Genomic DNA, 72,089 nt, shown 5'->3' with positions numbered 1-72,089 from the left:
TTATAATCTCTCTCCATGAGGAATCAGAATCTGAAATAAAGTATTAGCTTAAGGGGAAACTGCTATTTATCAACTGTTTATTAATTATTGTAAATTTTTACAGAAAGCAATATCCACTGCCCGCAGTTAGCAGATTAGCTGGTGGCAGCGAGCAGTGGTTGTAAACACATATGTTATATATATATATTGGTCAGTGCAAAACGCAGACTATGGACTGCAGACTGCAGACTGCGGACCAGGGGTAAAATGCAGACTGAGTGTAAAATGCAGACTGCAGACTAAGAGTAAAACGCAGGCTGGGTGCAAAATGCAGAATAAAGACTGTAGACTTTTTTAAACATTATTTTGTGCTCCTTCTTCTCCAAATCGGTGAAATAGCTAGCCGGTATCAGTTACACACTTCGCTTCCAAGTCGAAGTGCATTGCACATTCGTCAGAAGTTTCAATAAACATCCCAACAGCTTAAGTCTGCGTACCTTGATTTGCAATACTTTCATAGAAGGTCATCCAAATAATTTCCTGCAGAACATCTTTCTTTGTTGTTGCAATAATTTACTCCCTTTTTTTATCGCCATAATTCTTCCCGTACAGTATTTTTGGTCAGCAGCTTTCATTTAAGCGTAAATATTGTGGTGTTGTACCAATTCACGGTCCCTGGTCACGTTTATCCAAAACTTTGCATCTAAAGTTGAAGCATGAAGTCTCTCGGACAGGAAAAAAAGATTCAAGATTGCGATTATGTTTTCGGGTCGTCGTCAATGTTCCAGAGAAGAAAGGAACGGATTTGTGAAAGCAGATGTTGTCAAGTAAGCATTCGTTTACATGTATTTGCGGGATTTCTTTGGCCTTAAACCCTTCCACGACTACAGTTTATGCTTGGTCTGCATTTTACCCCAGCCTGCGTTTCACTCCCAGTCTGCAGTCTGCATTTTACACTCAGTCTGCATTTTACACCTGGTCCACAGTCTGCAGTCTGCAGTCCGCAGTCTGCGTTTTACACTGACCGATATATATATATATAAATAGCTCAAAAGAAAGACTAGAGAAAAAGAGTAAAATATGTGAAATAAATAAATAAAAATAAATTCAATTCAGTTAAGTTTACAATCACATACATTGCAAATCTAAGAAGCTGAGTTTTCAGGAAATTTTTGTTATTAGTCGGGTGAATCAATACCATCATTTTCTTCTGAAAGTATTCCAAGTAAAGTGTCGTGGACATTGATTTTAAAGTTATTTTTGGACATTTGAAAACATTTCATTTTTAAACTATTCCAGATTTTTACACCATATCTTGAAAAAGACTTAGTTTGTTTGTATAACCTTGAGTGTTTAACACAATAGTCACCTCCTGAAGATGATCTTGTATTATATGAATGAATATTAGATTGGGAAGCAAATAAGTTAGATACGTTAGTAGGTGTTAAGCTGTTAGATATATCATGCATTAGAATAGCAACGGATTTAAAGTAGAGTAGATCTAAGAGAAGAAAGCTAGAGGAGACAAAATAAGGTACTGCATTAGAATTATCTCAGTTATTTATCAACAGAGCAACGACCTGTGACGTGTGTTCTGTACCTGCCAAATTTCATGTTTCACTTTAATTTGCACCAGATCTCCTAGACTTACTTGATGATTTAAACCATAAGCGTAATCCCTTAATTACTATTACCAAAATATCACCTACTCATGTAACCATCATTTTCGGCGAAATAGTCTTAAGTTTAAGTTTAAGTTAAGCCAATTTAATTCACATACCTCACAAGACTCGTGCCCAATTTTTCACGACTTCTGTCAAGCCACGTGCGAGAATTTTTAGGTCATCAATAGAGCCAAGTGTTGACGAGTAAGTAAAAGAAGTGCTGAAGCTCAAATCCGAGTTCCAGAAGGCTAATTATGTTACTTTAGATCCAATTTTACTACACACGTGTTCTGTGTAGTCAATCCGTCGCCATATTGGTTTCTTTTAGAACCCAGTCTCTCAATTTGAGCGTGTCTCGCGCGCGAGCTGTCGCAGTACTCGTTTCGCGTCTCTCGAGTACTCGTCAAACGCGCTCAATGGGTTCAGGAAAATAAACATTCATGCCTATTACTTGTTCATGAACTTTCACCATTTATGAGTGAGATAACTAGTAAATGTTGCTTCTCACAGTGACGAGTATTTCAACTGAGTAATGAAACCAGCACATGAAGAATGTGAGTGCTGAAACCCATATGAGCTTATGTGAGCGCAAAATATGGTTCGGGCATGCCCAGGAATCGAAGCACGCGATCTTAAATGTGAAACGTGTGCGATAATCGGGATAGGAGAACGCAACTGGATACCTTCTGACCTTTTCCAGAAATGGGGTAGCCTCCCACGCATAGGCCTTTCCAGATTCTGCTCGGCAACTTTTTAGCAACTTTTAGGATTTTGAGCAACTTTTTTGTCAGAGAGCAACTTCTAGCAACTTCTCGGAAAACTAGCACTTTTTTGGTAACTTTTGGGCTTTTTTGAACCAAAATGCTGAATAATCCCCCCTTTTTTTAAATAAACAAATTAAAATTCTCTCTCTCTGAAAATTCTACACATCTCTTTGGTAAAAATCATATTTTTACCCTTTGAATGGGTATCACGTGGACGTTGTAATTTATTACAAGAATTGGGTCTGGGTAGTCTCAACCTCGTTCCCAGGGCTTTTCCCTTCTCAAAAAATCGTCTCTTTAAGAGTAAAGACACTTAGCAATACAAATCTGGTAGTGCCGAGGCATGTTAAAACTAGAGAAAAAGGCTCACTTTCGGTTGACATGCATCTGCTAAAACTCTCGATTATCCCCGAATGTGTGGACTGTGAATGGCACTCCAATTATGGTAATCACCGGAGTGCTATTTTCTTTTTTAGACTGGTATCAAGGACACAGGGGCGTGATTTTGAAATAAAAATTAAAAGGAAATCTGGTGAGGTTCATCCCGAAAGGTTTGACAACTGGGTGTAAAAAAAAAACAAAGCAAGAAATTGAGTTAGGAGAATTCTCCTTGCTGTGGTTTCATATTACCCTCGCTTTCAGGTAGTTTACTAGCGCGGTTTCCGGCTTCTTTCAAGTCATATGGACAAGATGGAAAAAAGCCCAGTTTACCTAATGCGCTTTTCTCTAATATGTATGCGAATATCGTTTTCCTTATCGCTACTTTCTGAAAAATATTGAAGGTTTTCTCTCTCCGGCCTCCACCGTTAGTGCGAACCGGCACCGGAGGCTGAGCCCGCAATACAAGGAAGTAAGAGTAAGAGATCTGGAGAGGGTGTAGATTAAGAAACTTTCGGTTGACAATAGTCTTATTTTCACATAAAACAGGCAAATATTGAGAAAGCACTTTCATTTAATTAATGAGCAATATAAGATGTGTATTTACAGACCGAAGTAATAAAAAAAAGTAGGTCAACATCTGATTGAAAACAAGCAAATCAATCAATTCATTCTTCTAACTACCATCGCGACAGTTATAGCTAAAGGCGGTTTTATTTCACAGAAACAGACTTTAATCACGATTTCACAACGATACCTCTCATCTTTGCACGCGCTATAGGATTGATGGGATAACAGGAATGTCACGTGGTATTTCAGAGGGTGAGCAAAAGAAAAAATTGCCAACACGATTAAAGGCGGTCGAGTTTTTTTTATTCTCTCAAAAAAAAAATGATGATTTAATAGTCATGCAAAATGAACGGTTCGAGTTTCGTCAAGTTTTGAACCCTCGGACGTACATGCAAATTCATACCCGCACCGTGGTACAAGAGGGGTGGATGGACTCCCCCACCCCCGCCTCTAGAGTTGTTGATTTGTTGCAGTATTTCGAAACGATTTAACCTTTTGTGGAACGCCTTTGATCTTCTCTACAAGATGAAGGTATATTTTATGGGTGGTGGCGCTAAAAGTGGCTTGACCACTTCCTACTTATGACGTCATATCTCGTAACCATAGAAACTGACTATCAATGAACTTGACTCACTTTAACTTCGTCAACAGTCCTTGTTTAAATTAAAATAAAAAGAAAAGTTGTAATTCGAGAGGAAACGTACACTTAGTTAGTGTGAAAAGATTTGCTTAAAGTATTTCGTAAGGAGAAATAAGTTACTATTGAAAACATACAAGGCATTTTTTACCTGTATAAAAGAACACCACTGAGTAGCGTACACTAACGCCAAAAAAACGCCAGATATTTAAGGTTAATACTGATTCCTTTCATAAATGACAAACATAGTATACACTTAGCGTCGGGAAAAAAGTTGACTTGGGATACTTAGCGATACCATCGAGACTTTTTTTCACTGTGCCACCAGCTATCGAAAAATCTCTTCTTTTTTTTCAAACGAAATACAGTCACCAAATATTTAATGATACTTACGACTAACGTCCTATCAATACCGATTCACCACAACGCTATTAATTCCGACAACACACCCCATCTTCTCTCAAAACCAGGTACCCCTATCAAAGACCAGTCGTCGACATAAGGCACCGGCCGCTGAACGTACAAACTCGGACTTCTTTTCGACTCTTAAGCGAAAATTTATTCTTGAATTAGCCAGCAAAGGAAATTTTCTCGCTTCCTTGTTTTTGGTATTATTTACAGTGCATATGGAATATAGTGCGACTCACGGAGTACACAATATCAGCAATACATCCAGTATAATGCAAAGTTTCTATTTTTTCTTTTTGGCTTGTAGTCTTTGTTCCTCGTCATGTTTAGCTGTGATGTGGTCGAGTCGCTTCGTCCAGTTGTCGTAAAACTCCTGAACTTCTTGTATCAGTGAGTCCAGCATGTTCAGATTCCTTTTGGCCATTTCGTATCCAGGCCCACCGAGAAGTTCGAGTTCATCTGCAATAAGAACAAACCCAAGCTATAGTGTTCTGATGGCATTATAAATGGAGAAAAAAGAGCCTTTTTAGTTGGGAGGCAGGAAGGTAGGAGTAGTACACAGAATTTGCTACTTTATAAACGAGAAGGAAAGTGTTCTGAACGCCCTTCTGGGATCGTAGCTATTGGCCGGCATTTCATTAACAGTCCCGGAAGTCTTTGCGAAAGTTCCCTCGACCCACTTTCCTTCTCGTTTCTAAATTATATATGTTCACGTCAAACGAGCAAATTTTACCGCGCACCATCGTCACCGGCGTGGCGTTTTCATTTCTTTATCTGCTTTATGTCACTTTTAGGAGTCCAAAAAACTACTCTGAAGTGACTTATAGGGCCGCTGCACGCAAAGAAAGTTGTAAGTAATGGGGGCGGGGGGGAGGGTAAATTTACCAAAGCTAACAAGACGTCTGAGTCATGTTTTCATTGGTCACGTGGGTGTTGTAATGAGTTGGTCTTGAGGTTGACGATGACGTGACTGATTTTCGTGACAGATGGCGCGAAAGATCACGTGGCCATTTCCAAACATAATCAAACGTGTATTGACACTTGCCTTGCGTTTTCGCGTTCTTGTTGAGTCCTAATCTGTACTCGGTGAAATTTGCAACTGCTGCAATCTAAGAGGAAACAAATAAAATTTGATGGTTGAGCCTATGACGGTCTGTCTGGGTGAACCACTATTTCGGGTTTTCTTTGATTCCAATGTGTTTTTAGGGTTTTAAAGTAATACCTTCACGTGTCGCAAGGCTCTCGCCTGGTCTGATTTCTGGAGCCTCAGCAAGATCTGCTATTTGCAGACAATACCTTCGGACCTGAAACGGCGCCTCTTTAGAACAACATGTCTTTCCGTTCTACTGTATGGCTGCCAAACGTGGATAATCACCAAAGACATGGGTTTGAAACTAAACGCTTTTGCCACTTCATGTTATAGTATCATGTTGAACAGTAATAGTCTTGACAAAGTCTCAAATGAAAGAATCTACGATCTCACTGGCACAAGTCCTTTGCTATCGATGGTCATCTCTCGCCAGCTCAAGTTCCTTGGCCAGAGGATGAACCCGCTAAGCGGTGTATGACCCCGCTCCCCGACTCACCGGAGAAGACCCCCAGGGAGACAACATAGGTCCTTTCCAACCGAGTCCAGGAATGGATCGACCCCAATAAGCATTTCTTAGAGGATGACATCGTGCGCACTGTCTGAGACTGAGCCACTTGAAGACGACTTACGGTCGACTGCTCTTCGGTCTCTAACATAATTTTATGGGTAATGCAGTGCCGGTAGGCTAACGTTCTATATAAGGGAGCATCATTTCATCTTTGAGAAACGTATCTTAAATCTTTGGGGTATCCGCTAGTGGACTAGCATGGAGTTGCCTTATGTTACAAAAACCTAACATTATTGGGTGGTTGCCTTGGTTGGTTAGGATTTTAAGGTTATCTCGATACCTTATAGACCTCTTACTGCCGGGATACAATTCAGACATACAAAAACCTTCTTTATTCTTCGTCCAGTGACTGTTTGTTTGATAACAAGATAATAAAGCATGGTACTCACCCAACGGTTGTCATAGTAACAAATGCCCACCAACATCTTCTCCACTCCCCTTAACGAACGACCTGGGAAATTTGTCGGGATTGTACCACGTGTCCTGAAACGTAACGCATTATGATGATTTTAGAGCACTTTACCCTCTTAACTAAAGCCATGTACTGTTTGTTCATTCTTCATTGGGTGCCTCCAAACAAAGCGATCTATTGAAACTTTATAATTACGAAGTAACTTTGAAGGCTTAAAGGGATTTTGTAATGAGAACTTATCGGTTCCTGATATGAGCTGCGTGTCCGGTTTAAAAAATAAATTGCCTCTAAACAATAAGAACAAGGCCTACTTAAGCTTCGGTAAAACAGGTAACAAACACACGCAACTTGTTTTGCAAAGGCCGATTAGCGCTTAACCCGGGTTTCTCTCTCTTGCGTTCAAAAGCATTTTCTCGGATAATTTTCTCTGTTATATTTAGAGCTTTCGATCATCAACTTGTAGACAAAAAGAATAAAAATGTGAATTGAAAATCTCGCACTAACCATGGTTTATCTTAACCCTGCTTTAAACAACTTGGCCCTGCTGAACAATTTGAAAACGATGTTGCGCGTTTTACCAACCACGTTGAAACCTGTTAACAACCTGATTTGTTGTAAGACATTTTGATATGGGTGGTAAAACGAGCAACGTCACTATTCCACTCAGCATTGTTTCATGACAAGTTGCATGATTTTTGTTGCCCCTTTTCTCGTACCTTTAGTATCCGCCTTTCTTAATCAGCCAGCGGGGATTTTAGGGAAAGGACCTTCGAAGGCCTCTGTTAGCCCAGAGCTACAAAAAGTTAGTCTCTGAGAACACTGTGCACTCAGCTCCCCATGGTTAGCCTGTTTCAGTCTCCAAGATAGTAACGTAGAGTCGTGCAGTAAAAAGTGACGCAAAGAACGCGCAGAGGCTGAGATCGAGCGGTTCCTTTCGAAAATCGCGCGCGCTTGGATTATTTTATTCTCGCGACGTTCCCACTATCTGAGAGCCTGGCACAGGCTACCCAGGAAACACTCGTTCGCTACTTACCAGTCCCCACATGATGATACCGAACAGTAACCCCATCAGTTACGTAAGTACCAACATAGGCAACCCAGACAAAACAGAGTTGATCAACACAGCTTTCGCTGAGGTACTAGGTGGCTCATAAACAACAATGAATGCGACGCCCGGAGATCCTACCAGAGGCATGAACTTGTGGATAGTCTGATACTAGCGATCGGCGTTTTTCCCACTGAATTGAAACGTGATGGTATCAGATTGATCCAAGTATTTACTGTCTTTGATGTCAAACTGCTTTAAACGTAACAGTATGAAAAGTCTAAGAGTATGAACAAGTTTGGTGAGAGTGTGAAGAAACGACACAATAATTAGCTAGTAAAAAAGGAATACCGATTCCTTCCAATTAGGAGTTAAACCTAAGGGCTATTTACATGACGAGAAGAAGATTCCAGCACCAAGAAGATCCTCAGAACGCGGATCATCCTAGCGCCTTTGGCTTTTTAAAATTTTACCTGCAAAGGGTTGTAATTGTCCCTAACACTAGGAACTTCCTGGTACTAGGATCTTCCTGCTGAGAGGTACGAAGATCCTAGTACGATGCAAACTGCTTTGGATTCCCTAACATGGTGCGAGATTTGGTTGGTTTCAGGGATTCAGTCTTGCGCGCATCACAATGGTGATAAAGTGAATACTGTGTCCTGATTGGCTACCTGAGTGGGCAAGATGGAGCTAATGAGGCAAATGCCGAGCTATCATGACCAAAAAAACCTGGTAAATATGATATTTCTGACAGTGCAGTATAACGGAACAGTCAGAAATAGCAGTTTTGCCGGCACGGATCAGAGGACTGAAACGGCTAGGAGGAATTCTGGGAAGCTTTTTGAGTCTATATGTTTGAGGTCCTTGCTGGCCTACAGGCTCTTGTATTTATTTTTGTGTGGGTGTGTTTCTGGGTAGTGTAGACAAAATAAAGGATTATGGACAAAAATTAAAGAGACCTTTTTTTTTTCTTGTGGGACTAATGCAATCTCGTTCTCAGGGTCCTCTCCTACTCGGCTCCATAAGGGAACGAGGTGGGATTAGAGGGTTAATCTAAGCCCAAAGTCAAAGGAATAGAAGCTCTCAAGTAGCTTAAGGCCTGGGACTAAGGGGTTTACCTGTGGAAAATGATTTATTGGCCAAGACCTCGGCATAGATGATGGCGCTGAATCAAAATTTGGCACACATAAAGAGGTCATCGTCCTTAACTGATTGTGTTAATAAGTCACGTGATATGTCACGTGACCATTTTGCTAAAAATCGTACACTATTGACCAATTGGTGGCTGGGCATAAGAAAAGAAATCTAGCCATAAACTTTTCTAGTTCATTATCAAATATTTCTAACACTTCACGTTTGGAATAACCTTTCATTGCACTTCGATAAAAAATTAGTATGTGTAATTAAATGGTGACGAGTAAAATTAGGGAATAATTTCACGCGCGTTTTGTCTAAATCCGTATAATTTCCCGAGCCTTTAGGCGACGGAAATCATTAAGATTTGGACAAAACGCAGGTGAAATTTTTCCCTAATTTCACGAGTATACCATTTGATTACCTATTAATATCATGGGTGACGAATTACGTTTGCAATCTTGGATTTTTGACACGTTTATCCTGGATCGTATCGATCGAGAACTCCGCCCTCTCGAACGTTTAAAGTTTAAATTTGGCTTAAGTTCAGAATTTTTCGAGAAAAAATACCTGTTAAATACCTGTTAGAATCCTTCTTGACATGCTCTTTCGTGTGTTCAGGTTTTCTAAAGCGTCTTTTTATGCCCTAGCATCTTCATTCATGACATTTTAAAACTTTGTCGCCATCTTGACACTGAGACGTACGGAAGGTTGCCATGGCAATATTGTAATTTCACATGTGAAATTACAAATTATCGCTGAAATTTCGCGCCAGAATTAAGGCGTAATTCGTCACCTATGATATTATGAGTAAAAACATCATTTTAAATGCCCAAATTTAATCTTGAATTATCTAAACTTCGCGTACATTCATTCCAAACGTAGAAAGTTAAGTGTGTTTATCCGCTTTCATAAATGCCAATCTGAATATCCAAACGAAGTAAATTCGCCACCAACTCGCCAATTTCCTTCACTTTCAATTTTTTGTCACGTGACACGTCACGTGGCCATGATTAAACGTTAAGGCACAAGAAAGCCTCAAGATTTACTTTTGGGGAAAAATTCATTTTGTTCCCTAGGTCTCTTAACGGGAGATTTTGCCAATCATTCATACGCTCCGAACATACATTTCACCCAGGCTTTAAACGCCTTGAGCTTTCAAATTGACCAATCCAAAATAAACACTAAAATTACATTTTATTTGATAACTAGAGTCTTCCTCTCTTTAACACATGCGCTAATACTCAGGGCAGAGTTGTTCAAAGCTGGGTTACGATAACCCAGGGTTAGTGCAAGATTTGAATTCAGATTTGAAAGCTTAAAAAACATTTCAGTTTTAATTCTTTTTGTCTTCAAGTTGATGATTGGAAGCTCTAAAAATAACAGAGAAAATTATCCGAGAAAATGCTTTTGAACACAAGAAAAAGAAACCAGGGTTAAATTTAACCCCGGGTTAAGCGCTAATCGGCCTTCGAACAACTGGGCCCTGGCTAACAACTTAGACCGCTTGCTTGTATTACCTAAGTAGATGCGCATATTTTAAGGCCCATTTTCTCGGGGGGTAATAATTAGCTCGCTGTGACAAACATTTTATCGATGTTATTAATGTTTATGTCAGAAGTAAAGTAGCGATGTCCTGACAACTGAACCATGTAATAGTATCCCTAGACAAGAGCGCCTCTCTTGCCCCTGAAATATACTGGAGTTGCAAAAGTCTAAAAATTAACTGTTTAAAAGACCACGCGCACTGAAAAACGCTAAAAGCTTCATTTTGGAACTTGTTTTAAAAAATAAACATCACTTTACGTCTGCTTTGGGGCAATTGTCTGAAAACAACACTGCAGCTGCAATAGCCATAATGTTCGTTTCATAATTTGACTGGCTCGTAGAACAATTAATTAGCTCTTGAGCTGTTAATATGTATGACATGACTGTGAACTTTTTAATTTTCTGCACAAGTTATTAGCAGCAACTTTCAAGTTGCGGCAGAGAAGGAAAAGAGGGTAACATGTATGTTCCCGTTCATGCTGGCGTTTTCTTACTACTGCTGTTTTTCTTAAAGGTTGCCTTCGCCTGCATTTATGGTATGTGTTCTTATTTCATTTTACAAGTTTTTTCTTTCTTTTTCAAATTTAAAAAGAATCTTCCGGGGGTTGGGGAAGAGTTTTAATTCGTTTTAGTGTAGACGCATCACGAGTTCCCCGTCGTGAAGATGTTACTTGAAAGATTAAGAAATTTAAATATTTGGACTTGCAATATCTGGACATCATCCATTCAAATGCTACGTACGTGAAGGGTTTGCAAGAAAAGTATCCTACAGAAAAACATTTCAAAGTAGAGAGGGTCATTCACTAAAATGCTGTCATATTTACATAGCATTCTTTGCTCGAGCCAAAAATGTTTATCCTTGAAGAAAGTTTAAATGTTGCGTAGAAACCCCCGCCGCACACATACGAGAACTGTAACAGGAGCTTTATCAACAAGCCTATATCAAATTTCTCTCCATTCGCTGTTAAATACAGTATGTTGAAGGAGCTAAATGGTTAAATTGTAGCTAAAGAAGACACTGCGATTCGAAGCTATTTTCTTGTTCCTTTGATTTAACGATGTTTTAAAAATAGTATGCTAAAGTTTATTTATTATAAGCACTAAAATTAAATTTTATTTGATAACTAGAGTCTTCCTCTCTTTAACACCTGCGCTAATACTCAGGCTAACAACTTAGATCGCTTGGTTGTTTTACTTCAGTAGATGCGCATATTTTAAGGCCCATTTTCACGGGGGGTAATAATTAGCTCGCTGTGACAAACATTTTATCGATGTTAATAATGTTTATGCCAGACATAAAGTAGCGATGTCCTGACAACTGAACCATGTAATAGTTTCCCAAGACAAGAGCGCCTCTCTTGCCCTTGGAAAATACTGGAGTCGCAAAAGTCTGAAAATTAACTGTTTAAAAGACCGCGCGCACTGCAAAACGTTAAAGGCTTTATTTTGGAACTTGTTTTAAAAAATAAACATCAGTTTACATCTGCTTTGGGGCAATTGTCTGAAAACAACAGTGCAGCTGCAATAGTCTTATAATGTTCGTTTCATAATTTGACTGGCTCGCAGAACAATTAATTAGCCCTTGAACTGTTAATACGCATGACATGACTGTGAACTTTTTAATTTTCTGTACAAGTTATTAGCAGCAACTTCCAAGTTGCGGCAGAGAAGGAAAAGAGAGTAATATGTATGTTCCCCTTCAAGTTGGGGTTTTCTTCCTACTGCTGTTTTTCTTAAAGGTTGCCTTCGCCTGCATTGATGGTATGTGTTCTAATTTCATTTTACAAGTTTTTTCTTTCTTTTTCAAATGGAAAAAGAATCTTCCGGGGGTGGGGAAGAGTTTTAATTCGTTTTAGTGTAGCTGCATCACGAGTTCCCCGTCGTGAAGATGTTCTCCAGCGGTACTATGAAAATTCGCCGAGTCTACTTGAAAAGTTAAGAAATAAATGTTTGGACTTGCCATATCTGGACATCTTCCATTCAAATGCTACGTACGTGAAGGGTTTGCAAGAAAAGTATCAAAAATTGCCAAAAAAAAAAAAAACATTTCAAAGTAGAGAGGGTCATCCACTAAAATGCTGTCATATTATATTGAAATCATTGTTCGAGCCAAAAATGTGTATCCTTGAAGGAATATTAAGCGTTGCGTAGAAACCCCTGCCCCAAGCGCATGCGAGAACTGTAACAGGAGCTTTATCAACAAGCCCATATCAAATTTCTGTCCATTCACTGTTAGATACAGTATGTTGAAAGAGCTAAAGGGTTAAATTGTAACTAAAAAAGGCACTGCGATTCTTAGAAGCTGTTCGCTTATCTCTCGTCCGCATTTTGAGAAAATTTTTATTGACGGTCAGTTACTATGGTTACGAAATATGACGTCATAAGTAGCAGGCGGTCAAGCCATTTTTGAGTAAAAATGAACGTCTTTGCAACTTCTTTCAACAATAAAAGTAAAACTTGTGGTTGAAACGATGCAAGATGCTTATTATGTCTTATTTTACTCATCAAGCCAAAAAAATACCATTTATCGCGGTTTCACCATGTTCTTATATAAGTGAAAACTCGGGGAAACATTTTATTCTGCAGGGAAGACGAGTAAGGGAAACTAACAAGATAAACAAACCCCTGATGCTGTTAAAACAATAAAAAAGCAATGAGCGCATTAACACAGGGATGTTGAAACTTTGCAACAGTTACCCGTAAACGGGACAGTACTGCTTTTATTGGTTGTCATTACATAGTTTTCTATTTGAAGCCGTGAGAGGAAAATTAATAGGGTCATCCTGCTGTCAATATTGTTTCCGTTTATGGCGCACGTTTTTCGTTTCCAAACCACTGAGGTAAGATGGTAGCGATAATGCCGAGAATGGACGTTTGTCTCCATCTTTGTGCCTTTGGTCTGTCGCTGTTTTTATTTTCAGTTGCCTTTGGTTGCATAGATGGTAAGCATTTTACATCATATTCAAATTTAGTTTACAATCTCCTTTAGTTAAGTTAACGTACCTTGAAGGCACACGATGGTCGGTTGCTAGGGCTTTTCCTCCCGCAACTTCCTAAATTCAATTTTTGGCTCACAGAGCAGTATTTTATATTCCAAATGAAGCAAGACATTAAAAAAATCTTAATTAGAGAAAAATTTTCTTTAAATTTTTACTTTTGTAAAGGTATTTTCTTTCCTGAATTTTTGTTCGAATGCCAAAGTTGGACATCATTTATGATGTTACAACAGAAGTCACATGTATTGAAAGAAAAAACAATAAACAGGTAATTTATCAAACTACTTCCCTGCCAAGTTTCGTCACATTCGATGCATTCTACTTCTGTTTATGGCCTAAAACTCTCAGTTTTGAGAGGTATTTGGGAGGAAAAGCCCTAGCAACCGACCACCGTGGCAACTCAATTAAACATCCAAAAGTGGAATTAACAATTCAAATATAGACTAGTAATAGTTGACACTACAGCTGCCCCCGTTCTGTATATTGTCGGTCAATAGTATTCTTGCTCGTTGTGTAGCTGTTTGAAATATACCGATTCATAATGAAGATTTTCACACATATTCTATACAATAGGTGAGGTAAATACAGGAAACGCACAGGTTCCATGCACAGTTTCAGTTCGATTTACACACAGGGGCACCCAACGTGAATATAGTTCTAAACCACTTAAACATTGTTTAACGTCTTTTATATTTAAACGGTAGAGATAGGCATATTTTTATCTCCTAAAATTTTTCATCTGTTCGGATTTCGTACCTGAAAGTCTGCTGATCCGAAAATTATAGGGATCAAAACTTACCTTTTCAAACATTTTAGCCAGAAAAAAGGTTTCCGAAAATTCTAGGTGACTTTTTTAGGGTAAAAATACGTTAAAAATGGGCAATTATACCATTTTTTTAGATGTTCGAAAATCCTAGGAGAGGCAGGCAAGCAAGAAATTTTACAACAAATGTTCCGAAAATTATAGATCTCAAATCGTCTTCCGAACAGATATTTTCTGAAAATTGACGTTAGGTGCCCCTGTTACACAGTTTTGATCAAGTTGAATTTGAATTTGAATTTCAAGTTGAATTTTTCGCTATTTATCTTTCACTTTTTATATTCAGTTCATTTTATTTGCCGGAAAGTAAGCCTTAGAAATTAAAGGGACGTTTGAGCAATTCACGCTCGCGCACTCTAGTCTTATTTTAAACTTTATAGCAGAAGGACAACTGTTAGCAGGGAATATAAGTCAGCACAGAATTTGATTGTCGGCGAATTTCTGTAATCGTCCATCGTTCTACCATGGTTCTGCTAGTGATAAGCTAGCCGTTGTTCACTCGTCTTGCTTGTTTGAGGCTGAGTATTATTCCGGTCAAAGAGAGAGAAAGAGTGTCTGGCAAGGTTTCCAATCAAAGATTTGTAAACTTTTTTCTGGCAAACTCTCCAGGTATTTATATATACACAGTTATAGGCACCTTATAACTTTATCTGCGCTTAACGATTGTCTTTTGGTCCATAACTTTCAAAAGAACTGCTCAACAGAATGTCACTGATAACACGTAACGCAAAAGAGTATCGAAGTATGACTGCCCAATTAATGTCACAAAATGTGCGTTAGCGGTCCCTTCGGGATTTTCTCTCTTTAATTCCTAACCATTTCGTACTTGGGGGCCCAAACAATAGAAACGTCACCATTACCTACCAATTCCTCGCGGCCCCTGTTCAAGCAAATCGAGATTTTTTCTGGCATACTGACTGTATATTTCATCTGTAAGTACTTTCCTTATAATATACGCTCGAATTCCTAGTCTAAGAGTGCCTCCTCGGGATTTCGTCTTCTGGGCGAAATCCCTGCGGGGGAATTACACATTCTTGAAGAAGTGGAATAAATATCTGACACTTTGTGTTCCACTTCTTCAAAATTTGTTGCAGAAAGAAAAATAAATATTTATACATAAAAACTGGAAAAGAAAAAAAGGTTAACGATACTTCGATTCATGCTGCAAGCTGTCAAACGCGCAAAATGAGATTAACGGGGTAAACATTGAAGGTTAACAAAGAGCGACTTTTTAATTCCGTTTTTATCCTTTTTTGTTTTTATTTTCAAAAGTACAGTGAGTGTTTTTATGTTTAATTCAATTTTTTTGTTAAATGTTTGACGCATTTTGTCTAATTCAGTGACCAACCGGTATATCCATGCAAAATTCTCGTATATTTTTTAATAGTATATGTTGTGAAAAGAATTGCATATAAGTGCTTAAAATATTGAATTTCTCAACTGGTATTTTTCCATATATCTTTATTCTAAGCCTGTTAGCTCTATTTTTGTTCATGCAAACGAACTGAGTTCAAAATATTTTACACAAATACACTGTCTGTTCACGCCGCCAAGAAAAAGTAATAACGCCGCAACGTTTATTTGTCTTTGAAGCAAAATAATTCGGAGGGCTTTACTACCAATGGTTTTTCGATGATTCGAAGTTTGCATACAAGACTAATAAATTTTACGCAAAATGCCCTAGGCGTACGTAACTTTGGACAAAACAACAAACTTCAATATCTCAAAAAAAATATCAGGCTATCTTAAGTCGGGTATTCAAATTCTTTATGAAGTAGAACAGTTTAGTTCACTGTTTTGGGGGTAATTTTTGCTTATGCTATCGAATTGATTGAGTTCAAACTATTTTTCTCAAGACTTACTTTTGGGGAAAAAATCATTTTGTTCTAGGTCTCCTAACGGGAGACTATTGCCAATCATTCATACGCTCCGAACATACATTTGACCCAGGCCTTAAACCCCTTGAGCTTTCAAATTGACCAATCCAAAATAAGCACTAAAAAGTAAATTTTATTTGATAACTAGAGTCTACCTCTCTTTAACACCTGCGCTCATACTCAGGCTAACAACTTAGACCGCTTGCTTGTATTACCTAAGTAGATGCGCATATTTTAAGGCCCATTTTCACGGGGGCTAATAATTAGCTCGCTGTGACAAACATTTTATCGATGTTAATAATGTTTATGTCAGAAATAAAGAAGCGATGTCCTGGCAACTGAACGATGTTATAGTATGCCTAGACAAGAGCGCCTCTCTTGCCCCTGGAAAATACTAGAGTCGAAAAAGTCTGAAAATTAACTGTTTGAAAGACCATGCGCACTGAAAAACGCTAAAAGCTTCATTTTGGAACTTGTTTAAAAAATAAACATCACTTTACGACTGCTTTGGAGCAAATGTCTGAAAACAACACTGCAGCTGCAATAGCCATAATGTTCGTTTCAGAATTTGACTGGCTCGCAGAAAAATTAATCAGCCCTTGAGCTGTTAATATGTATGACATGACTGTGAACTTTTTAATTTTCTGCACAAGTTATTAGTAGCAACTTTCAAGTTGCGGCAGAGAAGGAAAAGACGGGAACACGTATGTTCCCCTTTTTGTTGGCGTTTTCTTCCTTTTGCTGTTTTTCTTGAAGGTTGCCTTCGCCTGCATTTATGGTATGTGTTCTTATTTCCTTTTACAAGTTTTTTCTTTCTTTTTCAAATGGAAAAAGAATCTTCCGGGGGTTGGGGAAGAGTTTTAATTCGTGTTAGTGAAGCCGCATCACGAGTTCCCCGTCGTGAAGATGTTCTCCAGCGGTACTATGAAAATTCGCCGAGTCTACTTGAAAAGTTAAGAAATAAATATTTGGATTTGCAATATCTGGACATCTTCAATTCAAATGCTACGTACGTGAAGGGTTTGCAAGAAAAGTATCAAAAATTGCAAAAAAAAAAACATTTCAAAGTAGAGAGGGTCATTCACTAAAATGCTGTCATATTATATTGCACTCATTGTTCCAGCCAAAAATGTGTATCCTTGAAGGAATTTTAAGTGTTGCGTAGAAACCCCTGCCCCAGGCGCATGCGAGAACTGTAACAGGAGCTTTATCAACAAGCCCATATCAAATTTCTGTCCATTCACTGTTAGATACAGTATGTTGAAAGAGCTGTCCATTCACTGTTAAATACAGTATGTTGAAAGAGCTAAAGGGTTAAATTGTAACTAAAAAAGGCACTGCGATTCTCAGAAGCTGTTCGCTTATCTCTCGTCCGCATTTTGAGAAAATTTTTATTGACGGTCAGTTACTATGGTTACGAGATATGACGTCATAAATAACAGGTAGTCAAGCCATTTTTGAGTAAAAATGAATGTCTTTTCAACTTCTTTCAACAATAAAAGTAAAGCTTGGGGATGAAACGACGCAAAATGCTTATTTATGTGTTATTTTACTCGTCAAGCACAAAATTAAAAAATATCATTTATCGCGGTTTCACCGAGCTCCATGTTGTAATATAAGTGAAAACTCGGGGAAACATTTTATTCTGCAGGGAAGACGAGTAAGGGAAATTGACAAGATAAAAAAAAACCCTGATGCTGTTAAAACGATAAAAAAGCAATGAGCGCATTAACACAGGGATATTGAAACTTTGCAACAGCTACCTGTAGATGGGAAAGTACTGTTTTTATAAGTATGTTCTTATTGGTTGAATACTGAAAGCTGTCATGACATAGTTCTCTATTTGAAGCCGTGAGTGAAAAATTAATAGGGTCATCCTGCTTTCAAAATTTTTTCCGTTTATGGCGCACGTTTTTCGTTTCCAAACCGCTGAGGTAAGATGGTAGCTATAATGCCGAGAATGGACTTTTGTCTCCAACTTTGTGCCTTTGGTCTGTCGCTGTTTTTATATCCAGTTGCCTTCGGTTGCATTGATGTTAAGCATTTTACATCATATTCAAATTTAGTTTACAATCTCCTTTAGTTAAGTGAACGTACCTTGGAGGCAACTCAATTAAACATCCAAAAGTGGAATTAACAATTCAAATATATACTAGTAATAGTTGACACTACAGCTGCACCCGCTCTGTATATTGTCGGTCAATAGTATTCTTGCTCGTTGTGTAGCTGTTTAAAATATACCGATTCATAATAAAGATTTTCACACATATTCCATACAGTAGGTGAGATAAACACAGGAAACGCACAGGTTCCATGCACAGTTTCAGTTCGATTTACACACAGGGGCACCCAACGTGAATATAGTTCTAAACCACTTAAACATAGCATTGTTTAACGTCTTTTAATATTTAAACGGTAGATACAGGCATATTTGTATCCCCTAAAAATTTTTCATCCGAAAATTATAGGGATCAAAACTTACCTTTTCAAAAATGTCAGCCAGGAAAAAGGTTTCCGAAAATTCTAGGAGACTTTTTTAGGGTAAAAATACATTAAAAGTGGCCAATTATGCCATTTTTTTAGATGTTCGAAAATCCTAGGAGAGCTAGGCAAGCAAGAAATTTTACAACAAATGTTCCGAAAATTCTAGATCTTAAATCGTCTTCCGGACAGATATTTTCTGAAAATTGATGTTGGGTGCCACTGTTACACAGCTTTGATCAAAACATTCTCAGTTTCGAGAATAGTTTATTCTAAACCACAAGAAAAGATTTAATTAGAAGTTGAATTTTTCGCTATTTATCTTTCACTTTTTATATTCAGTTCATTTTATTTGCGGGAAAGTAAACCTTAGAAATTAAAGGGACGCGCGTTTGAGCAATTCACCCTCGCGCATTCTAGTCTTATTTTAAACTTTATAGCAGAAGGACATTTGTTAGCAGGGAATAAGTCAGCACAGAATTTGATTGTCGGCGAATTTCTGTAATCGTCCATCGTTGTGCCGTGGTTCTGCTAGTGATAAGCTAGCCGTTGTTCACTCGTCTTGCTTGTTTGAGGCTGAGTATTATTCCGGTCAAAGAGAGAGAAAGAGTGTCTGGCAAGGTTTCCAATCAAAGATTTGTGAACTCTATTCTGACAAACTCTCCAAGTGTTTATATATACACAGTTATAGGCACCTTATAACTTTATCTGCGCTTAACGAGTGTCTTTTTGTTTATAACTTTCAAAAGAACTGCTCAACAGAATGTCACTGATAACACGTAACGCAAAAGAGTGCCTCAAAAGAGTATGACTGCCCAATTAATGTCACAAAATGTGCGTTAGCGGTCCCTTCGGGATTTTCTCTCTTTAATTCCTAACCATTTCGTACTTGGGGGCCCAAATAATAGAAACGTCACCATTACCTACCGATTCCTCGCGGCCCCTGTTCCAGCAAATCGGGATTTTTTCTGGCATACTGACTGTATATTTCATCTGTAAGTACTTTCCTTATAATATACGCTCGAATTACTAGTCTAAGAGTGCCTCCTCGGGATTTCGTCTTCTGGGCGAAATCCCTGCGGGGGAATTACACATTCTTGAAGAAGTGGAATAAATATCTGACACTTTGTGTTCCACTTCTTCAAAATTTGTTGTAGAAACAAAAATAAATATTTATACATAAAAACTGGAAAAGAAAAAAAGCTTAACGATACTTCAATTCATGCTGCAAGCTGTCAAACGCGCAAAATGAGATTAACGGGGTAAACATTGAAGGTTAACAAAGAGCGACTTTTTAATTCCGTTTTTATCCTTTTTTGTTTTTATTTTCAAAAGTACAGTGAGTGTTTTTATGTTTAATTCAATTTTTTTGTTAAATGTTTGACGCATTTTGTCTAATTCAGTGACCAACCGGTATATCCATGCAAAATTCTCGTATATTTTTTAATAGTATAATGTTGTGAAAAGAATTGCATATAAGTGCTTAAAATATTGAATTTCTCAACTGGTATTTTTCCATATATCTTTATTCTAAGCCTGTTAGCTCTATTTTTGGTCATGCAAACAAACTGAGTTCAAAATATTTTACACAAATACACTGTCTGTTCATGCCGCCAAGAAAAAGTAATAACGCCGCAACGTTTATTTGTCTTTGAAGCAAAATAATTCGGAGGGCTTTACTACCAATGGTTTTTCGATGATTCGAAGTTTGCATACAAGACTAATAAATTTTACGAAAAAAATGCCCTTGGCGTGCGTAACTTTGGACAAAACAACAAACTTCAATATCTCAAAAAAATATCAGGCTATCTTAAGTCGGGTATTCAAATCCTTTTGAAGTAGAACAGTTTAGTTCACTGTTTTGGGGGTAATTTTTGCTTATGGTATCGAATTGATTGAGTTCAAACTATTTTTCTCAAGACTTACTTTTGGGGAAAAAATCATTTTGTTCTAAGTCTCCTAACGGGAGATATTGCCAATCAATCATACGCTCCGAACATACATTTGACCCAGGCCTTAAACCCCTTGAGCTTTCAAATTGACCAATCCAAAATAAGCACTAAAATAAAATTTTATTTGACAACTAGAGTGTTCCTCTCTTTAAAACCTGCGATGATACTCAGGCTAACAACTTAGACCGCTTGCTTGTATTACCTAAGTAGATGCGCATATTTTAAGGCCCATTTTCACAGGGGGTAATAATAAGCTCGCTGTGACAAACATTTTATCAATGTTCATAATGTTTATGTCAGAAATAAAGAAGCGATGTCCTGGCAACTGAACGATGTAATAGTATCCCTAGACAAGAGCGCCTCTCTTGCCCCTGGAAAATACTGGAGTCGAAAAAGTCTGAAAATTAACTGTTTAAAAGACCACGCGCCCTGAAAAACGCTAAAAGCGTCATTTTGGAACTTGTTTTAAAAAATAAACATCAGTTTACGTCTGCTTTAGGGCAATTGTCTGAAAACAACACTGCAGCTGCAATAGCCATAATATTCGTTTCATAATTTGACTGGCTCGCAGAACAATTAATTGGCCCTTGAGCTGTTAATATGTATGACGTGACTGTGAACTTTTTAATTTTCTGCACAAGTTATCAGCAGCAACTTTCAAGTTGCGGCAGAGAAGGAAAAGAGGGTAACATGTATGTTCCCCTTCAAGTTGGGGTTTTCTTCCTACTGCTGTTTTTCTTAAAGGTTGTCTTCGCCTGCATTGATGGTATGTGTTCTTATTTCATTTTACAAGTTTTTTCTTTCTTTTTCAAATGGAAAAAGAATCTTCCGGGGGTTGGGGAAGAGTTTTAGTTCGTTTTAGTGTAGCCGCATCACGAATTCCCCGTCGTGAAGATGTTTTTCAGCAGTACTATGAAAATTCTGCTAGTCTACTTGAAAGATTAAGAAATTTAAATATTTGGACTTGCAATTTCTGGACATCATCCATTCAAATGCTACGTACGTGTAGGGTTTGCAAGAAAAGTATCAAAAATTGCAAAAAAAACATTTCAAGTAAAGAGGGTCATTCACTAAAATGCTGTCGTATTTACATAGCATTCTCTGTTCGAGCCACAAATGTTTATCCTTGAAGGAAGTTTAAGTGTTGCGTAGAAACCCCCGCCGCACGCATACGAGAACTGTAACAGGAGCTTTATCAACAAGCCTATATCAAATTTCTCTCCATTCGCTGTTAAATACAGTATGTTGAAGGAGCTAAATGGTTAAATTGTAGCTAAAGAAGACACTGCGATTCGAGGCTATTTTCTTGTTCCTTTGATTTAACGATGTGTTAAAAATAGTATGCTAAAGTTTATTTATTATAAGCACTAGAATTAAATTTTATTTGATAACTAGAGTCTTCCTCTCTTTAACACCTGCGCTAATACTCAGGCTAACAACTTAGACCGCTTGGTTGTTTTACTTCAGTAGACGCGCATATTTTAAGGCCCATTTTTACGGGGGGGGGGGGGGGGGGGGGGTAATAATTAGCTGGCTGTGACAAACATTTTATCGATGTTAATAATGTTTATGTCAGAAATAAAGTAGCGATGTCCCGACAACTAAACCATGTAATAGTATCCCAAGACAAGAGCGCCTCTCTTGCCCCTGGAAAATACTGGAGTCGAAAAAGTCTGAAAATTAACTGTTTAAAAGACCGCGCGCACTGAAAAACGTCAAAGGCTTCATTTTGGAACTTGTTTTAAAAAATAAACATCAGTTTACATTTGCTTTGGGGCAATTGTCTGAAAACAATAGTGCAGCTGCAAAAGTCTTATAATGTTCGTTTCATAATTTGACTGGCTCGCAGAAGAATTAATTAGCCCTTGAGCTGTTAATACGCATGACATGACTGTGAACTTTTTAATTTTCTGCACAAGTTATTAGTAGCAACTTTCAAGTTGCGGCAGAGAAGGAAAAGAGGGTAACATGTATATTCCCCTTCAAGTTGGGGTTTTCTTCCTACTGTTGTTTTTCTTAAAGGTTGTCTTCGCCTGCATTGATGGTATGTGTTCTAATTTCATTTTACAAGTTTTTTCTTTCTTTTTCAAATGGAAAAAGAATCTTCCGGGGGTTGGGGAAGAGTTTTATTTCGTTTTAGTGTAGCCGCATCACGAGTTCCCCGTCGTGAAGATGTTCTCCAGCGGTACTATGAAAATTCGCCGAGTCTACTTGAAAAGTTAAGAAATAAATATTTGGATTTGCAATATCTGGACATCTTCCATTCAAATGCTACGTACGTGAAGGGTTTGCAGGAAAAGTATCAAAAATTGCAAAAAAAAACATTTCAAAGTAGAGAAAGTCATTCACTAAAATGCTGTCATATTATATTGCACTCATTGTTCGAGCCAAAAAAGTGTATCCATGAAGGAATTTTAAGTGTTGCGTAGAAACCCCTGCCCCAGGCGCATGCTAGAACTGTAACAGGAGCTTTATCAACAAGCCCATATCAAATTTCTGTCCATTCACTGTTAGATACAGTATGTTGAAAGAGCTGTCCATTCACTGTTAAATACAGTATGTTGAAAGAGCTAAAGGGTTAAATTGTAACTAAAAAAGGCACTGCGATTCTCAGAAGCTGTTCGTTTATCTCTCGTCCGCATTTTGAGAAAATTTTTATTGACGGTCAGTTACTATGGTTACGAGATATGACGTCATAAATAACAGGTAGTCAAGCCATTTTTGAGTAAAAATGAATGTTTTTTCAACTTCTTTCAACAATAAAAGTAAAGCTTGTGGATGAAACGACGCAAAATGCTTATTTATGTGTTATTTTACTCGTCAAGCACAAAATTAAAAAATACCATTTATCGCGGTTTCACCGAGCTCCATGTTGTAATCTAAGTGAAAACTCGGGGAAACATTTTATTCTGCAGGGAAGACGAGTAAGGGAAATTGACAAGATAAAAAAACCCCTGATGCTGTTAAAACGATAAAAAAGCAATGAGCGCATTAACACAGGGATATTGAAACTTTGCAACAGCTACCTGTAGATGGGAAAGTACTGTTTTTATAAGTATGTTCTTATTGGTTGAATACTGAAAGCTGTCATGACATAGTTCTCTATTTGAAGCCGTGAGAGGAAAATTAATAGGGTCATCCTGCTTTCAATATTGTTTCCGTTTATGGCGCACGTTTTTCGTTTCCAAACCGCTGAGGTAAGATGGTAGCGATAATGCCGAGAATGGACTTTTGTCTCCAACTTTGTGCCTTTGGTCTGTTGCTGTTTTTTTATCCAGTTGCCTTTGGTTGCATTGATGTTAAGCATTTTACATCATATTCAAGTTTAGTTTACAATCTCCTTTAGTTAAGTGAACGTACCTTGGAGGCAACTCAATTAAACATCCAAAAGTGGAATTAACAATTCAAATATATACTAGTAATAGTTGACACTACAGCTGCCCCCGCTCTGTATATTGTTGGTCAATAGTATTCTTGCTCGTTGTGTATCTGTTTAAAATATACCGATTCATAATGAAGATTTTCACACATATTCCATACAATAGGTGAGATAAACACAGGAAACGCGCAGGTTCCATGCACAGTTTCAGTTCGATTTACACACAGGGGCACCCAACGTGAATATAGTTCTAAACCACTTAAACATAGCATTGTCTAACGTCTTTTAATATTCAAACGGTAGATACAGGCATATTTGTAGCCCCTAAAAATTTTCCATCTGTTCGGATTTCCTCGCCGAAAGTCTAGTGATCCGAAAATTATAGGGATCAAAACTTACCTTTTCAAAAATGTCAGCCAGAAAAAAGGTTTCCGAAAATTCTAGGTGACTTTTTTTAGGGTAAAAATACGTTTAAAATGGCCAATTATACCATTTTTTAGATGTTCGAAAATCTTAGGAGAGGCAGGCAAGCAAGAAATTTTATCACAAATGTTCCGAAAATTCTAGATCTTAAATCGTCTTCCGGACAGATATTTTCTGAAAATTGACGTTGGGTGCCCCTGTTACACAGCTTTGATCAAAACACTTTCAGTTTCGAGAATAGTTTATTCTAAACCACAAGAAAAGATTTAATTAGAAGTTGAATTTTTCGCTATTTATCTTTCACCTTTTATATTCGGTTCATTTTATTTGCGGGAAAGTAAACCTTAGAAATTAAAGGGACGCGCGTTTGAGCAATTCACCCTCGCGCATTCTAGTCTTATTTTAAACTTTATAGCAGAAGGACATTTGTTAGCAGGGAATAAGTCAGCACAGAATTTGATTGTCGGCGAATTTCTGTAATCGTCCATCGTTGTGCCGTGGCTCTGCTAGTGATAAGCTAGCCTTTGTTCACTCGTCTTGCTTGTTTGGGGCTGAGTCTTATTCCGGTCAAAGAGAGAGAAAGAGTGTCTGGCAAGGTTTCCAATCAAAGATTTGTGAACTCTATTCTGACAAACTCTCCAAGTGTTTATATATACACAGTAATAAGCACCTTATAACTTTATCTGCGCTTAACGAGTGTCTTTTGGTCCATAACTTTCAAAAGAACTGCTCAACAGAATGTCACTGATGACACGTAACGCAAAAGAGTATCGAAGTATGACTGCCCAATTAATGTCACAAAATCTACGTTAGCGGTCCCTTCTGGATTTTCTCTCTTTAATTCCTAACCATTTCGTACTTGGGGGCCCAAACAATAGAAACGTCATCATTACCTCCCGATTCCTCGCGGCCCCTATTCAAGCAAATCGAGATTTTTTCTGGCATACTGACTGTATATTTCAACTGTAAGTACTTTCCTTAATATACGCTCGAATTACTAGTCTAAGAGTGCCTCCTCGGGATTTCGCCTTCTGGGCGAAATTCCTGAGGGGGAATTAAACATTCTTGAAGAAGTGGAATAAATTTCTGACACTTTGTGTTCCACTACTCCAAAATTTGTGGTAGAAACAAAAATAAATATTTATACATAAAAACCGGAAAAAAAAAACCTAACGATACTTCGATTCAAGCTGCAAGCTGTGAAACGCTCAAAATGAGATTGACGAGGTAAACATTTAAGGTTAACAAAGAGCGACTTTTTAATTCCGTTTTTACCCTTTTTTGTTTTTATTGTCAAAAGTACAGTGAGTGTTTTTATGTTTAATTCAATTTTTTTGTTAAATGTTTGACGCATTTTGTCTAATTCAACCAACCGGTGTAGCCATGCAAAATTCTCGTATATTTTTTAATAGTATATGTTGTGTAAAGAACTGCATATAAGTGCTTAAAATATTGAATTTCTCAGCTGGTATTTTTCCATATATCTTTATTCTAAGCCCGTTAGCTCTGAGTTCAAAATATTTTACACAAATACACTGTCTGTTCACGCCGCCAAGAAAATCTAATAACGTCGCAACATTTATTGTGTCTTTGAAGCAAAATAATTCGGAGGGCTTTACTACCAAATGGTTTTTCGATGATTCTAAGTTCGCATACAAGACTAATAAATTTTGCGCAAAATGCCCTAGGCTTGCATAACTTTGGACAAAAAAACGAACTTCAATATCTGAAAAAAATATCAGGCTTTGTTATGTCGGGTATTCAAATTTTTTATGAAGTAAAACAGTTTAGTTCACTGTTTTGGGGGTAACTTTTGCTCATGCAATCGAATTGATTGAGTTCAAACTCATGATTTTTCGCAAACCTCCTGGCTTTTTACGGCACAATAACGCCAGCGAAATCACTGTGTCTTTCAAGACAAATAATTTGCAAGGCTTTATCGGTGCATCATAAATCTTTTTTTTTTTTCTGAGAAGTAGACTTCCTAAGCTTTAAAAATGGACCAAATAGTTTTCTGTACGTTGAATATTCGCGGACTTATGGTGTTTCGAGGATGAGAGGTTTAGGCCGGTTCAGGAATTCACAGCAGGCATTTGCCCAAGGAGTTAAAATCCCGCGGCCATTTGTCTTCCTTGCGGTTAGGCATATGGCAATCTGCGGTAAAAGATAGTTAATTACATATCCGGTCACAGGCAATTTGATGTTGCGTCTGCTATTTCCAATTTTTAAAAAAATTCTCTCTAAAAGAATTTCTCCGTTTGGAACAGTTAAAACAGAATCAGAGAACATTTGGATCTGTTGACTGTGACTTTATGAAAAGCGACAGAACAAAGAACACAAGAAAGATGCTGCGTTACTTATTGGGGTTAATTTATTACAGCAATACCATATTCGGAAATATTAGCGGGAAAAATGAAGTATTAAATCTCGCTCTGCTGCGCCCTCAAATGCCATGGCGCTCACGACGAGTTTTTTCTCGTTTAATTTTCGCTTGTGCAAATGCTGGCTATCTTGTGATCTTCACTGAAACAGGTAAATAATTACTATCACGGCCGCAAGGTGAATAATTACAAATCTTTACATAAAGAAAACGTTTTAGCTAGAAATGCGAGCGGACTGTTATTTCAAAGACGTGGCGCTATGAGGATGCTAATCGAGCTTGATCTTCGCTGAAGCTTAGAAGTGGTTATGAGGACCAGCTCAGTCGCTAATGAAACTGTTAAACATTACGGGGTTACTATCACTTAAGCCGAGGGGCTTCGAACAGGACATTCATTCACTCCTAGAAATGTTAAGCTTTGTGTGTTATAAACCCGATACATGTATTAAATATAACCCGCCTGACAAAAAAATCTGGATTTTTCCTCAGGAAATATCTGTAAACTTGAGCATTAAATATATAGGCATGCTGAGTGATATTTCAACTGATCCTTAGTTACCTGGGTCTAACAAATACACTAAAGCATTAATTTACCTGTGTTTAACAAATACAGCAAATACGCTGGGGTGTCAAATTGCCTGTGTCTAACAAATACTAGGCTCGATTTCCGCCGTCTCCCGGGTCCGGTCTTGATCCTCCCCGAAGATGGGGATGAGTGCGGGCTCATTTTCCCGAGCAGCGACTGGTAATCGAGCCTAACAAATACCGTAATTTGTATATGTTTAACAAATACACTGGGGCATTAATTTGCCGGTGTTTAACAAAATACACTGGCGCATTTATTTTTTTGTGTCTAACGAGTAAACAACAAATTTATTTATGTAATCCTTTACCAATACAATGGCAACTAAGATAAAGGCGTTTTAAAACTGAAAATTCCGGTGATGTATATTTTTTAACCAAGCCGGCACGAAACCGCCAGCCACGAAAAATGTAACAGTAAAGAAAGAGTAGCCCTGTCCCATTGTTTTATTGTATTACATATCAGGCGTTCAATAAAACTCGTATACCTTAAAGAGGAAAATTTGCCTCTAAAACGTGTCAGGATTAATCCGGCTTATAACACTCTCGTAAGGCTTGTCTTCTTTTTAGTGTGGTTCCTCTTTCAGCTCCTACTGTGATTTAGGTAAAAAAAATTTTACCTAAGCAGCGGGGACCTAAATTCCTGAATCGGCCTAAGCCTGTCATCAGGCGGCGGGCGAGGCGGCATATGTCTTTATGGCGGACGGACACCCCCATTAACGCTCGTTCAAATTTCGACGCTAACTTCCAATATGGCCTCTTTGGATCAAATAAAGGAGGTACCGGTTTTATGTGCTCGCGTATAGGTAAAATCTTTGCTCGTTGGCACTTAGCGATAGCTATAACTAGTTTATATATTAATATTTGTCGCATCGAGTATTTAGCAAGAAAGAACCTAGTAAATTACATACGCTTTTAAGCCGTCTTTACACCAGATCCGCTTGCTGATGAAATACAATTTTGCAAGGGATCCGGAGAAGGGGAGAGAGCAGCCATAGGACCCCGATCCGGAGAAGGGGAGAGAACAGCCATAGGACCCCCTTGGGTTTTGTTATCTCGTTATATTCTACAAAAGTTTATTGGACAAACTTTGACGATCTCTACAACTTGGCAGAAAACATTTGACCCATTGTTTCTGGGGAATTCCAGTTCATTTTGCAGCGAAGCAGGAACACCCGTAACTTAAAAGTTCCATCTTCTAGATTTTTCGAAGTCAAAAGACATTAATAATGACTTCATTTCAGTTCATTCTTTTTGGTTAATTCAAATTTACAATCTTATTTTCTAAGCACCCAAAATTAGCAAAAGCTAGTCTTGGTGGGAAGTGTCTATATACAGAACACGAACTTCATTCACATTAAACTCACAAGTAAATATCAGTAAATTCATATAAACTTACAAATGAAAAGAAAGCTGGAATACAAAATATAAATCAGAAACTTACAAGTACAATATTAAGACGATTGCAAAGATAATGATTGGGGGAGTTACGGACGATCAATTTATTTCATTTGTCCTAAAAAGGTAGGTAGATGAGGAGAGTCGTCTGTCTGTGATTGGATTTCAAGTAAGCAATCATGTTAAGCCTTCAGCACAGAATTGACCCAAAACGGCAATATTCTCATAATATAGCCCCATTAAGGCGGGAGCGAATCCCAGTAGTTGTAGGTAATGGAAACATGAACCTCTCTACGTGTAGTACCTGCTGACGTCGTGTTTCGTCGCGCCTTTTCCTTTAAATCGTCGGTTTTTCAACGAAACTTGTTATTGCGGCCACGGTACCGCTAATAGCGAGCTTGAGCAACCACAACAAAGGCGATCATCACGACTTTGATTTCTTTGGAAATACCCTTGGAGAGTCATTCGCAGGGACGGCGGAGCGCAATTTCAACTGGGGGCTGCCCTTAAAAACTCGCGCCGGAGACGCGAGTTTTCTTGGGGGGGAGGGGGTGGTTTGGGGGAATCCTCCCCAAGAAAAGTTAGAAATCTAGAGGCTCGGAAATGGCATTTGCAACATTCTCAATGAGATATTTCTCTAAAAACCTCAACCAGGATAAGGTGTAAAATGACAGGTACTCGGCTTTCAGCATGCGCCTTATACTTAAACAAAAACAGTTTTCCTCTAGAAAAGTTGGGGGGGGGGGCCTCCCCCCCCCAGTAACCCTGACTTTGTGTTCCAGAAATAAAAAAAATCATAAAACAAAGGGATGAAAGAGGATTCAAGTTGTATAATGGCCTTGAATGACAGTTCAGTCCTTGTTTCTTTGCAAGCTGACCGAGCTAACAGCTTCATTGTCTATTTCTTTTCTCTTCTTTCTTTTCTGACATATTTCATTCTCTAAAAAACTGAGAATTTACCGATAGCCAAAAAAATCCTTCGACGTATTTTAACAGTTGAGTTGAGCATTGCATGAAATAAGAAGATAAACACGATTTACATACGTCATTGGACAGATGGATTTTCAATTTAATTCTTACTTAAAATTGCTGTCTACAAATATACTTTTACATGCACCTTTTAGTTATACGCCTTCATTTGAATCAGCTCAACTTTCTCTTTGTTGCTCCAAAACCTCAAGATATAATTAAGTTTTAAGTCTGCACCATTTAGGTGGAGGGATGTTTGTGTACCCCTTATCCCTGTAATAGAAGTTAGTTACAAGTCAGTATTCCTGTAGTACCGATATTTAGATCTTCAAATCAATCATTCGCCTTCTAGTTATGATTATTTTTCAAGTCATCCCAGTCCTTAAAAGATAAAACATAATATTAATAATAAAAAATAACTAAAAAAAAATGATGATTTTAATAATTTTAATAAAATGGTCAATTATACTTTATATTCCTAAAATCCTAACTGTACTTAGCAAGGGAGTACGTTAACCGCAGGTGGATATATGACACCAATATATTTAGTAGGCTTTTTGCTGGAAAGGTTTAATTGAATTGACTCACTTTATTCAAAATAAGCCAACCACATGGTAAACACTAGCCAAACAGGAACGTGTTGTGAAAAATTCATTTACTCCCTCATTAAATTTTACCACGAAGCATAAGTTTAAACCAATTCCTGCATGTAGCTTAATATTTGAAACAGACTTGTTTCCCACTTTCCGTAATAATTTATCTGTACAAAAAAGGTCGTAGTTGGCAGTTCCAAGCGTAACTGTTTTCATTTATGAGAATTCATGTATTCAACAATTAGGCGTGGCACTCCCCCGGATTATTAGCTTCTAAAAGGCACAATTTCATTTAACTACAAAACTGACCGTTTTCATGGCCTACTCAGTTTTAGGTAGCTCGGGGAAACATTTTATTTTAAAACAGGGAAGTAGAGTAAGGTAAACAGACCAGATAAACAAACCCCTAATGCTGACGGCTGCGAAAATTGCTAAACACTTAAAGTTAACATAACATGAAGGTTCTTCATTTGTGAGACATTTTTGCATCTCATTTATCTCTTTTTGGTACTATTATACCTCCAAACACAGAAGATATATAAATTCTTATAAATCTAAAGGAGAGAAAAACTGCTATCTACTTTTGCGTAAGGGAGAAACATTTATGCCCGGAGAATTACTGGGAGTGGGTGCAAGAATCCTTTCCTAAGCGAGCCCTACAGGACTCAGGAATCCATCCCATTTTCTCGTCACTTTCGTGGATATGTTACGAAAGGATGTCACTTTTTTCAAATTGAAATCAGTTAAGAATGTGTATCACTTCTTTAAACGTGTTCAAATTTGGTACCAAAACAATATCAAGCAATTAGCCCATTAACATGGGGAACAAAAACAATATTTTCCCATCTACCCGTAGATGGGAAAATATTGTTTGCAGTCCGTATGTTCTTATTGGTTGAATACTGAAAGCTGTCATGATATAATTCTCTATTTGAAGCCGTGAGAAGGAAAATTAATAAGGTTATACTGCCTTTTAACGTTTTTTCCGTTTTTAGGAACACGTTTTTAGTTTCTAAACCACTGAGGAAAGTTGGTAAGGATAATGCCGAAAATGGACGTTTGTCTCCAACTTTGTGCCTTTGGTCTGTCGCTGTTTTTATTCCCAGTTGCCTTTGGTTGCATTAATATTGGTAAGCATTTTACATCATCTTCAAATTTAGTTTAAAACCGCCTTTAGTTAAGTTAACGTATCTTGAAGGCAACTCAATTAAACATCCAAAAGTGGAATCAACGATTCAAATATATATTAAGCATTCTTGAATGAGTGGAATAAACTTCTAACACTTTGTGTTCCACTACTCCACAATTTGTAGTAGAAACAAAAATAAATACTTCTATATAAAAACCAGAGTAGCGATACTTCGAATCATGCTGCAAGGTGTGAAACGCTCAAAATGAGATTAACGGGATGAACATTTAAACGACTTTTTTATTCCCTTTTTATCCTTTTTTGCTTTTATTTTCAAAAGTGCAGTGAGTGTTATTGTTTTTAATTTTTCTCTTTTTTGACTCATTTTGACTAATTCAGCCAACCGGAATAGTCATGTAAAATTGTCGTATATTTTGTTAATAGTATATGTTGTGTAAAGAATTGCATATAGTGCTTATTGAATTTCTTTGTTGATATTTTCCAATATCTTCATTCAAAGCCTGTTAGCCCTATTTGTGGTCACGCAAACGAATTGAGTTCAAAATAGTTTACCCAAATATACTGTCTGTTTATGCGGTCAAGAAAGACTACCAACGCCTCAAAATTTATTGTGTCTTTGAAGCAAAATAACTCGGAACGCTTCACTATCAATGGTTTGTTCACATATAAGACCACTGAATTTGTGCCAAATGCCCTTGCGCAACTTTGGACAAAAACGCGAACTTCAATATCTCGAAAAATATGTTCTGTTATGTAGGGTTTTCAAATTCGTTATTAAGTAGAACAGTTTAGTTCACTATTTGCGGGGTAACTTTTTTGCTTATACAATCGAATTGATTGGGTTCAAATTACTTTTCGCAAACTCCTGGCTGTTACGCCGCAAGGAAAAATTTATAACGCCAGAGAAATCACTGTGTCTTTCAAAACATATAATTCGGAAGGCTTCGTCGGTGCGTCACAAATATATTTTTTTTTATCTGAGAACTAGACTTCCTAAACTTTGAAAATGGGCCAAATAGAAATCAGTACCTTGAATATTTGCGGACTTATGGTTTTTCGAAGATTAACATAATGTCGTTATGGCGGTCGCACGCGTCCATTAGCACTCGTCACAAATTTCGACGCTAAATGCCAATATGGCAGGGGCACCCAACGACTGTTTTCTATAAAATATCTGTTCGGAGAAGTAAATATTACCTAGAATTTTCGATTACTTGAGGACAGCTAAAAATTTCTAGATGACCGTTCCATTCATGTACAATTTTCGAAGCTTTTCCAATAAATCCGCTACGATTTTCTGAAGTTTGAGTTTTCACATTTTCCTCCCCAGGTTAGGTTATTTTTCGTAGTAAAAAGGAAACTTAAAATTTTCGGACTCAAAAATGCGATGTAGAGAGGAATTAAAAAAAATCGTCGCTTTCGTAAAACGTTAAATTGCATCTAAAATTTTCGGGAAAGAAATACTGGAGCCCTAATAATTTAATTTCGAACAGACTCAAGTTGCCCTAGGATGACCGAACAGATACAAATTCTATAGCATCGCGTAGAATGCATTTTTAGAGTTCTAAAAGTACTCTGGATAGCCTAAAAAGTGTTTTCAATGTATGTAGGAGGAAACCGTCGTTGGCGGCCCCTAATATGGCCACTTTGGATCAAATAGAGGAGGTTGTAAGGGGCGAAACAGACAAAATTAATTTGAAGCTCGATAAACTGACAGCAAATGTTGAAGAACTTTGTAAAACAGTCAAATTCCTTAATGATAAGTACGACGAGCTGCTTCCTCAAGTGCAGCAAACAAACGGGAAGTTAAACCAGCAGGCAAAAAGTATTGATGCTGTAAAGGTGGAACTTGACAAAGTTAAGAAATGTGCTACAGATGCAATGTCCCAAATTGAAGAAATCGTCCAATACGTGTGCAGAGACAGTCTGGAAATTTCGGGTATAATACCTTCTGCCGAGTGCACATGTGAAACGATTGTTACCTCCATTGGTGCAGTGATTGGTGTCCCTACAGTGAAGGAAGAAATTTCTATCGCTCATCAAATTCCCACTTATAAGGAGGATGCGCCTCCAAAGATAATTGATAATTGTTGAATTTACGAGGAGAAATAGATTCTATCATAATAGTAGTCTTAGAAAGCTGGTCAACGAGAAAATTCAAGATTTACCCTATCTTAACCTAACGTCTACCGAAAATTTGTATATTTCCGAATCACTCACGCCCTACAAGAAGCAACTCTTCAGTAAAGTAAACAAGCAAAAGAAGAAATTGAAGTGTAAGTACATTTGGACACAGAGTGGAATAATCTTTATCAAAGCAAACATAGTGTATGAGCCAAGGGGGGTGTCGGTACCATATTGATGGACAAACAGTACGGTGGTTTTTCTTAATGTACTTAGCCTATAGTTTATAAATATGTGTGATAGCTTTGGTCAAATTGTCATCTTCTGTGTTTTTTGGGGGGGAGGGGTGGGTCGGTGCGTCGCTTTACTGTAGTAAGTATTTATCCTTTAAAGGGTGCCTTTAATTATCCGTAAACATGTTTAATTATCCATTGCAAACAATTCTTGTGCTCTGAATTTTAGCTTGAGGCCGCAGAATTTATTTCAAAAATTGTCAGTGACTCGTCTCCGACCTTTGGGGGGAGGGGAAGAAGAAAATTATGACACAAATTTCTTATGGAGTACCCAAACAAAGGAAAAAGTCATTTAAAAATTACGATAACCAATTCAAACATTAAATCCCAGCACTTCGCTTTCGTTTTCTGGGCTGCCTGTGTAATTTTTGTGACTTGAGCCCACAGTACCAACCGCTGACATCATCCAGTAAGCTCTCTTCGAACCAGAGGTAAGTTTCAAAATTCGGGAATTTCTCATACTTTTTTTACATTGTTGCCTTTCAAAAGTTATGTTTTACGCTACAAAGGTCATTTTGCCTTCAACTGATACCCTTGTTACTTTAATCTCAGTCTCAAAAGTCATTATTTTAGTCAATATTTTCACCTTTGTAATATCTGTAAGTTTTCAAGATGGCGACCACAAACAGAATGATAGACTTCACCCTTTTTGATATACTGTAGACCTTCTTTTAACTAAAAAAATCTAACTTGATGATCACATTTGGCTATAATCCTCTGATTTACATCGTTTTAGTTGCGGTTAAGAGCCTTAGCGTGTACATTACTGACGAAATTTTCAAGATGGCCGCCGAGGAGAGTCAAGACCATCAAACTACTGGAAATTTAGATCAGTGTGTGTGTGTGTGTTTTTTAACTAAAAATAAGGTTTCTTAAGTGATCATTAAGGGCAACTGCACCGGTAAAAATGGTGAATTTTGCTGTCATATATAATGATAGGAAATTTGGAACTTTGTTGTCACATATTTTACTACTCAACTAACAAATAACACACAAAACTGGTAATTTGTAAAGCTATAGGCTGAAATCTGCTAAAATAGGCTTTGTCTTTTTTCATTCGACTTATAAAGGAAATGTCAGCAACCGTTCGTAAAAGTAAATATTGCATTATTCACAAGGAAGGCTTGAAAGTTGACGATGACCATTTGATAAGCCCCCAAAGTTATGATTCGTGGGCAACGCTGTTAGAGGCGGCAGAGATTCGAAAACATGAGGCCCTCCTTCAAATTGCGAGAAATGCTCAAGAAGGGGAAGTGCCTGAAATATTCTACCATAGGAAATGTCGCACTGCATTTACCATCAAGAGAGATTTAGAGTCGCTCAAACGAAAACGTGCCTTGGAAGAGGATGCTCATGAAGATGAAACTCTACTTGAAAGGCCCATAAAAAGAAGTGCGACCTCCGCATCTCGTGTCTACTATAAAGAATGCATTTTCTGTGAGAGACCCAAGTATGTAAACCGTACACTAGAAAAGCTGGTAAAAGCTACTCAGCTAAGGGTGGACCAGACTCTGCGCCAGATAGCTACCGAGAGATGTGACGAGCGGATCCTGGCAATTACAAGTAGAGATATCGTTGCAGCAGAAGCACACTATCATAGAACGTGCTACCGTGACTACACAAGGCCCACCTCTCAGCAGCACCCAGAGGAAAGCGAACCCAAGAATGATGCTGAATATGATGCCTTTTCAGATTTATTTAGTTTTATTAGAACTGATGTTTTAGATGGGCAGGTTGTGGTAACTATGATTGAGTTAACAAAGAAGCTGGAATCTTTTCTTCAATCGAGAGGTGCAGAGAAGCTTCAGGAATCAACGAAGAAACACCTGAGAAAGAAACTAGAGTTAGAGTTTGGTTCCACTTTGGAAATTTTTCCAGATGAAAAGGGAAAGCTACTGGTTATTCCTGCAAACCTGGATATTAAGGAAACAGTAAAGAAGATGGTTAACCTGGAAAAGGAAGTAATGAGTTTTAAGTCCCAAGCAACAGAAATGCAAACGATCGTCGATCAGAGCGCTGAACACTTGCGAAATGTGATTTTAGATATGAAGTGGACTATGCCCTGGCCTATTCTCCCGTCCGATTTATCCGTTGATCAGTTTCCTGTACCAGAATGTCTTCGTCGCTTCTTGATAGGACTACTCACATCAAATCGTGACGTGAAGAATCCCTCACCAAGAGTGAAAATGTTACTTGAGTCCTTCAGTCAAGATATTATTTATGCAGTGACCGGCGGCAGGACAAAACCACCTAAGCAGATTCTCCTATCGTATGGAGTCAAAACTTTGACTGGCAATGTAGAATTAATCCGTATGCTCAATAGATTTGGGCATGGCGTGTCGTATTCCCAGCTAGAAGAGAATGATACAGCCTTATGTCTCCAAAAACTCGCTGCTAACCTCAATCAGACTACAATACTGCCAGGAACCATTCAACCAAACGTTTTTACCAGTTTAGCTTGGGACAACATCGATCGCCTAGAGGAAACCTTGACTCGAGGGGGTACAACCCACAGAGTTAATGGAATAGCGGTGCAACCAAGAGTCTTTGGGCCACATCTACCAGCTCCACAGCTGCCTCCAATTTTGAAGCAGAAGCAGAGGAGCATCATCCACGAAGAGCAACCTTTGCCCACGTACATCGCTGGTGAAAGAGTTGGTCCAGGTCGTATTAAAGCGAGCAGCAATCTGATGAACATCCAGGAAGCAGAAGCTCGTAATGCTCAAGCATGGAATCTGACCTGGGCTGTGGCACGCCAGACCCATGTAGAGGACCAGAGGGTACCAAGAAGCTGGACCGGTTTTCATGTTCAAACGCGAAGCAAGGAGGATGTGCGCGAGGACGTGGTGGCTTATTTACCAACAATTAATGCCCCAGCGACAGAGCTAAGCACCGTTAATGAAATCCTGCGCCAGTCCGAAGACAGCAGGAAAAGGCTTTATCTAGACCAGATCGTCGTTGTATTGGATCAAGCATTATATACCAAAGCATGTGAGGTTGCTTGGAAAAACAGAGAGCTTTATGAGAAAATCATTCTTCGCTTAGGAACATTTCATACAATCTGCAACCTACTGTCCATAATAGGGAAGCGCTTTCAAGATGCAGGCTTGAGTGATGTCTGTATCGAATCTGGCATACTAGCTGGAGGATCCGTGTGTGGTGTTATGGAAGGGAAGGTGTATAATCGTGCTGTTCGCATCCACAAGTACATCTACGAAGCTCTTATGCGACTCGTATGGAAGCAGTTTGTGCCATGGCTAACAGTTAACCATGCAGACAAAGTGGGTAAACTACGTGTCCTCCAAGTCAAGGTCAGCGACATAGTCAATGAAGTAGAACTCCGACAGTGTGAAAGTATTTTGAACAGTGATCCTTTCAAAGAAATTCACCTGATTTGGATGCAATACTTGCAATACCTGCGCTCTGAGAATGGCCCACTGTCCTGCTTTTGGATGTCGTACATTGACATTGTCGGTAATGTACTACTTGGATTGATTCGAGCATCTCGTGAAGGTAACTGGCAGCTACATCTCTACGCCATTCGTAACATGATCCCGTGGTGCTTCGCGTACGACAAAATAAACTATGCTAGGTATCTACCTGTCTACTACGCTCAGATGATAAATCTCCCCTCCGAACACCCGAACGTGTATTCCAACTTCATGAATGGAAGATTTTCCGTTCGACTTGCTGGAGAAAGCCCTTTTGGGCACATCCCTGTAGACCAGACCACGGAAGTCACTGTCAACAAGGACACCAAGTCAAGTGGGGGCATTACCAAGTATAGTCTAAAGACAGGAGCGGTAACTAGATTCTACATGACAGCTGAGTACCGATGCTCCTTTCTTGCTCATTTGAGAGACATGGTTCAAGTCAAGCGCCCATCCTATCATCATGACGAAATGCTGTCTACCAGGAAGCGCAAAGACGAGCAAGCAGTAACAACAATAGAGAGTCTGATTGAAGGCTGGAACAATCCCTTCACAGAGAGGAAAGAGCTTGTGAGTTTATCCACTGCCAAACAAGCGCCTGAAGATGTAACTAGAGACCTTTTGAACGCTCGAAAAGTCGGCGAAGAGGCCTATCAAGTCTTCAAAGAGCAACGTCTGGAATCGTCTCCACCACAGAAGAAATTTCATGACACAATGAAGTTGAACAAACTGAAAACCTTTTCTTCCCTTAGTCAGAAGAAAAAGGTTTCCACCGACGGCAGGACGATGGTCTTGAAAGCCGATAGGTCTCTTTTTGGGCGGATCATAATCATTGGTCAGAGCCGGAAGATTGATGTGAGAGAACTGCTACAGTACAGCTTGGGGCCATTACCGTGGTCTTTAGCAACTACAGAAGGGTTTCCTCGAAAAACAAACAAAGCAGCGCTGGCGACTCCCCTCCAAAAGGATGTACCGTTAGCTGATGGCCTTCCGCAGAACTCAGCTGCTATTATCGACGGTATGAGTCTAGTTCAGAAGTTGAGCGTTGGTGGAGGACAGACAACCTTCGCAATGGTTGCTTCTTCTCTTCTAACAAAAGTTCTTCACGAAGGTTCCCAGAGCAACAGAATCGACGTGGTTTTCGATACATACAGAGATATGTCAATTAAGAACGCAGAGAGAACCATGCGTGGAGAAGTTGCGGGAGTTCAACTGTCGCATATAAGTTCTACTCAGCTGGTCAAGCAGTGGAGAAAGTTCCTGTCGGAGGTCAAGAACAAGACAAGTCTAATCAAGTTCATTTCCAGAGAATGGAGAGAAGAAGACTGCATGAGAAGGCTGAAAGGAAAAACATTGTTTGTTACTGCCGACAGCGAATGCTGGAAGATAACTGAAAGGGGAAGCGAGAATGTGGCAGAGCTGACAAGTAACCAGGAGGAAGCTGACACTCGTCTACTGCTTCACGCTAAACATGCTGCCCAGGAGGGGTATGAAGCAGTCGCAGTGATCTCAGAAGACACAGACGTGTTTGTCTTGCTTTTGAACTTCTCAAGCATTATCAACACTAGACTCTATATGAAGTGCGGTTCCAGAACGAGGACGCGACTTGTCGACGTCAAAGGAGCAGTTCAGAGAACCGGGCGAGAGATATGCGAGGCACTGATTGGGTTGCATTCTTTTACAGGGTGCGATTCAGTAAGTGCCTTTGCTGGTAAAGGAAAGATAGGGGCTCTTAAAATCCTTAAAAGTAATGAAGGCGCAAGAAGAGCGTTCCGAGAGCTTGGCCAGTCCTGGACAGTATCAGAGGACCTTTACACTTTGCTTGAGAAGTTCACCTGCTCCATGTACATACCAGTCGGCAACACAACCAGCCACGTGAATGATGCACGATACGAGCTGTTCTGTACAAAGAATGGGGAACTGGGGTCACACCAGCTACCTCCTTGCCAGGACTCCCTTCGGAAACACATTCTTCGTGCAAACTACCAAGCGGGTTAGTTGACAATACATGTTTCTATTAAATATTTGTCACAGGAAATGTGATGAGGATAACAACCAATTTAGTATTTCATCACTCCTGCAGTTTTATGGAGACGGAGCCTGGAGGCTAACCCAGACATTCCCAGTCCAGTTGGTATGGGGTGGATAACACAGACCTCCACTGACGCTGCATCCACTGAACTAGTGATCGACTGGATGGACGGGCAGCCAGCTCCTTCTGCTGTCCTGGAACTGCTGGCGTGTAAATGTAAGAAGACCTGTGAACTCCCAAGTTGTGTTTGCATGAACAGTGGTTTGAAGTGCACGGATCTCTGCTCGCTAAACGACTGCACCAACCAGCCAGCTCAAGACGATTCATCAAACATTATTGATAATGAAGCAGACGAATGTAATGATGATGACTTTTAATGAACTTTGTAGATTGCAAATATTCTGGGTTGTTAGAGAAACAGCAACTTCCATTTTCAATAGGAATGCATGCCGCAGTAGCTAAAACTTAAAAGGAAAGTTTCTTCAAATAAAGAAAAATGCGCTTTTTTGCATGAAGATGAGTTTCCTTCCCAGAAAAATATACTTCAATTAGTAAAAATTGAAGTTTTTTAACAATATCGTAAGCAGCAATGCCAAAAATAGCTAGAGCCGCGAGTCTGGGAGACTGGGAACGAGTGTTTAAAAATGAATATTACGGCAGAATATTATTGTTTAGACAGGGATTTGCATCAGCTTGCACAATTGAACGTTAAATGTAAAGTCGAACCATTGAGATAACTTTTAAAATACTTCGGAAGGTACATATTTCATCTTTTTGCCAATCTGAAAACAGTAGTTCGGTATATTTGGCATTTTATGGCAATTCGACCTATCACGTGATCACTATGACGTGTATTTGGTGGTTGAGAGTGATTGTTAAGTCAATAACGTGTGACGTGAGCATATAAATTGGGCATTGTATGGATCATAACATACTTGTAAATGCTTTTCTTTATGTTCAGTAGGCTAAGTGAGTAAAAGTCCTCTTAGGGGGGTAGGGTGGGAAAACGGTATGTAACGCTTAAAGATGACACTTTGTGCAGTGCTATCACACAAAAATAAAAACTTGGGTTAATAACCTAGGTTTTTATAGGCATAAGTCTTTGTCCGTTTGAATGGTACCAATCGACCATTTTTTAGGTCCTGACTCATACACTACAAGAATTCTACTACGACTCTTAGTTTCGACACATTGGAGGACCTTGCAAAATTTCAAAATGAACTTCAACATCTTACTGCCTAGATTCTTCCGTGCACAGCTTTTCCACTTACGAGGAAAAAGACACCATAGTCTAGAAAAACCGCGCAACAGCGTGTTCAAATTTAGTATTGAGGTATTCTTTATACGTTATCTACATGATTCTAGTATTGAATGGCGCATATTAATCTCAACAGTTTAAGTGAACTTCCATTTCATGACTTGAATTTAGATCAGTGAATTCCTGAAGGAAACAGGTACGTGGGTTTATTTATCCTTTATTTGAAAATCTTTTTCAATATGCCAGCAGCCGGATACATACAACACAAGATATGAATCTAAGCAAAACCTCTACAAGCCACGTACTCGAACATGGGCAAACAAATTTTTGTATCAGCTAATAGATCTCTGGAGCGATATTCCTCATCACACGTGAAAGATCTCACTACATTTTCCTTTTCCAAAGAAATAAAACGTTATTTACTGTCAGAGCAATACTCGAAAGTAACCTTAATAGAAATTTTATTATTAACTATAACTTAATTCTGCTATTAGCTCCTCTCCTCTTCTGGCTCTCTTTTTAACTGAAACAAACTTAAAACAGTATTAGGGGTTAACACGAAAACCTCACGGTTCCTTTAGCCTCTAGGCTCCAAATAATTAATTATTATTCCTATTTGTCACATTGTAAATTCGTAATGTATATAACTTTTTTTCTTGTAATAATTCTATGTGAGTGAGTCAGTAAAAGATTGTTGTTGTCGTTGTTGTCTAAGTCCACTTATAAGAAAAATAAAAGTTTGCCCAAAATCACCTGTGCGCAACTTCGGAGAAAAACACGAAATTCAATACCTCGAAAAATATGCTATGTAAAGTTAGGATTTTAAAATCTTGATGCAGTAGAACAGTTTATTTCACTATTTTCAATTTAATTTTTTCTTATGCAATCCAACTGAGTTCAAACTATTTTTCTTAAGTTACGGTAATTCGTGACATTTCTACACAAATTAATCAGCGCGTGCGTATACAAAAATCTATGCTCGAACTGGCAGTTAGCGATAGCTATAATTAGTTTATATAATATTTGTCGCATCGACTAGTTAGCAAGAAAGAACCTAGTAAATTATATACGTTTTTTAAGCCTTCTTTTCTCAAGATTCGCTTGCTGATGAAATACATTTTTGCAAGGGAGAAGGGGGTGAGAGCGGCCATAGGACCCCCTTGGGTTTTGTTATGTCGTTGTATTCTGCAGAAGTTTATTGGACAAACTGTTATGATCTCTACAACTTGGCATAAACATTTGACCCATTGATTCTGGGACATGCCAATGCTAATACTTGTAACGTCTTTCAAAATGGTCGCCATCTATCTTGACCACAATTTGGATTTTTGCTGAAAAATTCATTTTTTGCAAATAATGTTGGAACGTACCTCTTACTATACTTAGACATTGTGCAGGGGAAACTAACCAAATTTTATCAAGAAATGATTGGTTAACTATAGGACCACAATGCAAGGCTACATAAGCCACAAGATATGCCTCAGAAACATAGTTTCATATCGAGGCTTGTAACCCTGAGTTTGCGTCCCAGAAATAAAAATGTCATAAAACAAAGAGATGAAAGAGGATCCCAGTTGTAAAGGCCTTGAATGACAGTTCAGTCCTTGTTTCTTGGCAAGCTAATTATGAAAACTAAAACAGGGTCATTGTCTATTTTTTTTTCTCTTCATTTTTCTCTGACATATTTTTTTCCATAAAGGGTGATTTCATTTACCTATTAGGAATCCTAAAATCGGGTTACTTTCTAATATATAACTGATCATGAGAGTTTACCGATAGTCATGGAAAATGCTTTGTCGTATTTTAACCGTTAAGTTGAGCGTTGTATTAAATAAGACGATAAACACGATTTATATACGTCATTTGGCAGATGGATTTTAATTAATTTCTTAATTACTTTACATGCACTTTTTAGTTATGCGCCTCCACTCGAATCAGCTCAACTTTTTCTTTGTGGCTGCAAAACCGCAAGACATTAACTTTTAAGTCTGCACCATTTAGGTGGAGGGAATTTTGGTTACCCCTTATCCCTGTACTTGAGCTTAGTTAGCTTGCTATTCCTATGGTAAGGGAGTACGTTAACAGCAGGTGGATAAAAGTGACCTATATATTTAGAATCAGGCTTTTTGCTGGAAAGGTTTAATTAAATTGACTGACTTTACTCAAAATGAGCCATAATCAGCAAACCACATGGTAAACATTTGCCAAACAGTATCGTGTTGTGCATTTCTTTTATTCATTCGCTAAATTTACTGCTTTCCGAAGCATAAGTTTAATGTATTTGCTGTGGTTTAAAATTTGAAAACTTGCTTCCCACTTTCCGTACTCATTAATCGGAACAAAAAAGAGACCCCGATACTAGTTCCTTATTTTGGCGTATCTCGTTTGTAGGAATCGTATATTCAACAATTAGGTGTGGCTCTCCCCTGGATTATTAACTTCTAAACAGCATACTAGCTTTTAAATAACTTCAGAACTGACCGTTTTTATAACCTACAGTCTCAGGTAGCTCCGTGTTCTATTAAGTGAAAACTCAGGGAAACATTTTATTCAGCAGGGAAGACGAGTAAGGTAAACTGCCAAGATAAACAAACCCCCTCAGATGCAGCCGGCTGCAAAAAATGCTACACGTTAGCTGACGTAAAGGGTGCTTCACTTTTTAAACAGTTCTGTATCACATTTATCTCTTGTTTGTGTTCTTACACTTACAAATACAGAGGATATATAATTTTTTATAAATCTAGAAGAGACAAACGCTGCATGGATAATAACTGAGAGCGCGTGCAAAAAATTTCTGCTGAGCGCGCTAGCCCCTCAGAACTCGCTCAGGAATCTAGTCGTAACTTTCTTGTCACTTTCCTTAATATGTTACGAAAATGATGTCACTTTCTTCAAGTCGAGTTCAGTTAAGAACATGGGTATCTTTTCTTAAAACGTGTTCAATTAAATTTGGTACCAAAACAATAACAAGCATAGTTCCTTAACACAAGGATATTAAATTTTAGCCACAACTACCTGTACATGGGAAAATATTGTTTTCTGTCCGTATGTTCTTATTGGTTGAATACTGAAAGCTGTCATGACATAGTTCTCTATTTGAAGCCGAGAAAGGAAAATTAATAGGGTCATACTGCCTTTATAATAATCTTTTTCCCGTTTTTGGCGCACGTTTTTAAGTTTCCACACCACTGAGGTAAGATGGTAGGGATAATACCAAGCATGGACGTTTTTCTCCAACTTTGTGCCTTTGGTCTGTCGCTGTTTTTATTCCCAGTTGCCTTTGGTTGCATTGATGGTAAGCATTTAACATTTTATATTATCTACAATTGAAGGCAACTCAATTAAACATACAAAATTAAGCGGAATTAACAATTCTTGAAGCAGCGAATTGAATATCTGACACTTTGTGTTTCACTACTCCAAACTTCGTAGTAAAATTAAATATAAATACTTATCATGACATAAAAACCAGAAAGGAAGAAAGCTTAACGATACTTCGAGTCATGCTGCAAGCTGTGAAACGCTCAAAATGAGGCCGAGTTAACGGGGTGACCATTCAAGACTAACAAAGAGCGACTTTTTTTATTCCTTTTTTATTTCTTTTTATTTTTTTGTTGTTGTTTTCAAAAGTAAGTGTTTTTTAAATTTTTATTTAACTTATTATGACTAATTCAACCAATAGTCATGCAAAATTCTCGAATTTTTTTGTTCATATATATATGTTGAGTAAAGCATTGCATATTAAGTGCTTATTGAATTTCTCAACCGATATTTTTCATATATCTTTATTGCAAACCTGTTAGCCTAACATTTTTTTAAAGTTCTTTTTTTTCGGTCTGTAACGTTTGATATGATTAAAGCTTGGAATACATATTTGTTTGCGATGAAGCAGTGATCTTGTCAGGACAAGTAATTTCTTTGCTAACGTTATAAGTTCTTCTGCTATATAATAAGGATCGAGGTGGATTGGCAATATTTAAACAACATTGCTAGAAAGAAATTGTCTGAAAACAGTAGTGCAACCGGAGTTCTCCTTTAATCGTTGTCATTTTTCACTGCCTATTAGTAGAGCAATTAATTATTAATTGATCTGTTAATTTTCAAGACATGACTGAAATTTCTTATTTTCTGTACAAGTTACTAGCGAAAATTAACTTGCTGTAAAAGGAATTAATAATCCCCTTCAAAATTGGCGTTTTCTTCCTGCTGCTATTTTCTTTAAAGGTTGCGTTTACCTGCATTGACGGTATTTATTCAAGGTTCTTCTTCATATCACATGCAGGCTTCTCTGAGAACGTGCGAGTTGCACGAAAGACAGCAGAAATAAGAAGATCGCTTAAAGATTTTTATTTAGGCCAAGTTCCTTTTCTGTTTCTCTTACTTCAAACCTTGTCCTTCGACTGATAATATATATATATAAAAAAGATAGTTCACATATCAAAATGATTGTTTTGACTTCCTTAGAAACTGAATAACAAGAATTTATATTTAATACTAAGCTAAGGGTAATGGTAAATATCAAAAACGAGTTCGCTGTTAGATAGTTCTCATATAGCGTTTGTGAGTTCGTCACATGATTTCGCATAGATTTATACGCAAGCCAGTCTTCGTCACGGGATGATTTTCTCGCCTTTACAAAAAGTAGTCACGCTGACGAATGTGTTTCTTTATTTGGCCAGTCATCCATGGACAATTATCTACACCACGTACTCGCTTCTGGATAAGCGGGGCGTGACGATCAGCCACCTTAAGGAATGCGGACTTAAAATTGAGCCAGAGTTTGTCAACACAAATGACATTCTCATTTGCTGTCGCGGAGGAATTCATACTATCAACCCAATTAACACCTCTAAGGTTTTAACAAAACTTTGCAGGGTCTTATTTTGCATAATTCCTGAAAAGCTTTGTTTCTGGGGCAGCTTTCATCTAGTTTAACTGTCTTATGCAAAAAAAACATGTCCTGATCGTTCAGACTCAAACTTAAAACCCTGCAGTCTCTAATGTGAAAGTGGGGAGCTAACAAATGAAGGGGTTTACTGATCTAAATTTTCCCTCTGTAAATGTTGTTCAAGTTCGACACTGCCGAGACAACAAAGGCGTCACTATTTGCGATACCTCCGCCACAGTTTTGTTTTGAATATGCGGCTTGAATCGCCAGCTTCGATGTGCCACTAAACACTATCATCGGATCAAAGTCCCTCCATTTATAAACCCCCCTAAAATGTATTAACCCGGGGCTTATAAGCCGAAGTTTACAATGAGTAAAAAAGCGGTATCACAACCGAGTGTTATTGAACTAAACTGTTATTGTGAAAGACCTAGCGCGATTAGCTGTCAGTCTAACGACGCATTTATCAAATACTGATAAGGAAAAAGTATCCCGCAATACATACAAGAGTACTAGTAATGTAGCTCTTTGAAATATACCGATTTCATAAGGAAGATGTTCACACATATTCCATACGATAGGTGAGATAAATTCAGGAAACGCAAGGTTCCGTGCACAGTTTCGGTTCGATTTACACAGCTTTGATCAAAACATTCTCAGTTTCGAGAATAGTTTATTCTAAACCATAAGAAAAGATTTAATAAGAAGTTTGATTTTTCGCTATTTCTATTTCACTTTTTACATTTAGTTCATTTTATTTGCCGGAAAGTAAGCCTTAGAAATTAAAAGGACGTTTGATCAAATCACGCTCGCGCATTCTAGTCTTATTTTAAACTTCATAGGAAGGACATCTGTTAGCAGGGAATAAGTCAGCACAGAATTTGATGATCGGCAAATTTCTGTAATCGTCCATCGTTCTGCTGGTGACAAGCTAGCCGTTGAATCATTTACTCGTCTTGCTTGTTTGGGGCCGAGTCTTATTCCGGTCAAAGAAAGAGAAAGAGTGTCTGGCAAGGTTTCCCGAATCCGCAAAGATTTGTGCACTCGTGTCTCGCAAAACTCACTTGGTGTTAAAATATACACTGTTATACGCACCTTATAACTTCATCTGCGCTTAACGAGTGTCTTTTGGTCCATAACTTTCATAACAACTGCTCCACAGAATGTGACTGATAACAGGTAACGCAAAAGAGTATCGCAGTATGACTACACAATTAATGTCACAAAATCTACCTATTGTAAGCGGTCCCTTCGGGATTTTTTGTGTTTTACGTCATCCTAACTATTTCGTAATTGCGGACGCAAACAATAGAAACGTCATCATTACCTACCGATTCCTCGCGGCCCCTGTTCAAGCAAATCGAGGTTTTTTCTATATTGACTGTATGACTGTACATTTCAACTGCAAGTACTTTCCTTAACATACGCGCGAGTTACTAGTCTAAGAGTGCCTCTTCGGGATTTCGCCTTCTGCTCGAAATCCCTGCGGGGGCAACAATCACTTTTACACTCTCAATTCCTACAAAATACAGAGCTTTCACGCCAGCCTTTGTATATAAAATCTTATCAAACCTAAAAGCTGAGCTCCAGCATAAGACTTGACTCGTGAGTTTGTTAAATAAAACCAAAACAGAGGAGCTAAAAACAAAATAAATAAACAAAAAGAATTACATATTTATTCAATTGTTTCTTTCCTGTTTCAGAAAACTGTCGCATACTGGTGTTCCCACCACCTTTCTTCTTCATTGATAAACGTTTGGTGAACCACACCATAGGAACTAGGGCTGATGTCGACTTTGAAAACTGCAAGCTGCATTGTTACTTCGAAAACAACTGCACGAGTGTCAACTATCGCGAGAAAAATAAGACATGTGAGCTCAACAACGCTACCCACCTTCTGCATGGTAATGAGTTTGAGGACAAAGTTGGTTACCTGTATCATGGAGCAGATGTAAGATTGTCTTCAATTTTATTATTGTTAGACCTCATTCCTCTTTTCATCCTCCTCCTTCCTCCTCCTCTTCCTACTTTTCTCCTCTTCCTTTCCTCCCCTTCCTCCTCCTCCTCCTTTACCTTTCCTTCTCCTTCTCTTCCTCCTCTTTCTTTCCTCCTTCTCTTCCTCCTCTTTCTTTCCTCCTTCTCCTCATCTGTTCCTTCTCTTCCTTTTCCTCCTCCGATTCTTATATTCCTCCTCCTCTTTTTTCCCTCCTTTTCCTCCTTGTCCTCCCCTTTCCGCCTCCTCCTCTTCCTCCTCCTCCTCTTTCCTTCTCCTCCTTGTCCTCCCATTTCCTCTTCCTCCTCTTTCTCCTTCCTTCCTCCTTTCCGTTCTCCTTTTCTACTTCTTTTGCTGCTGGTGTTCCACTTCTGATCCTCAAAACAGTATGAAATGTCAAAAATCCTTGAGCATGAAAAGGTCCACGGCGATGATACTTCTTTACTATGAAAACTCCGCTAGTCCCTTATTTTACTTTCTTTTTCTTCTTTTTGAAAGAGTGCCTGTGATAAGTCCCCTTGCTACAATGGAGGAATCTGTCAATCCGGATTTTCAGCAAGAGGATATCGGTGTTTGTGTCCTTCTGGTTTTGGGGATTTTCGCTGTCAAGCAGGTAAGAAAGTAAATTAAAAAGAGGTAGAATGAAGCCTTACTTACACTAAAGATTTTGGCGGCCTTAGAGAACCACTTTTCTTAGTATGATGTGCCGGCGTATTAAATCCAACCCATACTTCAACGTTTGGTGGACTCTTTAGCGACGGAGTTCAGTGAACATGTCGGGTGGATTTCTGCATAGCGTCAAACACGGACAGCGTGTTAATGGCAAAACAATTATACCTGGATTTTTGAAAACCGGGTTAGCAAAAATATCAACTCATTCTACTACTTGGCAATTTAAAACAACAAAACTCACTCAAAGGCCGATTAAAAGCCTTTATCTGACGCCGGGCAGTAAGTTAGTGGTCCCTAGAAGCATTCCAACGAGTCCAAATTTAAAATGACTCAAATTTTAGAACATTTATTCAGTAAACTGACTTCGCGAAGTTTCAAACAGGTGTCATTTCAGTCTAGAAATTTTTAAGTTGAGTGAACTGCAGCGAAAGAGTGCCTGGTTAAGGCTTACATAACAACTTTTTAGTTAGCAAAACACTACTTTTTTCGCGGTTCGATAAACAACAGAATTCCGCATGGAACAGACAACAAACTGAATGAAACGTAGTCCACAAATTATCGCTTTCTTATCCGCAAAAATCGGCTTATGGTTCAATGTCATTAGAGCCCGCTAAAGCTAGACATACAATAGATCCAATTTTCCTGAATCGAGCGTCGCTTTTCCAAGGTACAATCAGTTAAGCTAAACACCGGCGAAACAATATTAATGGCTGGCACAGAATATTTTGACCAAACCGCAGTTCATCCACGCGATCACATACCTGTCAACACCATGCAGAAATCACACAATCACACACTTTCGCGGCACTGATAAGACTATCCACAACCACGCATAATCTTCTCACGTTTAACATAAGCGAAATATCATCGAATAACTTGGAAAAATTCGGCCTATTGCCAGATAAACACCTCTGGACTTTTCTCTTACACTCGTCTTATTGAAGCTCCCGGATGTAGAGTCACACGGTCGGCGGATCACCTTAGCCTTGGTCTTGGCTCAGGTCAAAGTTCACCTGCAATTTTGCTCTCACCTAATTCATTTGACTCCTAAGAGCCTGTTCCCGATGCCAAAGACTTAGTGGTCACCTTAGAAAAGCGAACAATATCGTACCTTTCTATCTCAGCCCGGATCAGGGTGATTGATCCGTTTAGCCAAATGAAACGAGAATATAATACAATATTGGACGATGCAGACTCTGCGAATCGTAATAACTTTGTCCCATCTCAGAGCTTTATATGACGCTCTCCGGAAAACTTTTCTCAAGGTGACCAATATATAAAACTAAACTACTAAACGGCACCGAAACCAGCTTTAGGAGCGCGCTGATTTCAAATAACTGTCACTTGTGTTAAAGAAAGAATTGTGGGTAGGGAAAACATATCGGGAGGGGGGGTGGGGAGGTAAGATAGTAATTCTGTCTACATCCACTTCTACACAAATCCATAGCCACAAAACAAGCAAAACAAAAAAAAACGACATAGGCAAACAACACAGTAAACATATGTCAAGCTATTAGACAGGGGAAGTTGCGAAAAATTACAAAATGTTTGCTAACCCTGTTTTCATAACTCCAGGTAGAATTAAATAATTGAGAATGATCAAGCGGATTGTTAGTTTGGTTGCATGAATATAAATTGTCGAGAACAAATCTACTGGTTGTCGTCTGAAAGGTAAAAAAAAACCGAGGGTCCGATCGAGTGTGAGAAAGAAAATATATTTGAACAAAGAGTAATTGCGGCCGACAACAAGAGGAGCCCGCAATCCTAATCTCCATCACGCCTGCACGGTACGTATTGGATAAGGGGAGGGCATGTTCGCAAGCTTAATATGTCTATTATATGAAATGACGTATGCTAATTTCTCCTTGTTTACTGACAGATTATTGCAATTTTTTAAGTCTCGCTTGCGTAAGCAGCGAGACTCATAATCTGCAACGCGTTTTTCGTTGTATTTAAGACACAAAAGGGGGTCATTGTGCCAGGCGTTCCTTGCGGAGACCGTGGAAACTGGGACTAAGAATCGTTGCGTGATCGAAGCCAAGCATGTTTAGCGAGGAAAGCTTAGGAAAGATTAAATTTAGAGCTTTTTCCGAAACGTGTCGGTTCACGAATTCTATCGCTTGAAAGCGTTATTACTTTGGAACAAGTGAACACTACTGAGTGGTCGAAAAACATGAGAATCTTAATTAGCAAAACTGAGATGGTAGTGTGTTGAACTTTTATTGTATGGAAATGCGGTTGTATGTATGGAAATGCATGCGGTTTATTTTTGGCGATGAGTGAAATGACGGCAATGTAAATCACTTTTTTGATCTCTGGCAGTGATGTTATTTTTCTGAAATCGAGGCCCTTGAATTTTCTTGTATTTATACAAGCGTATAGTCTGCGATCGCTGGCGTTATTTTCGTCGCTAACACGTGTACTAAATCAATTCAGAAACAAATAAAAAGTATCGACGTCGAAAAAGTAGGTACTAAAAAACCTTCAGCGAGTAAATCGTACCTCGTGTAAAATTAACGGCCTCCTCATTTCTCGAATCTACTGGTTGTCGTCTGAAAGATAAAAAACCGAGGCTTCCATCGAATGTGAGAAAAAATATATCTCCATCACGCCTGCACGGTAAGTATTGTAGGCAGCCTCGTTCGGACTTTCATTAAGAATGAAGTGGAATGCACAAGTCGCAATCTGATAACGCTCGTCTGGACCCTCCATCACTCGTTATCTGATTACGCCTGATTTGACTTTCTATCACTAAAACTTACGCAAAACACAGCGTTGGTTGAGCAAAAGCATCATGTCAGACCTTCGCCGTCCACATTTCTTAACCTTTAGTATATAATATATCTTTGTTGTTACATACTGTCCTGCGTAGAATTGATTCAAGGTGCATCTTAACTAAAATTAATTATCATTTAGATATAGACGAATGCCGGTTCAACTCTCACAGTTGTAGCAAGAATGCCATCTGCAATAACACCAAAGGTTCCTATAACTGTAGTTGCAAACCAGGGTATAGCGGGAATGGCCGCGAATGTTCAGGTGGGTGCTTGCGAAGTTTTATCTAATATTATTTACTTAGGCTCACCAATCCTTGCAGAGTCGCCGTTACAGCCCACACTGATTTACTGGGCCCGTAACAGTTCCTTCCCTCATGAGAAATAGACCACCACACTGTACGTGGGTTGTTCATCGTCCCAAAGAATTTATCTGTGCCAGGATTGTGAGATGGGGCCTACGATTTATCGTCCTTATCCGAGAACACTAAAAAGTCTAACCGTTTGCAGATTTCTTCACCATGTTTTTTTTTTTGGCATTTGTTTACCTTGTAGTTTTGAGTAATTTTGGCTATAAAAAATAAGTAAAATAAAAGGCACACAAGCACAGAAGAGCTACTATATTATGTAAGCGACTCCTCGAAGTATAGGAATACAATTTTACTGGTATGATATGCTTTACGCCTCGTATCATGTTAGAAACCAAAGTTAAACATATGTGGTTCCTTTCTTATTGATGCAAAGCAACTTGGCAGCGAGTTTCAAAACAAAAAAGTGTTTATTGTCACATTAGCAGTGCTTGTATACTGTTTCAATAATCAGACGACCACTTTGTAGAATTCCTCTAATACGACAGATAATGCACTTTTGCAGCGTTTATGTTTATCTTTTCTCGTACCAGCACCTTTAAGTTTACTGGGTTTATTCTTCAGACATAGATGAGTGCAACGCTGCAAATAAAAGCTGTCATGAAAACGCTTGGTGCAATAACACCCAAGGATCATTCAATTGCTCCTGCAAACTAGGATACGATGGAGATGGACACAATTGTACAGGTAAAATCATCTGCCTGCGTTTGGTTAACGTATCCACTTGTAAGTGTTAAAAAACTGTGACCAGGAAACCTTTTTTTCTTCGGGGGAACGAGAAAACATAGAGATATAGCTGGGGGGGAGGGGGGGGGGGGGCAATGTTCGCAGGCTAAATGTGTCTATTATATGAAATGATGTATACTAATTTCTCCTTGTTAACTGACGGATTATTGCAATTTTTTAAGTCTCGCTTGCGTAAGCAGCGAGACTCATAATCTGCAACGCTTTTTTCGTTATATTTAGGACACAAAAGGGGGTCATTGTGCCAGGCGTTCCTTGCGGGGACCGTGGAAACCGGGACTAAGAATCGTTGCGTGATCGAAGCCACGCATGTTTAGCGAAGAAAGCTTAGGAAATAGAGCTTTTCCGAAACGAGTCGGTTCACGAATTCTATTGCTTAAAGGCGTTGATTACCTTGGAACAAGTGAACACTACTGAGTGGTCGAAAAAGAAAAATAAGAATCTTAATTAGCAAAACTGCGATGGTCGGGTGTTGTAAACTTTTATTGTATGGAAATGGGTCTTGTGATGAGCATGCGGTTTATTTTCGGCGATGATTGAAATGACGTGCTACGTAAATCACTTTTTTGATCTCTGGCAATGATGTTATTTGTCGGGAATCGAGGCCCTTGAATTTCCTGTATTTATACACGCGTATAGCCTGCGACCGCAGACGTTATTATCGGTCGTCGCTAACACACGTACTAAATCAGTTCAGAAACAAATAAAAAGTATCGACGTCGATAAAGTAGGTAGTAACAAGAAGGCACTTACAGCGGCATTCTGTCGCGCATGCTTGGAGATTAGATCGAGAAATGAGGACTGGCGATTAATTCTACAAGAAACATGACTTACTCGCTAAAGGTTTTTTACTTCCTACTGTATCGACGTCGATACTTTTTATTTGTTTCTGAATTGATTTAGTTCGCGTGTTAGCAACGACCGGAAATACCTCTCCAGAAGCAGGCTATACGCGTGTATAAACTCTTTAAAATGTTTCAGTTTTTCTTTTAAACTGTAAAATTCGTCATGCATCTACTACTTGGAAGGAAATAATTCGAAAATCACTGTGGTTGCCTATTTTTAGGAATGTCACAGAAATCGTGAAAAAAAAAATTAAGAGTTTATATGGTTTTGGGGACGCTGTCACAAAATTACAGAGGTTTGTATGGCTCTTTAACCATGTTTCAAGAGTCATAACTTGATCCCTGTTCAACCTTAGAGCACCAAACTTGGTCAAATGACCAATCTCAACATGACCTTTTATACGGTGGTGTCAGTTTATCGATTAGTTTAAATTTGAAACACGCCCCAGTTCCCTACGCAACTCCAAAATGGCCAATACGTCAGGTAATGCACTTTTGCAGCGTTCATGTTTATCCTTTCTCATACCAGCACCTTTAAATTTACTGGGTTTATTTTTCAGACATAGATGAGTGCAACGCTGCAAATAATAGCTGTCATGAAAACGCTTGGTGCAATAACACCCAAGGATCATTCAATTGCTCCTGCGAACCAGGGTACGATGGAGATGGACACAATTGTACAGGTAAAATCACCTGTCTGCGTTTGGTTAACGTATCCACTTGTAAGTTTTAAAAAAAATCAGGAAACCTTTGTTTCTTCGGGAGAACGAGAAAACATAGAGATATAGCCGGGGGGGGGGGGGGGGGCATGTTCGCAGGCTAAATGTGTCTATTATATGAAATGACGTATGCTAATTTCTCCTTGTTTACTGCCGGATTATTACAATTTTTTTAGTCTCGCTTGCGTAAGCAGCGAGACTCATAATCTGCAACGCGTTTTTCGTTATATTTAGGACACAAAAAGGGGGTCATTGTGCCAGGCGTTCCTTGCGGAGACCGTGGAAACTGGGAATAAGAATCGTTGCGTGATCGAAGCCACGCATGTTTAGCGAAGAAAGCTTAGGAAAGATTCATATAAAGCTATTCCGAAACGTGTCGGTTCACGAATTCTATCACTTGAAAGCGTTGAATACTTTGGAAACAAGTGAACACTACTGAGTGGTCGAAAAAGAGAAATAAGAATCTTAATTAGCAAAACTGCGATGGTTGGGTGTTGTAAACTTTTATCGTATGGAAATGATCTTGTGATGAGCATGCGGTTTACTTTCGGCGATGATTGAGATGACATGCTATGTAAATCACTTTTGTGATCTCTGGCAATGATGTTATTTCTCTGGAATCGAGGCCCTTGAATTTTCGTGTATTTATACACGCGTATAGTCTGCGACCGCAGACGTTATTTCCGGTCGTCGCTGACACGCGTGCTAAATCAATTCAGAAACAAACAAAAAGTATCGACGTCGATAAGGTAGGAAGTAAAAAACCTTTAGCGAGTACATCGTATTTCGTGTAGAATTAACGACCTCCTCATTTCTCGATCCCAAGCAAGCGAGACTGATTACCGCTGTAAGAGCGTTCTTGTTTAGATATACAACTGTAGACGAGAGTAGTAACACAGATTTTAAGAAACTGTCACGAAATAGCTTTTTTGCCATAATACCCAAGGATCATTCACTTTCTCCCGTAAGCGAGGGTAGGGGAAGGTGATGTGGATACAAATGTACAGGTAAAATTCCTTGTTTCTTTTCTAATCCATTTAAGACAATTCGCCTTAGTTTTGAGAGGTGACTGATGTCATGTTCTGAAATCAGTGCGAGGAATGGAAGGGTTTTAACCGTAAACTAAATAATAATAATTATACTACTAGTGGCTATATTGCCTACCAGTTTGTTTAGGAAGAATAAATTTAATTTTTACTAAAACTATCACCCAGACTCAGACGAATGCCTGAACAGCTCTCACAATTGTAGTGAAAATGCCACCTGCACCAACACCGAAGAGTCCTTCAGCTGTAGTTGCAAACCAGGGTACATTGGAAATGGTCACAACTGTTCAGGTTGGTTCTTGGAATTCCTTTTTCGCTCTCTGCTAGTTTTTAGTCTTCTGGTTCAGTACAAAAAGAGTAAAATAACGTTCAGTAATGTACTATTATAAATTGAAGAAAATTATAAGAAATTGTTATTCGCTCTTTTGATAATAATTTCATTTATTTATTTTTCACTTATTATTTACTTACTTATTCAAATCTAACACTCAGTCGTCACGTATAGTTGTGGATAACGTCAGAGCTCATCTGTAAATATTTACATCATCTTGTAAGGTACATCCTCGGCTAACTCTTAAACAACGCGAACAAACAAGAGGGAGTAACTGTTAACGCCCTTTTCTGTATTACGATGGGAGTATAAGATAAGATGATTGACCGAGATGAACACTATCCATTAATGATCGACTACATCTTTAAAAAAAAGAGAAAAAAGAGATCCCGAACAGCCTTTTTCAAGTCTTAGACGGTGGCTTCAGGTGGAAAAATTCTGAAGTCATTCTCAGTCACACAAACAGCTCTTGCAAAATTTTACTTTGGATAGAAATATAATGGTTCATAATACGACCAATATTCGATTCCTGCCAAGTCAGGTTGTGGATTGATAAATGCAGAAGCTCTTCTTGGCGGAGACACCACATCAGTTCATATTAAGTATAACCACAGATCACGACATTACTAACACGGGAGAAAATTGTACGTGTAGAATTTGTACGACCTGAGCGCTGAATCACAGGATCACTTCGAAATGCAGATGCATGCATGTACAAGTGTAACTCTGTCCCAAAACAAAAACGAACAATTATACAAAACTGGTAGTGCTCGAGGTGATGCATGGTTGAGACGCATATCAGCGAATAATCTACTTACTTTGGAAAATGCCAGTGTTCTCTTAAAGACACTATTGTCACAATGTCCGATAGTGTTTAAACTACCCTAAAAAAGATTGGTATTAATCTAGCAACCATCCGCCCGTCAAACCATTTATTACATTCTTCCGTCACGATTATCTCATAAAAAATGTATTCAGTTTTACCTCGCGTTTGAGCAAAGAGAACACTTAAACGAACCAGTAAAAGAAAGCTAAAGAAGAGATGTACCTTAGCAGAACCATGCTATTACTCACTTTCAGGTTCTCGTAATGATTTCGGAATTGTCACCTGGCTTTGCTGCTATGCCTGTTTGTGATGGAGTTAACGAGCTTTTTTGTTTGTTTTGACTGGTTTTGTTTTATCATTCTAATATTCATACATGCACGTTTTTCTTTTAAAAGAAAGATTAGTCATTCATCCAGCCATCCATTCATTCGTCGTCCATTCACTTTACCACCTATCTAGTACCATTCTATCTAATCTACCTGCGGGACATGAGTAAAGCGAGGTTGTGGCAAGGTATGCAGATGCAAGGATAGATCTTACTGACCGTGATATTTTGGTATCATCCATGTGTTTCCATTTTCAGAATTTTCAATAACCTCAACAATATTACGTGGAAATCAGTATTATCTCCAGCATCTTCACCGTTTTCTTGCTAGCGCTCCTGGGGTTGGGGAGGATTCTTCCTGGCTTCTTTGCTACAATGCTACCTCACATGGTTGGAAAGCCAATACCTTCCATAGTAAATGCGACGGTAAAAAGAATACTGTGACCATCATACAGAAGGGCCAATATGTCTTTGGAGGATATAGTGACATTCCCTGGGGTAAGATTTTTTTTTTTTGATGTTTAAGTACCTTTAAAAGGGCTTTAGTGCCACGGGTGTTTCACTGAGACCTTAAAATACTCCTACAGTTGTTTCTGGTAACCGCAAACTGATTGATTTCAATAATAGCACTTGCATTATTTGTACTTTACTATAGGGTAGTGCTCTAATTATAGAGAGCGAGAAATACGATTGCTTGAATGGTGAATTATTTGAGGGTCTGGATGGGATTAACTGACAACTGACAAATAGCCTAAAATTTAACTGACAACTTACATTTGCCCAGGAGCCTTTCGACAACTGGCAAAGGACCTGATTGTCCTTTATTTTCTACAAAACCCGTTTTTAAGGCCTTAAATGGCATTGTTCCACTCTTCTCGTCAGACAATGTGGTCAAATGTGCATTTTTATGGGTAATCTTAGAAGCAAGATGCTGAGACTGTTCAGTCCCCTATTTTTCTGTGAGATCGTCGAGATATAGCGCGTCTTAACGGTGGCCATCTTAATTTTCAAATGTACCGAGGAGGCGGGCGTCGGAGATCATAGCTCTAAGGGGAAGGGGGCGAGAAAAATATTTTTCTCGCTTCCTCCCAAGCCGCCCCCTGCCCCCTAAGTAGTTTTGACACTCATGCAAGATGGCAGCCGTAACCGGCAAAGCGCTCGATCTCGATGATGTTACGGGAAAATAGGGGACTGTGAACAGTCTACAAGACCCTTAAGCGTCATATTTGGTTAATGATTTACTGTAAAACCGATGTCATGTACTATCTGTGGTAAATAGCCTATGACTTCAAATTTACGCTCCTCTGAGAACGCGCCAGCATACGATGGCGTTACAAAAGAATGAGGGCGTTACAAAGGCAATTGCAAGTTTTTTTCCGAGATGATTCAGATACGGTCTTTCTCGGTCTTTCTCGGTCTTTCTTTCGATCTACGTCCCAATAATATATTCTGCAGGTATAAATTTTGCTTGGCAGAATGGTTGGAAATGTTGGAGTCTGACCAGCAAAAACGTTCGAGTGGAGGAGAGTAAAACAAGACTTGAGAAATAGAGGGCCACTTGAAATGTTTACAATGGCAAAACTGATAAAAATTAAGGTACTATTGCATCAGTTTTGAAATTTAATCATTAATTTACATTATATGTGCCTTTCAAGCTATATTTCGCCTCAAAAATATACAAACAAGTTGCACAGTTAATGATTAATAATCATTTAACTGACAACTGACAACTGACAAATGGCCAAAATTTTAACTGACAACTGACATTTGTTCACCCCTATCCAGACCCTTTTATTTGTCAGAGAGATACGCCTCGATACGCCGTTTACACTATACTTAAGCTCTCTACGTTTCACTTGTTCAAATGAGTTAAATTCTGACAACATTCTAAGTATAGATTCCACTTAAATCTATTTTTTACCAGCTAAATTATACTTTTAAGTTTTTTTTCTCGGGAGCTACATTATTTGTAAAACGGCGCCCCGTATATTCTTAAAGTAAAAAGAGCCAAGCCAAGGGACCCATTCAAGGTTGGAGCGTTAAAAGTAATTTTGTTTCCTTCCCTTTGGATAAAATGATATTCGATCGCAAGGTTACCCGATGTGATAAGAAAAGAAATACTATTGCCATCATAAAGTAAAGCCCACGGGTCGTGGAGGATACAAACTGACACTCCTTGGGGTTGGCAAAGCCAACCATTTCAGAACAGTCTGAGCGCGTATCGTCTTTAGAATCCTCCTGTGAATCAATGGATTGAAGCTTTGCTTTGGAACAATGTTGTCACTATTCGAAACAATGTCGCAACAATGTTGCATCGCTGTGTTGCGCTAAAAATCGTCGTTGCGAATCGTCTCTTGTAACATCACCTTTCGTGAGACAGCTAACCCACAAGAAAATTACATACAATTGGCAACCCCCCTTTAAAAATTGTATCCTAGGGGAAAGGTGCCTTCATGCATATTAATTATGTGCCTTGTCAGCGTCTAGCTTGCTAGGTAAAAATGCCTTCCTGCATAATAATTCGGTATAGGTTTACTAATGAGCGTCTCTCTGCTACAATAGATACAAAAGGCTTGCCCGTTAAGTAACTTGAGCCAGGTTTTCGGACCGTCTATTGAAAAAATACGAATAAGAGAAGCGTTCACCAAGCAACGCGAGAAACCGCTTACTATATCTTATTTAGCGCTAAAACGCGGATATATAAAGAAAACACACACAGAAAGTGGTGCTGGAAAGTCTTATTTCAATTTAGCTTATGTCTTCCTATTAAGCGCTAAAACGAGGCTTTTCAGCACCACTTTCTGTATGTGTTTTCTTTATATGCTCGAGTTTTAGCGCTAAATAAGATATAGTAATTATAAGCAGTTTCTCGCGTTGCTAGGTGATCGCTTCTCTTATTCGTATTTTTTGTTTTTTTCAATAGACGGTCCGAAAACCTAGTTCAAGTTACTTAACGGGCAAGCCTGTTGTGCCTATTGTAGTAGAGAGATGCACTGATTCAGGTTGTTTTACGCAGCTTTGTCTAAGAGGGAAACAACGCGATGGCAAGGCTTGAAAAAGCGGACCTTCAGATCCGACGTTCGAAGAATTAGCCGCTTGGCCACAAAAGTTTTGAAATAAACGTTTCAGGCATTTAGTTCTTTAAGACAGACTCTTAGTATAAGGGGAATTCGAAAACACACATAAAACACATTAACCTCCCGTCCCCTCAAAACGGCTTAAAAATTCTATCTAATCTAATCTTATCTAGGTTGGCTGGAAAAAGTTTATAGTTTTTTTCAGCGCTTTCAAGGATCAACAATATCCAAGTATTATTGTATGTAGCAAATGAGACTGCTAAATCGGTGGTTTGACAAGCAAATGCTCCTAAAGTTTAATTAAAAGGCTAAAGGAATAAACTGTTTAAAAGACCGCGTATTTATAAACTCATCCCAGTGGTGCAAGGGACAGAGCGGGTACTATGTTAATATATTTCGTGAATTTTCACGATCTTGTAGCAGCATAGAGCTGTGTTCGACACTATCTAAAATTATTAGGTTAAAGGCGTCTGTCGAGCACTGGCTTGGTGAACCAATCTTGGACCCTGACAAAGAGCATGGAGAAGTCTTTACTAGATAAATGCATGCAATTCGCGAATACTGCTTATAGCGCTCAATATCCTATAAAAACAACATACTACGAACAGTGAAAGCTAGAATCGGAGAGGCTTGTCATCCAGAGAAAGCAGCATCAAAAGTTGTGCTGTAGCAGCCAGCAAGAAAAAGCTTTAACCGCAGATGAACTGAAGACCTATTCTTGACAACCTGATGAAGGACGCTGATCTGCAAATACTGTACAGCATCGTAAAGGCTTTGTCGGCCATACATGTATATTCTTTAAATGTGATGAATTGAGTTAAAGTACGGCTTTTACCTTCAAAACTCTGCTTATTTTCCTTGAATATATCTTTGAATTCTTGATAAACACAGCTCCACCAGTTTCTGACAGAAGCAGAATTTTCAGGCGAAAAGCTTTAAATATTATAATTTTTACCCCTTTTTTTATAGCCTTGCGATAAACGTATTTCTGGTATAAAAAATAATCAGATGAACCAATAAAAATGACGTCATCGTACAAATAGGCTATTTTACCGTCTGCTGAAAGGAAAATATACATGGTAACAAAAAAGTTAAGAGGCAGTCTCCCTAAAAGCGTTCCACTCGATTTTGGACTGGAAAAAACTTTTGCCTTATATTTTTATCATCAACACTACTATCCATCCTAATAACGAAACTCCAGTTAGAATGAGGAAATTGTTTATTTTACTGCCATTCCCAGCATTTCATTGCTGGACGACCGTTAGCGGCTAAAAAAAGCAAATTTTCGATGCCGTTTTACAGGTTTTTTACCAATCTTTTAAAAGTACTTCGGGTCATCAAATCCTAGACTGTTCGCACTCATTTGGAAGCATATTACTTCTTCTTACTGTTCCAATACGATTTAGGCATTATCTTTCTCTAATCAGCAAAAACTGGTCGTCTTTATTTCACTAACCCAATTAAGAAAGCAAGATGTACGAATAAATGCCTCAAAAACATCACAAAATTCTCAAAAGTGGCACCTAAACTAGACCTAAAAACATGTTTTAGTTAAAGATTAAGAGCTATTTTGTCAAGTTATGCAATAAAACTTGTGGCACAACGCGATTCAGAATTGAAGGATTCGACTTAAATTTGCATATTGATGCTGAATTCGCATTGCGTGACACCGGCCACTGTGATAGTAGAAAATTCTTCATGATCCTACAAATGACAATTTTTCTGTTTTGTTTTGTTTTTTCTTTAACTCTATCAACAACAAAAATCGGAAATAGGTTAAGCTTATGGAAGATTAAGTTTACTTTTCCACTGACCTTCGTATTAATAGTCTCGGCCGGCCACCCTTTGTTCGACTCCCAGTAGTTGGCCCACAGGTAACCCAGGCTCTGTGATAGTACCACAGTACGATCCCAGTAAAATTACAGTGTTTGTATGGGGTAAAAATATCATGCTAACATTTCTAGGAAATACTAAATAAAGATCAATAAAACTTACTCTGCAGTTAATTGTTGTTGTCCTTATTGCTCCAACGAAGTTTCGTGATAATTTGCAGTAATTTGTTCAAATTTACTCAATCTACAATAATAATATACAAGGTAGGAAACACGAGGTGCCATTTTCGCCGACATGCTCTCATTCAACACAACTTTTTCCACGAAATTCGAACTCCAACGGAAAATAAACATCCCAGGATCGTAGAAATAGGATAGCAGCAGATATAGAAACCAATGAAACTATCCCAGATAGAGAAACAAATCCAACAGACTTCGACAAACTCGAAGGGTATAATCCAAACAGACCGAGAATATGCTCGCCGAAGCAGCCGGGCCAGATCAACGCGCGGCCAGGAAAATGAGGCCTGGGCACTGTACAAAAAAATTTCGTTCCCGGGAGTCCTGAGGTGACCTTTCTGGGGACCGATACATCATTTGCCCAAAGCCACCCTACCCTGCTGAAAAAATACTTAACAGAAGGCAATTGTTCTTCCTAGCCGTGCCACCCTGACCTGTTATAAAGATGTTATGTCCCTCTCCAACTATATTCAGCGCCTGGCACTGGTGCTCAGAAAGTCTATCAAACATCAACGGGGCAAGGTTATAAGTGCAAAGGAAATAACAACAAAGGAGGATTTACAAAACATAAAACGAGCAAAAGATACAAGTGAATTTTGGCTCTTACCGCTCTTACCGCGGCATTTGTACAACAAGACCAAATTCAAAGAGAGGTGTCACGATGGTTCACATATTCAACTAATAGAACATTCAGTTGTATTGACAAGAAGTCGGCGTGTTACGGCCGCATTAATCGCTAAATAGGTGGTTTTCACGTTACGTCATCGCCACCGTGCTGGTGGACGGTAAACAAAAAATCGCTCATTAGTTCGCATTGTTTGTCCACTAGCATTTGTTCATTTCACCATTGTTATTTGTGTCTCCCGAGATTGCATGAAAACCATCTATATGTTAATCGCGCTAGTTCTTTGTTTACTGGCGCACATGCCTTTTACATTCGTCTCAATTATCGCAATTCATGTTCTTGACATTATTTTTGACGTTATTTTGTAAGCTTCACCGTTTATTTACGATAGTTTCGCTCGAAAGTTCACAGCAACAGTATCATAGTCATCATCTACCTTTTGTTCAACCTTGTCTTTAGCCCGCCTTGTAAGTATTTCGCTTTGTTATTTCATTACTTTCATTACTGTTATTTGCATTCCTTAGTAAAAGAAATGGGGCGCCTTGTAACTCGGCAGACTATCCTGGTTTTATTTATTCTTTTTGGCCATTTAAATTTAGGCGCGTGTGCGGGGTTTGCTCTGGCGAATTGTGATTGGCTAGGAAGAACAATTGCCTTCCATCAAGTATTTTTCCAGCAGGGGAGGGTGGCTTTGGGCAAATGATGTATCGGTCCCTAGAAAGGTCACCCCAGGAACTCACGGGATGGAATTTTTTTGTACAGTGCCCAGGCCTCATTTTCTTGGCCGGGCGTTGATCTGGCCCGGCTGCTTCGGCGAGCATATTCTTGGTCTGTTTGGATTATATTCTTCGAGTTTGTCAAAGTTTCTGGGATTCGTTTCTCTATCTGGGAAACCTTCACTGGTTTCTATATCTGCTGCTACCCTATTTCTACGATCCTGGCATGTTTATTTTCCGTTGGAGTTCGAATTTCGTGCAAAAAGTTGTGTTGAATGAGAGCATGTCGGCGAAAATGGCACCTCGCGTTTCCTACCTTGTATATTATTATTGTAGATAGAGTGAATTTGAACAAATTACTGCAAATTATCACGAAACTTCGTTGGAGCAATAAGGACAACAACAATTAACTGTAGAGTAAGTTTTGTTGATCTTTATTTAGTATTTCCTAGAAATTTTAGCATGATATTTTTACCCTATACAAACACATCGAATTTTACTGGAACCGTACTGTGGTACTATCACAGAGCCTGGGCTACCTGTGGTTGGCCTTCTTATTAGTAGAGTGGGTCGGGAAAAATACGCATTTCTCCCTACCCCACCCCCTCGCCCTTTTCTTACTGGCATCCCTCGGAGGGTCGCCCCCACAGTCTGAACGCCTGGAAGAGGGTATTCGACATACTTCAATCGCATTCTAACGAACATTTTTGTTTTACAGATAACATTAACGAGAACAGTGTTTCTCCTGTCTAGAGACAAATGAAAGTATTTACATTTTGCAGCGAGAAGGTCCTTCACACATTCACCTTTACACTATATATATGGGACGATGGTACACGGTAGTCCCTGAAGAAAAACTAAGAAAATATGGACTGGAGTTCAAAGAAGTAAAATCAACAACCGGCTAATTACGTCTACGCCAAAATAAGTCTCGTACTTATAAATTCTTATCAAGTAAATTGTTATTTGCCCTTAAAAAAATGAAATCAGCTGTGAAATGTACATTGAATTAAGTTAGTGTCCGGACACCTTTAGGAATTTGATATTAGTATAAATTCTAAGATGTATAAATCTACCGGCCTTCGATCACAAATCTGATTGTCTATGTACAGTGCTAGTGCTATGCTGGTAATACTGTACACTATCAATTCCGTGATGGACAGTGGGTGAAGTGACTGAGTAGCCTGACAGTGTTCGGTTGTAACCTGTTTATACCACCACTGAATAAAACCGTTAGCCTGTCAAGTTGTTAAGCTTTGAACGACTAGGGGATTTATATTTGACTATTTTAGGGAAATTTGTACCAGATCTTTGTTTACTCGCCTGCAATCTCGCTCGTTTTTTGTTTTTGTATGTTTTTTCATAAGGTTTGTGAAGTATTTGCGGTCTTCATATTCTTTGTCATAGCATCTCGGTATGCAGACATATAAAAGCAATAAGATCCTCTCTGAATGGCTCAACAACATTGTCCGCGGTAGGCTGGTGTATCAAATGAACGCCGCACTGGAGTCGCAAAAACGAAATGATAAACGCGGTGGCGCCTAATTGAGTAAAATCGATATCAATATGAATTTGGATCCACATGGAGGGTCCAAAGGCGATTTTTAAAAATGTGATCCTAGATCCTTCAGCTGTTGTTCAGATGTAGGTATTTTTACATCATTAACGTGATAGAATGCAAGCATCTGTAAGGACAGGGTGATAACCGCTAACAAGACGTGAGACGAGAAAAGACGTAAAAACAGTGTAGGGGTCTCGACCTGGAGAAATGTTCACGCTTGGGAAACCTTCGACAATGCCGGATTCAGACTTCACGTCAGTTCTCACCTCTACTGATTGTTCGAATTCAGAGGTTTTTGTCCACGTTGGGCTTCAATAGAAAATTCTGTCGGTGAATTCTCCATGGTACCAAACAATTGTCTTGAGTACTCTCAGTAATATGCCTAAAGGTAGGTAATCACGATTTTGGCAATTTATCTCCGACTCCAAATGAGGTTTAGATATGCGCTTATCACTTTCTGTTTCACGCGTGTATCTTGTGATATTCAAATCCGTCAGCTCATAAATTATATCAAATGTGCAGGTACATCAGCTAACTGTGTAACTTTATGCCATAGTGCAACAGTGATTAATATCAGGATATTTGACTTAAAGCCACTTCCTACTTTTCTCCATAACTTCATTATGTCGGGATCTTCACTTGTCGCATATTTCTAAATAAAAAAAATTGAGTGGACTACTGAGTTTATCATTGTCTGAACTTGAAATTACGATTATGACAATACCCATTGGCCCTTTTGTCGTTATCTTATCACAGATAAAGGAACTAGTGATAAGGATATTAGAAATGATTTTACGATTTTATACGTACGTGATCCCATCCTTTAAAATAGATGGTATACTATCTTAGCAATCTCCAAACCAATTACAAGCCTGTCCTTGGTCCTGATATTCCTTTCTTGGTCCTCTATGCGAAGAACGAGGTGGCCCCCAAAATCGTCCGAGTTTATATGCCGATATTTGTGGGTAATCCCCGGGAGGACTTCCATCTAAAAGTGAAGAAGGGGCTGCTCGTCGGAAAATTAATAATTTATTATTTAAACCCCTAAGGGAGGCCAATGTGGGTGTGACTCAAGCTTAAACTAACCCCTAAAGGAGATTTCTGTGAGGTTAACGTCACGGCTTTTTGTTTTGTTTTGTTTTTTTTGCAAATTTCTTTATGCACAGCCCTAAGCGATACCTGAATGAGCATATTTAGGTACTTTCCGTCCCAAACAACCGAAGTGAGACCAAAATCTGCAAACGAGGAGCACCCACGTCACTTTTGTATGGGAGTCCTCCTTGGAAAGCAGATCACCATCTGTTCCACTTGATTTTTCGTAAGGTCAATGATTACCATCTTTTGAGTGTACTGGCTCTGCTTCACTTAGTTCAGACTTCGATGGATGACAGGTTTCATGGTAAGAAGTAATGGTGTCCTGACAATCGTGTACTTTTATCAGTTGAGAAAAACCGCGTGAAGTTCCACACTTTATTTTCTTGTTACTTTCACTTGCGTTGCACGATTCAAAATTAATGTTGAAACTTTATTATTTGCGTGTGCCAACTTCTTTATTAACTGGCTGCGATACAAAAGTAGCCTTAGACTCCAGACTGTCTCTAGGAGCGTGAAAACAAAAGCTGACCACTGAAGACACAGTCAGTAAATGGAAGAAACCTTCGAACTGAAATTTCATTAACAAAGTCTTCAAATGTGGGCTCCTGATCAGTGGAAGGTAAATAAAGAGAAAATAGTAATTCGCCGTTCACAGTCCAGTACTATCGCCCCATGTTAGCGAAAACAAGACAGTCTTGGATTCTGGATCCCATTCCATAGATTCAGGATTCCGGGTGCTGGATTCCAGTCTTTTCCAGTGGAACTTGAATTCTAGATTTTATTCCTCAGTAGGGTGCTTGAGCTCTATTCTGGATTCCAAAGCCCTGGATTCCGGATTCCATAACAAAATTTTCCCGGATTCCGGATCCTACAAGCAAAAATTTTCGGAATCCGGATACCCTTACGTGAGGCGAAGTACAAGTCAAACATTTTCTGACCTGTTCACGCATATTTAATTAAGCAGTGAGAAATTTACTTTTCTTCTAACGTTCGATTTTATAATATGATGGATCGGAGTAACTTCTGGTCAATGCAGCTTTTTCAGACTGGACCACATGTTAAGCTAGAAGAGGTTTGGTTCTGAAAAGGTATTTTTCCGTCTTGACATAACAGACTTAACACGAATGTTCGGGGCAGTGGGAATATTAAATGAAGCTTGGAAAGGTATCTTTTACTTGCTGAACTAATTTTTGAACAATATATATCATTGGCAAAGGAAAAAAGGGAACTTTAATATAGTTTTGGTGGGCAAATGAGGCATATCTTACTTAAAAGTGGCAAGTATTTGAATAACTGAGGATTTTGTTGTGACAGCAGCCGGTATCGTCAAGCAACGTAAATTGAATATTTGCCTAAATTTGAGTTGAAACCTTCAATTCTGAATCGCGTTGTGCCACAAGTTTAATTGCATAACTTGACAAAATAGCTATTAATCTTTAACTAAAACATGTTTTTAGGTCTAGTTTAGGTGCCACTTTTGAAAATTTTCTGATGATTCTGAGGCATTTTTTCGTGCAGTTTGCTTTCTTACTGAGCGGATGTCAGTAAATATCGACCAGAGGTCTACAAAAGTGAAAAATCGAAAATTCTCAAAAAAATTCACAAAGTAGCACTAGGTAAGCTATTAACATAAATGTCATTTTTTACTTCGATCCGATAATTATTTTCCACGTACGGGGGGGGGGGTTATTGGTTTCGCGGCTCTTGGACCGGGTTTTCCAGGCCCGAGACCATGTGTCGCAAAAAAATCGTTTTAAAATTCAAATCCATTGTAATGCGGACAACAAATAACTTATTCAGAAGAGTACTTAATTGCACACATTCTAAGTGGTGATTTACTCAGTTTGAACGAAAGTGTAATATTTTGGAGATTTTTCATTATTTTCAATATTTCGAACGTTTTCGTTCAATGAAAAACTGGCAAATTTCAAAGCCCAAAATCGTCCACTGGTACCTCGATTTCAGTAACGAGTTTTATACCACGTTAAAGAGCGTTATCTCTTCTTTCAAAATCTGTTTTCAAAACTACGGGCAACTTAAAAGAAAATGTCTGAGGCCAAAAAATACAAGTAGTAATTTTCTGAAATTTGAGCTTTCCAGACGCGGCGGGCCGATGCTAAAAACTTGGAAAAATACAGTAAGAAATTAGTTTGAGCAATAGTGGTTTCATGTTATCAGCTTTCAGAAACCAAGACGTGTTCGTACAGCGATCTGATATAAATTAATGCCGTTTGAAGAAAGGTAGCCTGTTCCAAGCGTTCAGATGGTGGAGAGCTGTACGAAGTAAAGATAGCGATGAAAAGTAGAGGGGGACTGGGGAGAGAGGTGCGGGAACGCTTGTAAGAATTCTTAACAAAAGTGCGTTCCGGTATACCAGATCCTGGTATACCCTCTGATTGGTTGATTTTGACAGTTTTTGTCAACAGTGGAGCGTCTTCGATCAAAGCGAGAAATGCGATATGGCGATGATGACAGACTCTACGTCCCGTCCAGAATTCGAGCTCGCAACAAACACAGAGCTGAGTGACTTTCCAAACGTGGAGGCTAAAACGCGAAGAGCAAAGGAACTGTTTAAAACACGTAGTCGGCAGGATAGATGTCTTCGCAATTTCACCGACTGGCTTTGGAAAAAGACTTATTTTCCAGCTTTTTCCTCGAATAAAGCGTGCATTGGAATGAAGGCAGGATAGAATACCATTTACGATTGTTGTGGTAACTCCGTTGATTGCCATCATGAAAGACCAAGTGGAACATTTGAACAAAATCGGAGTAGCGGCGGCAATGATGGGAGAAAATGTGGATGAAGCCGTTAAAAGTGGAAGCTGTGAAATTGTATCATCCTTAAAAATTCACTCAAAGGCGTACTGCTGTCACAAATCGTGGTTGTCTAAGGAATGGACAAAAGGACTTCTAAGGAAAGCTTGGAAAGCAAGTTGCAGCTATCGCTATTGACGAGGTCCACTCAATCATCGAGTAGTAAATTTTCCCTTCGTTTGTTGGGCATTTTCATTGCTCGAGTTAACGATCTGTATTGAAACGGCTTTCTATCGAAATGAGCGATATTTGTTTGTCACTTGATTCATAATTTTTTTGTCACGTACACGCTGAAATCATGTTTTCAAGCCGTAAATAAATTACTTATCCCGCTCTCTATTGTCTGAAAGTCTTACATTAGGTTTTTAGTAAGATTGTGTACACATAATATTAATTTTGATGTGGGAAATTTTGATTTATTCCTAAGAACAATAATAAATGTATGGGGCTGTAGCATCAGTCTTAATTGACAAGTGAAGACCACCTACAGCTGACGCGGTCTGAGTGGGCGGATGAGTCTATTTAAAACAAATCTAACAGGCGTTCCCTCTCTCACCTCCCCCCCTCCCTCGCTTTTATTTTTTCGCGCTCTTTTTTTCTTCGCACCGCTCCCCACTATCTGAACGCCTGGAACAGGCTAGAAGAAAGGCAGATTTAAGCTGTCAACTCCTGCCAAGTGCACCAGTCACGTGAAGTTGTCAAAGGAAGGGGATGACTAATATTAAAAAGTTTTAAAATTCAAAGCGTTTTACGTCCATGAAATCAGATTTTAGCGCACAAAACAATGTTGTGAATGTCTGTTGTTCGTACCTTAGCATGGTGTTTCCATATATTGGAAATGTCAAGTATCCACACGGGAGAACATACCAAACAACAACGTTTCAAATCCAAGCGCCGAAAGATCGTAAACGGCAAAGATTGCGTTACATTTCACAGAGCGACCGCTTACCACTGTTGTCACTCCTTTTTTCGCTGGAAGCTACGAGGAGTTTTTATTCCGTCATGAGTGATTCTTGATCAGCGTTTCCTTGAAAGTACGACCCCGGACAGGTGATAACTGAGGACGTTTCGTCAAGACTCCTGTTGTTCAGTTTCAGGCTTTAGCAGGTGCGAAGTCAGGATTTTTCCGGAGGTACGCCCAATTTTTTCTACATCTTCTCCCCCCCCTCCCCCCCGCCCACCCCAAATCTCAACATTTTTTTAAGGTGCCTTTATTAAAGGTGGGGTTAACGGTTGTAAGCAAAAGCATTTTTGCTGTTTATGAAATGACACAACCTCTAAAATTCTTTAATTCTGTCGGCTTGTTATGTTCATTGACGTCAACCGTTTATCATTAATTCAGCTATTAAAAATCAAGCTTGTAGTACCTCCGACTTTAGTTTACAAATGACTCTTTTTACCCCTTTTTGTCACATTATTTTTGACCGACAAAAGCACCACACATTGACGTAATTGTGCACTACTTCGTCTACTCCGAAGACAGGTCGTGGAGCAAACAACGCATTCACGCTTTACATCATCAAGCTTGCTATATAAATAAATCATCCAAGATTCGGTTCTCCAATTAATGTCGTCGCTTCTCTGGAAACCGATTTTTTTTATTTATGTTTATTTCATTAACGTTTTCGGGTACGCACGTGCGAACCGTACGTACAAGTAGCTACGCCCCTGTTTAGTCACCTTAGCGCTGAGCGTTCCTCTCTTGCGGTTTTCGCGGGAGTTCAGGATGTGGTCCACCCAGTATTTCACGTCTCTTTTAAATGAGAGGCAGCACTTCTTGTTTACCGTTTCGTTATCAGACAGCGGTTAGGCTCTTAGCCTTTCATTTAACTTTGATCAAATTTGTATCATTTAGTTACTCAGTATACGTTCGTTCATGTCCGTGTAAACTTATACTTTTATACTTTAATGGAGCTTAATACCTATTTTAATTTTTTCTTCGTTTAGTGTAGTCCAAAAGACCCAGTTTTTTGGCATTTTTTAAAAAAGCAAGAAAAAGAAACGACAAGGTTTATTTTTTTTGTACTTAGATTAATTCTTTTAATCTAAAAAATTAGCATTATAACATCATTTCGAGGCATAAAACGTTCGGTGGTGTATCCTCTTTGCTTTTTACCCTTTTTGGGCCTCTTTTTATGAAATTGACCATCAAATTTTCCGCCATATTGAGTTTGTGTCGATTTGGTGACCATGTCTTGTTATTTTCAGTCTCCACGGCAATGATGCTGGTGTTTCAGGCCTTTCGTTCTCAGATTTCTTGTAATTTGTTTTTTTCACCCCACCGACCGACCCACCCAAAACCAGGAAACCTATTTGACGCTAAACGAACGAAAAGGGGATGACCTAAGCCTTATGGTTTTTTTTTGGGGGGGGGGGGGCTTCCTCACCACATTGCTTCTGCGTGTTTCTGTATACTTGTCTTTTGCTTTGTTTTGTTCTTTTTTGTCGGCAAAATAAACTGAAACTGTACAAAGACCCTCAATATTCCCTTTGGAGGTTCTCGAACGCGCATAAAAAAAATGAAAAACGCGATGATTTATTGACCGCAAGGGCAATGGGGTGGGGTTAAGGCTCGTTACTGCGCTCCGGTTCACTCGTACGCTGTCAAATGGTCCCGAAATACAAAATGAAAAATGACTGTGGACAGACTATTCACGTCTAGACATCAAGCATCTTTTAAGATGGGACTTATCGCCTCTCCCTGTTCATGGAGTTGATTCAAGGTGTTGATGTTAATTTCGTGATGCCCTGCATGTTGCCAGGACATGTTTCAAAAGGGCCTTTCCAAAGGTACGGAGTCCGCCGTCACCTTGTCAACCGTGCGAGAAATGATGTACTTCACAAAAACAAAGAGAAGTTATTTTCTATTTGCCCCGCCCCCTACCCCCGAAAGTCCCCGACAGGACCGCTTCAAAGTACTCCCCAAGTGGTTGCGCGGGGGATAGTAATAGGTCTACCTAATTGCACCGTGCATCAATGACAGTTTAGCTCAATCAGAAGCCCCTTTTCCCTGGCTAGCTCACGGTGTGTGCACCTCCTTTAAGCTGTTGTTTTCGGTTCGTACTGAAATTTTTGATCTTCGGGAAATTCACAACGACAGGAGCAGGTTATGGGCTTTTTTCCTAGCCCTAATCCTACATCACGGGAAATCCCTCAAGTTAGGCAAGAATTCGATAATCCTTCCATAATCATCCATTTTTTCACCGCGTGAATTGGGTATTTCTAGCTTATTTCGAGGAAATACTTTTTGCTTCAAATCCAGGGTGGGCTTTTAAACACATTTTTTAAGCCAAATGGTTTTTGCGAGAATCTGCTTACCCGAACTTTTCGCATAAAAAACGACAAATACCCGAAAAAAGCTCATGTTGGTGGTGGTGGTGGCATATTTCGGATAAATTCAGCTCAATGTCTCGTGAAGAAGAGTTCAGATCCGTGCCGGGCGCCTCTCGAGGCAAGCGTTCCGTCGAAATGCGAACCCAAAAACAGGTGGTAAGCGGTCAATCTGTGAAAAGTAACGCAATCTCCGTCGTTTGAGAGCAGCCGAAGATGCTCTTGCCGATGCTGTCCTTGATGTTTTTTATTTCCAGTATCTAGGAAACCCATGCTAAGGTATGAAACATACACTCGTAGGCATTGTTCTGTCCGCTAAAGTCTAATTCCTGGACGCAAAAACGTTGTGCTTTTTGAAGTTTATTATTGTGCTTTGCCCTTTGACAACCTTACGTCACTCGTGCTTTTGGTAGCCGAAGATGGCTAAACTCTGCTTTTCTTGCTGGGAAACGGCTTTAAATTTTATCAGATCGCTCGATAAACACGTGTTAGTTTCTGATAGCTGATAACGTTAAATCACTGTTGCTCAAACTGATTTCTTATTGCATTTTTCTGAGTTTTTAGCATCGACCCGCTGAGTCTGGAAAGCTCAAATTTCAGAAAAGTACTACTAATATTTTTTGGCCTCAAACATTTTCTTTTAAGTTGCCCGTAGTTTTGAAAACAGATTTTGAAAGAAGAGATAACGCTCTTTAACGTGGTATAAAACTCGTTACTGAAATCGAGGTACCAGTGGACGATTTTGGGCTTTGAAATTTGCCAGTTTTTCATTGAACGAAAACGTTCAAAATATTGAAAATAATGAAAAATCTCCAAAATATTACACTTTCGTTCAAACTGAGTAAATCACCACTTAGAATGTGTGCAATTAAGTACTCTTCTGAATAAGTTATTTGTTGTCCGCATTACAATGGATTTGAATTTTAAAACGAT

General features: G+C 38.8%; 1 protein-coding gene across 1 annotated transcript; it reads left to right on the top strand.

The window, feature by feature from the left end:
- Positions 1–31,031: 31,031 nt before the first annotated feature.
- Positions 31,032–51,711, top strand: LOC140945820 (uncharacterized). The gene is made up of 4 exons (XM_073394871.1): positions 31,032–31,177; positions 46,927–47,174; positions 47,715–47,829; positions 50,805–51,711. The coding sequence occupies exons 1-4, from the start codon at positions 31,090–31,092 to the stop codon at positions 50,951–50,953; spliced, it is 600 nt and encodes a 199-aa protein (XP_073250972.1). The 5' UTR covers positions 31,032–31,089; the 3' UTR covers positions 50,954–51,711.
- Positions 51,712–72,089: the final 20,378 nt, after the last annotated feature.

Source organism: Porites lutea, chromosome 8 (genome assembly GCF_958299795.1).
Source record: "Porites lutea chromosome 8, jaPorLute2.1, whole genome shotgun sequence".
Taxonomy (NCBI): domain Eukaryota; kingdom Metazoa; phylum Cnidaria; class Anthozoa; order Scleractinia; family Poritidae; genus Porites; species Porites lutea.
This window is presented reverse-complemented; position numbering and strand designations above follow the sequence as displayed.

Bases quoted from the DNA above. Each gene is read 5' to 3' on its own strand.
- LOC140945820 (XM_073394871.1), top strand. From the start codon at position 31,090: ATGCCGAAAATGGACGTTTGTCTCCAACTTTGTGCCTTTGGTCTGTCG. The intron at 31,178-46,926 runs GTAAGCATTTTA...TTCCTGTTTCAG, and splicing joins CTTTGGTTGCATTAATATTG to AAAACTGTCGCATACTGGTG. The intron at 47,175-47,714 runs GTAAGATTGTCT...TCTTTTTGAAAG, and splicing joins ACCTGTATCATGGAGCAGAT to AGTGCCTGTGATAAGTCCCC.